This window comes from Lissotriton vulgaris, chromosome 6 (assembly GCF_964263255.1).
Source record: "Lissotriton vulgaris chromosome 6, aLisVul1.2, whole genome shotgun sequence".
NCBI lineage: Eukaryota > Metazoa > Chordata > Amphibia > Caudata > Salamandridae > Lissotriton > Lissotriton vulgaris.
This window is the reverse complement of record NC_141694.1, coordinates 1633185602-1633257690: the sequence shown is the minus strand read 5'-3', so window position 1 is coordinate 1633257690 and position 72089 is coordinate 1633185602.

Genomic DNA, 72089 nt, shown 5'->3' with positions numbered 1-72089 from the left:
CCTGGCTCCGACCTCTTCATTTGTGAATATTCTGGCTCAAAATGATTGAAGTTTCTGTGACTGGCCAGAATCCTGGCCCTAATGAAATGACAGGGTTTCCAGCTTGACTTTGGAGTTAAGTGAAATGGAATGGTGAGAACAGCTCTTTCTCTAGCCGAGCACTCATCGCAAGGTGTACATCCCGTTGACTCCTAATGTGTCAGATCATCTGTCTCTTTGTAGATATTTTTGAAAACACTATGGGGCTCTGAGGGCTAGAGGGGGCATCTATGTGTTGGACTCTAGGTTGTAATGTGTAAGGATAATTCTGATTGAACGTGCTAAAAAAACATGTAATTGGAAGGGGGGGGGGGGGGTTACAACAAAATACCAGTTACTTAAAGTGGTAGGTCCCCATGTGGTCAGGCTGTACCGTGGACTTTGATTTGTGGGCTGGGAGAAACCTGAAGATTGAGCATTTTGCATGATATGGGGCATCATGGTTAGCTATAAGACGTCATGAAGTGACTGGAAGGTTTGGACTAGAATCAGGTACCCACTGCATGCAACCTAAGTGCCCAATAATGTGTGGAGGGTTTACTAAACTCGGGTCACGCTGAGACGCTGAGACGCCGACACTTACCTATTCAACGCCGCAGCTTGCCAGACGGCCTCGGTTCACGCCGCCACCGCCAAGAGTCACTCTGCCAGCAGTTTGGTCGCGCCGCCGCTCCGGGACTACGAATCCCGGCAGCCTACGCGGCGGCGCGCGTTTCTGACAACGCGAGGGCGCCAGGGAGCCGCCATAAAGCACTCCAGGACCGGCGGAGCTGGGGGTCACGCTGAGACGCTGAGACGCCGACACTTACCTATTCAACGCCGCAGCTTGCCAGACGGCCTCGGTTCACGCCGCCACCGCCAAGAGTCACTCTGCCAGCAGTTTGGTCGCGCCGCCGCTCCGGGACTACGAATCCCGGCAGCCTACGCGGCGGCGCGCGTTTCTGACAACGCGAGGGCGCCAGGGAGCCGCCATAAAGCACTCCAGGACCAGCTCCGCGGGACGCGAGCGGGACGCCGGGCGAAGCCCGGGCCAAGGGCGGGCCCGTTTTAGCCCGTTCTAGACTGTGAGAGACTGGACTGGGCAATCCCTCTTACTTCCATCTTCGAATACGGACAGTGACAAGGTAAAACACCTCCACATCTATAGTGTAATTGGACCAATTTTGCCACTTCCTGCAAGGGCTCTGTTGCCAACAATTGTGTTTGACCACTATGTCTAAACAAAAAACCCCTGTTACCCCGGCGAACACTATGCACAACTACCTGGTCCAGGTAGTAACAAAAATTAACAACAACCGTAGGTCCTCCCTAGGTATGGGGGATTCACCACCTTGTGCACAAATTAACCAATCAGTAGTTTCCCAGTCTGTAACTGATGAGCTCATTGATACCGACTTTTGTGAAGTCCCAATTGAACAACTAGCAACTAATGTTTCCATGTCCTCTACGGACCAACAACTTGATCTCCTTACAGATTTAATTAATTTAGAAGACCAAGACAAATCTGTTATAATAGAGGAGGCAGTTGTCGAGAGCAATACCCCCCCAACTCCGGTCCCGGCCCCAAGAGCAAAAAAAGGGATCACCAAGGCGCCCCCTAGAAGAGGCGGCCTACGCTCTTGTAAAAATAAACCTGTAACCCCACTTAGACGGGCCAAGAGAAAGAAAGAGGACGGGATAAGGGAGGGGGAGGACGAAAATGAAGATGGGGAGGATGCTCTCTTAGTGAGGCTCATGGGTTCACTAGAATCTAAACTGTTAAGTCTAATGAAACCTCTTATATCAAAGGTCGACCAATTAGCCACCAAGGTTAACAAGCTTGAGGCCCTGCTGAAGAAAACTAATGAGGGGGTAGGGGAAATACCAAATCTTGTTGCACGTAAAGTTGAGCAAATGGTGACTGCGGGAAAATCACTCGGGGTGAATACAAATACTGATACACATGCGAGTCCAGATCAAGCCCAACAAGTCAACCTTAGGAGTGATAATACCTCTGACTTGGCTCTAGCTGATGCAGCACAGTTAGTGGGTAGTACCATTCCGGAGATTCTAAACCCAGAAACTGCTCCAGTTGAACTAATTGTCGAAGCCTCGCCCCTTATCTTGGTATTAGCAAACACACCTATGTTGAAAACTGGTCAGATCGAGTCTCCTGATTCCTTAAGAAACAAAGCCCTTCAGTGGCTTAGTAGCAACATGCACATATCTCCCTGGGGCAAGGAAAAACTTTCAGACGATCTGCTTACCGCAAGAAGGGTTAGGTGGATAGGTACCAAGGTAAAGAAATTCCAAGGGGATTGTGTGGTATTGAACTTCAAGGGCCCTGAGGTCCTGCCTGATGTCCTACGGAACATTCTTCCCCCACAACGAAGGACAGCTGAAATAGTTCCATTGACACTGGATTTCTTCTATAGTAGAAGAGGTCTAGTTGCCAAGCCGAGCATACTAAGAACAAAATGGACAGTAGTGGGTAATAGAAGGGCAAGAACAAATCCAGTATGTGAGTGGGGGCTAAATCTGGATAATCAATACTCTGTGCTAACGGACCTAAATGAGTGTGATTGACTCGCATGTGCCTCTCCATTCACACTGAATATGCAGCCAGGTAAAGAAAATGTCAAAATCTCCATGAAAGTCGATTCCTTGCCAGTCCCTGTTGTACCTTGTTCTTTCTCTGTGGCAAAGCAAATTAGAGGTCAGGAGGAGCAGGAAAGTGAAATGGAGGAAGCTGAGCCGTCACCGAGATTGAATAAAGAAGCAACAATAGGAGTGGTCCCTGTAGGAGCATTACATATCCCTGATACTGCCCAAATACATTCCCAACAGGCTAAACCGCAATTGCTAATTATGTCATGGAACATAGCTGGAATCATTAATAAGTTAAATATCCCAGATTGGGTTGACTTTATTAACCAGTACGACATCATCATGTTCCAAGAAACATGGTCGCTTACACCAATTTTTAGGCAAGGGTACCTGAATTTTTTTGTTCCTGCATTAAGCAACCGTGTAGGACGTCCCTCAGGGGGACTGCTAATATGGGTACGCCAATCTTTGAATTGTGTGGTCAAGCAGAGGTCTATACCTTCTAGTGATATTCTGGCACTAGACCTTACTTGGCAAGATGGCCATCAGCTAGCTCTGTTTAACTTATATTCAAGGGGAGTTGCCAGGGGTAAACCATCAGGGACTCTATCATGCCTTGAGAATTGTATTGATCAGCTACCTGACCCCTCCTATGTAATAATAGGTGGGGATTTTAATACCACCTTCGAACCTTTGGGGGAGGAGGATAAAGTTCTGGCTGAGGATGAGGATACCAAGTGGGGAATTCCCCAGTTGGATATCCCCATTATCAGGAAATGGAGTACGGTAGCAATACAATTGAAAAGTTTTTGTCTTTCAAGGGGACTTAGAGCAGCTAATGGTAGGACTGTGTCAGACTCCTTGGGGAAAAATACTTTTGACAATGGTAGATCGTCCAGCAGGATAGATTATATACTCCTGGATGTAAGGCTTTGGGAAAAATTGGTAGATATGGAAGTGAAGGCGAAGATCGAAAGTGATCATAATCCATTGTGCCTGACACTACAAACCTACCATAATAATGCTGAGGATCCTAGAGAGGACCACATGGTCACACAGGACTTAGTAAGCTCAAATAATTCCCGATATCTGAAGTGGAGTATGCTCCTAGAAGATCTCACTAAATTAGAGACCCTAAAAGAAGTAGTGGCTAACGAAGTTGCCAAGATTAAGTCTAATTTAGGACAGACTGATTTTGTTGACTATATGATGGCTGCCCATAAGATCCTTTTTACTAAAATTCAAAGTTTCTTTCGTAAAAAAACCTCCACAAACAAATCAAAGAATATACAAGAATCAGGAGGGTGGTTCGACAAGAGCTGCAGGGCAGCACAAGACAATCTCAGTAAGGAGCTAAGATTAGGGAGGCCAGAAGCAGTAAGGCTGGCGAGGAACCATTATAGACAGGTCCAAAAATTAGCTAAGAAGCGTTGGGATGAGGAGTGTTGGCAAGAATTAAAGGAGGTATGCGCCTCCAAAGACTCAAAACGTTTCTGGGCCACAGTAAAATGGGCAAAGGGTGGCATAGCACCCCAGCCTGCCAATAATGTCGCAAAGGACAGTTGGATAGAATATTTTCAACCACAGTATGCTCGTAATCCTAGATTTGACAATGTTTGCCTTCCTCCACAAGTTTATTATAAAATTCCATTATTTGTTGAGAGGGATGTGAGTGTTGTACTGGATTGTGTTGCAGGGGGGAAAGCCCCAGGCATGGATGGAATTCCGGCTGATATCTTTTTATCTGACCGGAAGTCCTGGTGCACCTATTTCACAATGTTGGCCAATGCAGTGGCTATGGGTGGGGAAGTGCCTGCCTCTTGGAAGGGGGCCGAAATAATCCCAATATATAAAAAAGGTGACCGATCCCTGGCTAAAAACTACAGACCCATTAGTCTGATTGATACAGCCCAAAAGCTAATGGGCCGACTAGTGCAAAATAAACTGCAGCAATGGATCGACGAAAACAACATCTTGTCTTCTTATCAAGCTGGGTTTAGGCCCCTAACTAGTAGCGTCGACCAAGTTCTCCACTTTTTAACAATTTATTGGAGAAATGTCACCTTGAAGAAGGGGACATTATATGCAGTTTTTGTAGATTTAAAAGCCGCGTTTGACCTGGTCCCCAGGGAAAAATTGTGGCAGACCCTAGCGGAGGCAGGCATATCACAGGAATTGCTCACTCTTCTTGTCCGCCTTCACGAAAACAATTTCGCCAAGATACGATGGGGCAAACAGGGTGATGTAACCGATTCTTTCCCGGTTGAACGTGGGGTGAGGCAAGGGTGTGTCCTAGCACCTACTCTCTTCTCTATTTATATAAATGGCATCGTCAAACATCTAGAGAAGATTCCTAGTGACGCCCCTGTAATAGCTGGTTCTCATGCACCAGTTCTCATGTTTGCGGATGATACACTATTACTTTCCCGCACCCCTAGTGGGCTACAAAAAATAGTGGATGCCTTTGGGGTGTACTGTGATGATAGGGGCCTTGAACTAAACACCACTAAAACTAAATTTATGTGCCTCAACCAACAGTCCTCTTTCAAGGGTGTAATAAAATATAAAGGAACACCTCTAGAAAGAGTAGACTCTTTTTCATACTTAGGTATCACTCTGCAAGAAAATATGAGCTGGAAGCATCACATATCCATAACCCTATTAAAATTTAGGCAGTTAGCGGGTGCCATCTCACTAAAACACCGAACCTCACTAACTAAGCCTGTGAATTGTGTCATGGAAATTTATTCTATGAAAGTCCTGGGGGCTTGCCTATACGGCTCTGAACTATGGGGCTTCTCAAACTTGAGCGAACTTGACTGTGCTGAAAATAGGTTTCTAAGAGGGGTTGTAATGGTCCCCCAAAGTACCCCAAAAACCCCGTTAAAACTGGACCTGGGTAGGAAATCAATTGTGGATATAGCGAGGCTTCGGCCCCTCCTATATTGGAGGCGAATTATGGTGACCCCAGAGCTAGGCCATTATGCAGCAGCTCTGAGGGATGTAATCAAATTCGATCGCTTCCACACCATCCCATGGCTAAGGGAGTTGCGGGGTTTGTTAATGCAATTGAAACTGGACCACTTATGGGACAACAATGACTTATCTTGCTTTCCTTCAAAGGAAAAGCTTAAAGATCTTTATTGGGAAATGATATATGTTGCAATGTTTAGGGACAATGTAAGTGCTAATTTAACATCTCGCTTTTTAAATTTAAAAATGTACCCCTCATATGAATCTTTTTGGGACCTTATTGAAAAACCTCACGACAGAAAACTGTATTTTCAATTCCGCATTGGCACACTACCTTTAAATGCGTTTAAGAAGCGTTGGTCCCAAAATTGGGTTGAACATTGTCACCATTGCAAAGAGGAAATTGAGCACATCTCCCATTTTTTGTTCTGTTGCCCACTGTATTCGTCCCCTAGACGTAAATGGCTAAAGCCAGTTTGCCTAAAGTTGGGAACCCGTAGCCAATCAGAAGCCCTTAGGATACTTGAAACAGACTGTACAACAATATATGTGGTTGGTGTAGCAAAATATTTGTCGTGGTCGTGGCTAATCCGTACCCGATCACTAATGGCTACTGTATTATAATTGAAATTATGTATATCCTCAAAATTGTACTTGCGACAGAGATCATGGTTCTCATTTTTAAATCCTTGGAATGTACTTTTTTAAGTGTAATAATGTATTCTAAATGTATGAATTTTTATTATGTATTATCCGACATTTAACTGTTTAATGTATTTTTAGAAGTCTTTTTTAATAGTAGTATTTATTGTATAGGGCTAGGTGAATGCTTTTATGACAAATGTCGAATAAAGCTTATAAATTGAATAAACTCGGGTAATGGATAACAATGATAGAGGTTTCAAGGGGGCAGCGGTTAAAGGATACGTTTGTGAGAAGGCAGGGTTATGTTTCGCAACAGTGCAGTAGCATATTGAGAGACACCTGAGGGACTCCTGTGGAGGTAAGGCAGATGACAAGTATGCTAGATATTTGGTCTGGCCTGGAGGTTACTAGTGGGATTGGTGCTCACAAGATACACATGTTAAGCTGGAAAGTGAAAGGCATGATTAGTCCCTAGACTCTCTTCAATTTATAATGGCTTAATACTCACCATAATTGCATGACTCAGTCTTGTTGTGCTTGGAAATGGAGGCTCAGAATATTATTTAAGGGTGTAACCTTTATACAAATTAATATTGGGTTTGACAAGCACATCTCAATAGTTGAAGAGACTCTACTACTTCTGCTTCAAGAACTGTATTGTAAATAGGGCTCCCATTTTTATGTTTGTACTGATTTTTACAGATAAATACAGACAGAACACTATGTGTATCCTGTCTGTATTTGCTTTAAAAAGCGGAAAAATACAGAAAATTGAGTTTCTTTTGAGTGGCTCTCCATGCTGTCATGGATGATTTCCAGGCCGACACAGATTGACAGCGTAAGAAGTTAAAATACAGATTGAGATTTCCTTAAATAACTGCATATCTCAACATGTGTTTGTCTTACAATGCTAATATTTCCACGTGGGTGTATTGTTTTGTTATAGTAATCTGCTTAATGTGCCAAAACCAGACAGGCATCAAAGTATGAGCGTACACTTATTGGTGAAATAAATGTGAAAATAAGCAAATTACGTCTTATTTATTTACAGAACACAAAATAAATATGTATAAAAACCAACACGCTGGCGAAATAACTAAACATGGATAAATACAGAGACACATATTAAGAAAGAAATATCACAAAACCAGAATCCCTAATTGTAAATAATGAACCTGTGTATTGGCACATAAGGAGTGTGGGGCATCTGAGGGAATGTTCATTTACCCTCTACATTTGGTTCATGACATGAAGTTCTAGATTATTGAGGAGTTTATCATATTCTGTGATCAGATGGGTTGTAAGGTCAGATGTGTGGGAAAATATGTCTAGGCCAGGGAATATCGGGAGGGCAGGCGCCAGGACAGAATGCTGGCATGTATACTTGGGTGCTCATCAAATCAAGCTTGGCACGGAGGGCAGTGAAGTGTGAATGATTTATGCCAGTGAAGCAATACTAAGGACATATGCCTATTACTGCAAAACTTTAGACTCCATTAAAGCTGATGACTCTACTGCGGTCTCAGACCAGTATCTCCATAAGGTATTATGGAACAACACATTCGGTTGTAACGCATGCATTTACCACGCATGTCTTACCTCACAAATGCCTTTACCACGTATATCCTTTACCACACATGCTTTTACAACGTATTTTGTTGTAAAGCATGTATGGTAAAGGTCTATGAGTGTTAAAAGTTTTTCCTAACCGCTGCCCTAAGTCCTTAAGCCGGTTCCCTAAACCCTATTTCTAGACCCCAGTGCGACTCCTGTCCTGTTAAAATTACCCGACCCTTCCCTAAGCCCTAAATCTAAATTCCCAGCGCAATACACTCCGTTAAAAAATTCCTGACCCTTCCCTAAACCCTAAATCTAGACCCCCAGCGTGACCTCCTCCCTGTTAAAAAATTCCTGACCCTTTCCTAAACCCTAAATATAGAACCCTGTGCGACCCCATCCTAGCCTCCAGCTCTTTTAAAAAATACCCGGGCCCGCCCTGAACCCCAAATCTGTCCCCTGGCCCCCAGATCCTTTAAAATAAAAGCAACAATCCCCCTTACCTTTTCCAGACGAAGTACTACACACACAACGTCAAGAGGAAGCGGAAGCATCTCGTCCCTCCTCTAACGAGGCCGATAGCCTTTGCCACACAGGCGCCGTTACCAGCATATGCCCTCACCACGTACGTTGTTAAAAAAATGCACGGTGAAGGCTATGCGTGGTAACAGTGTATGCGTGGCAATGCCTCCGTGGTAAAAGCCCTTCGTGGAAACAGCCAAGTTGTAATGGCTGCTTCCCCTCAATAATATATCTGTGACATGAATAGATGATGCCAATAGACTGCAACTGCTAGAAGTGAGATAATGACCCCATTAAGAACATGCCAGGAGGGAAGTTCCACAGGTTGGATGATCTATCAGCCAAATTCTATATTGTTCTATACTATACTATACAATACTATACTAGGCACTTCTAAATCGCATGGCTACCCAGCGGGCCTCCCAGTGCTAATTGTCATATCCGTTGCATAATCCCCCCTTGATAAGAGGTGTATAAGGTAGATCTTCAGTTGTTTCCTAAAACAGAGTTCCTACTTGCTCTTTCTGAATAATAATGGCAGTGTGCTCCAGAGCTTGGACTCCTTGCTTTCTTGACCATAGGAACTATAAAAAGCCTGTGGTCAGCGGATCATAAAGGTCTTCTAGGGTGGTAAGAGGTTAAAGGATGCAATAGCAGTTGTAGCCCCTTGTTGTGCATTTCCCGATGGGCTATACAGGGGTATTTCAATTATATTCTTTTGGAAACCGGCAGCTAGTGAAGGGACGCCAAAATGAAGTGATACTTTGGGATTTTTATCAGTATGCGTGCTGTGGCATTCTGGACCACTTGGAGTCTTTTATCCACAGAAAGAGGACTGCCTAAATTGAGTGAGTTCTCGTAGTCCAAGAGGGAACGCACATGTCCCTGAACTACTGTTCTGCCAGTGGTGCAAGGTGGCCAACTCAGAAGGTTCCTAAGAGTCCAGAGCAAGCCAAAGCAGCTGTTGGCTAATTTCCTCTCTTGAACCTCCGTAGGCCAATCCAAAAGCCAAGACTTTTTATCTCTCATTTTCGGTGGGGGTGGGGGGAGAGGTCCTCTTAGGATTCTATACAGAGTATAGTGAAATGAATGCACCTCCTTTAATGGATATATTGAAGAAACCGCTGGATACCAGCACCCTGGTCTTAACAATAAGGGAAGCAGTAACCATGCCTCTACTGAAGTCAAAGAAGAATGGATGTTAGTGTGACAACAATTAACCTCTATCACTAATAAATCTTTAGTAATAAACTTTTAGCATGTCTCTCAACAGGGGAACAGCCTTTACGACGCAGCTGTTACACCGCGTGCCGTTACAACGCGTTTTTTTCAACGAAAGTCGTTACCACGACTTGCGCTGGAGGGCGCTGCAGGACAAGGAATTTTTTAATTTACTTTCCAACACCTTCCCTACTGTACGTAGGCTGGTGTTGGAATAGTAAATTAAAAAATTCCTAAGTCCGCACCCCCTCCAACACAAGTCGTTGTAACGACTTGCGTTGAAAAAAACGCGTTGTAAAGGCACGCGGTGTAAAAGCACGTGTCGTAAAGCCGTACAACCCTCACAACAAGCAGGCAAAAGCAGCTAGTGGTGTGGTTGGTCCTTCAAGATCAGCCAAGAATTATATTGGAATGGGCCATATCCTACAGTCTGCACATGCTCTATGCCTTTTGCAGCATTTGCATCCAGAACTTTGGGTGGACGAAATCTTTCTGGATGCCCAAAAGGCCTTTTGCTCCTTGGAGTAACTTTTCCTTAAAGGGTTAACCAATATAGAGAAAAAATGCAGCCCTCTTTACCAGGTACTGCATCCCAACTACCACCAACAATAGGTGTTGTATAGTATTGCTTTGTTTGATGCCATCTGATTAGCTTTTGAGATGTATTGTGAAATCATGCATTGGATATCCCCTTTAAAGGAAGGCAGAGATAAACTTCAGTCAGTTGTTAGACGTTTATTAACATAACCAGTGGTGAGCTTGAGGTACAAGGCAGGATTTCTTAACAAATTGTTATCACATATGGAACTAGTCATGGTTACTCTCTCTGTCCACTACTATTTTGCAATCGCTTGAGAAACTAGCCTGTGAATTGAGTAGATTTATTTTGCATAGAAGCTTTACATTAACTAATATCAGACTGCTCTAGTCAATCTATGCAGAGAGGGTCAATTATTTAGTCAAAGCTTGGCCCTTTATTTATTGAAATTACTAATTCTGGCCTAATTGCATTAAGTTGGCAAAGTCAGAGAATCGTCTAACTTACTCCCCTAAGTCATTAGACACTTATTTCCCACTATGTTTGTTCATTGACTCAATCTAATACTTGGCCACAAACATATATAGCAGCGCTTGAATAGACACCAGAGAGAATTGTGGACCTTCCATTGACAAGATAAGTGCTCAGGTGGACCACTAAATTTGTTTTTTCCTGTTAATAGCAGGTAGATTGCAGTGATTCAAACTAGAGTAATGCCTACATTCCTTTTTCCTCAATATTTTAATACCGCTTACTATAACTTTTTTCAAGATGTTTAGAACAACTTTGAAAATATTGACATGGGAGGTACTCTGCCTAGGGTCATTTGGGACATAGGAGTACGTCCCCGCGGGAAAGCCGGGTTGAAAGTAGCCAATTTAGAGCTCTAATAACAAGTTGCATAAGCAGATCCTAATTTACTGGTTGTACCGACACTGACACACCATAATTTGCTGTCAAGAGAGACTTGGTTCAGGAGGACACACCACAAACAATTGTAGCAAAAAATGGCCAGAACTCCAAGTTCATACTGTGCATAGAATCTATTTAGCCCGGCGCATCCCAGGAAAATTAGATGAGATTACTAATACTTAACTGCCAGCATTAAAACTGATGACTAACCTGGCCATACCACTTAGTCTTGAACCAGTAGTAAAGTCTATAATACTGGAACTAGGGCTATGTCATCTCTGAGACCTATTTAGAGATAAAGTAAAAAAATAAAAGATTCCCTTTTATGTTATTCACTACTACTAAGATTAAGACTATACTTTGTCTACAATGTATCAAAGGAAATTATTACATTTACCAATATAGCAACACGTAAACAGACATTATATTCTTATAATTTTATTATTTTGCATCCATATCAAAATTTAAATCAATAATGTACCTTTTAAAAACACATTTGGTAACATTTCCTTGTACATATTCATTTTTAAAACAATCACAAGTATTTAGAGAGTGGTATTTGTATTCTAATGATTCTTTCAACAATTATTGACCTTGTCCAAATGAATCTCATAAACTTCTCAATACATTTCACAATATTAAAAACATTTAATTCTTTATTAAAACCGGATTACTGTGTCCTTTTGTCGACGCGTTTCGGTGTATCTTGTAGTTTGTAAACACTTTCTTTGGGAATCACAACATAAAATCAAATATTTTTCTTTATACCAGACCAATCAATCTAAAAATAAATAATACATACAATTGGATGCATAAAATACTGCTCACAGCTAAATTTTCTTTGGTTCAGTGCATACTATAAATTATAATTATGTAGCACAAGGCTACAACAAACATATTGCTAGAATCCTTATTTTATTAAACAAATGGAATTATTAGTTGAGTTATTTGCTTATCCACTATGTTCTATTATAATGAGGTGGGCTTTAACTAGAATTATAGCCCCGATCTTACTCATCGTTTACCCTTATCAGGGAATCAATATGAAATACACGATGAAACAGTGCATCTTTTATATATATATATCGATCTCTCTGTGTGCCTCCCTCAAAGCAGAGAATCTCGAAGAATTTTCATCTGTTGATAATACAATTAGGAGTACTTTACTAAAGTGTCCAATGCATAAGATATTAGTTACAGTCATTGATTATTAATCCAAACTTACGTAGACTTCAAATCTTTGTTTCCTTATGCTTTTAATGAGATAATGGTGGGTATGTCCTCCCTTCACCCTATTTAATAGAATAATGTATTAATTTAAGAGGGAATTAATATACCTCTATTTTTACCTTTTTAAGTTTATCCAATTAATTCACCTACCCTTTGTTAAGGTTGAATCCTTTTTATTTGGACCAAAACGTGTATACATTCACTGCCTTTTTATAATTGGGAGCCTCCTCGGTATCCCATATCGGAAGTACAGCCGCCTTTTTTCAATTGAGTCAATTGTACAGTCCTAAATTTAAGGTTAGACAACAACCAAAAAGGTATTTTTAGTTTATGACAAATTTTTCTTTTCCACCTTAATGTTCCCTAACTTACACTGTCCATATATCTGATAGTCATGCTCCTTGTCGAGTCACACTCTATATTTATGTTAATGAATTGCAATACGCCTACTGCTAGATGCCACTTTAGAGTTTGCATTCTGAGGCTTTACTTCTCATAACAATCCCGCAACTCGTTTTATAACGGGCTATTATGACAAAAGTCCTTTCAAACTATGTATTTCCATCCTTAAAATGAAACAATTGTTAAAGCTCATATCACGTATATGTGGCACAGCTAGCTCTTAAACAGACAAGTTCTGAATTGAACAGATCGTCTATTATACTTAGCGTATGCCTTAACGCACTCGAGAGTGCATAATGATCTATTCTTAGAATGTCCCTTGTTGATTTAGGAGCATATGTATGAAAATTCCCGTTTGCGATTCTCAAATAGCGATTTTTTGAGAATCGCTATTTGAGAATTGTAAAAAGGGATGTATTTAAAAAATCGCAATTTTTTTAGCGATTTCTTAGTTTTCCTTAATTGCGATTAGCAAATTGCAAAATCGCAATTAAGGAATACTTTCCCATTCATTTCAATGGGCCAGGAGGCCCATAGGAATGAAAATGAAGTCATTCTCAATTTGCTATTCGCAATTTGAGAATCGCAAATTGAGAATAATTTCAAGGGTGCAAGGGTGTCATAAGGAAACCCTGATGCACCCCTGAAATGAACATGTATGCGCCATATGGCACCTTCACGAATGCCAAAAAGTGCATCTGTGAAAGAAATCGCAAATTACCACCAACTTGAAGTTGGTGGTAATTTGCGATTTCTTAAGGAGAAATCACAAAAATTGAATGCTTGTTGCATAGCATGTAAGGAATCGCAATTTGCGATTTCTTAAATGCTTACGCAAAATTAATGAATCGCAAATTATGCGATTCCTTAATTTTGCAATGTGAATTCCCTACTACATACCGCTTTCCGAATTTTTAGTTCCACACGCTGCTTTTTTGCGAAAAGCAGCGTTTGCGACTAATAAATCAGTTGATACATCTGCCCCTTAATCAGCCAACGCTCAATAATGACTGTTTTTTTAAAAAAAAGAAGAAGCCACGTTACAACATTTTATTGCAGTTCATACTTATCCAATCTCCTCACTTTTAGTCAACAAACAGCGGTAGATAATTAAATTGCGGTTTATATCCAACGTGCCCCTTTTTATTCTTTTACCGGTACACATAAGACAATCACTATGCATCATGACCATGACGGAAAGTTTAGTTTGCGGTTTACATTTAAAAGGGCAACTGCTTTCTTGTCAACAAGCCGCGGCAGAAAGCAAGCTTGCGGTTTGTATTTAAAGATTAAATAGCTTTCTACTCTATTGTGGTTTATCCGTCCCCCCAGTTACACTCTTCTATCCCTCAGTGTTACACGTTGTATTCTTACTACATATCGCTCGTAGTCCCAACCGCTCATCAGTTATTAAAGAGCTGTGCTGTCTCCTTACCTGATTTGACGCACAGCATCTCTGTTATTGGGGTTCTTTTTTGCAGGTAGAACACGGTACCCCAATATAGTCGCACCTAAATACTCTGCTGATACGTCATCGCGAACGATGACAATTATGCGGCCATTTTAGTAGTTTTTGTAGTTATTGCGGATTTACATTGAGGGCCATTTTAATAAACTTTATTGAGCCTGCAATCACACAAAATAACACTATTCTATATTGCTATTTCTTGTACCTTAAATAATTATATGCTACCGACATCCGGGCTGGTTTTACTTCTACGTCTCAGAATGGATTCCGTGCTAAACATAGCAACGAATCGGCCTTATTGGCCGTTACGGAACAGCTAAGGGAGACACAGGATATGGGCAACACCGCGGCCGTGGTTTTGCTGGATTTGAGTGCGGCGTTTGACACGGTCTCTCATGGGATCCTTCTTAGGAGACTGTGGGAGATCGGTGTCGGGGACAGAGCCTTGGATTGGTTCGTGTCATTTCTATCCGACTGCTCCTTCCAGGTTCATGCCCGCCGTACTCATCCAGCAGTTTTCCCTTAGGCTGCGGTGTCCCCCAGGGCTCCGCTCTCAGCCCCACGTTGTTTAACATATACGTCCGCCCCTTGGCGGTACTGGCCAGGGAACATAACATCAAATTAATTTCCTACGCGGACGATACGCAATTAATTTTTACTTTTTCTAATGACACCGTGGGTGACCGAGCCAAATTCCAGGAAGACATACTGGCCATCTCTAGTTGGCTTACAGAGAATCGCCTCCAGTTGAACTCATCTAAAACAGAGGTTCTCCTTATTGGAAGTGACACTCAGAAGGGGGATGAGCAGTGGTGGCCCCCTACATTGGGCCCGCCTCCTATTCCTAAGAAAGAAGTGAAAAATCTAGGTGTTATTGTAGATGATTCATTTACTCTTGAATCCCATGCCAAAAGAGTGGCTGGCACTTGTTATGGCCGCCTCCGATCCCTTAAACCCATCCTAGGGTTTTTTGAATCTCCCATGCGTCAGACAATTGTCCAGGCTATGGTTTTGTCCCACCTGAACTATTGCAATGTTCTCATGCTTGGTTTTAATTTGACAGTCACCAACAGGCTGCAAAGGGCTCAGAATGCCGCTGCTCGCACTCTGTTCGGATTGCCAAAACGTTGCCATACTTCCCAAGTTCTACGCAGGCTGCATTGGCTTCCCGTCAAACAACGCATACACTTCAAAACCCTCTGCTTAATTCATAAAATACTTTATCGCCTTGGCCTCCACATTTTACAGGGCCTATGTTCATTCTACATTCCAGCGCGGGCTCTCCGCTCTGCAGACCTCTCTCTGGCATGTAATATCAAGATTCGGAGGTGTAGAGCAGGTGGCCGGTCCTTCAGGTATCTCGCCCCAAAACTTTGGAATTCTATTCCCCTAAACATGCGTACTATCTCCAACCATCTTCTCTTCCGAAAACACATCAAAACCTGGTTGTTTTCTTCTGTTTAGGATTTCCTGGTGATCTGGCACCTACACTTCCATTTGGCCGTATTATAATTAGGTATGTCCGCAAGCGCTGGGACGCCCTGTTGCTGGGGTAGCCATGCGCGATATAAATAAACATAACATAACATAACATAAAATAACGAGGTACCGCCTCATGGTGTTGTCAAAATTTGTACATGATTATTGTTTTTGATTCTCATGTCATATTTATATCTGGAGTGCCGCCCTAGTCAAGCAGGACCGACCACTTTCTTGGTACAGTTAAGTACATGTCATATTTATATCTAGAATGCCGCTCTAGTCAACAGGACCGACCACTTTATTGGTACAGTTAAATACAATATAACCAACTTAAGTGTAACCACGGGTCTAATGCTTATAATTATCACTTGGTGTTCACACTATGTGTATAAGAGCCTGCACTCAATGTACATCCATATTATATATACCTCATCTCGAATATATTCCTCACATTATAAACCCTTTCTTAGTACTGTATAGCCTGGTTAAGGAAAAAACATTATTGTTATGTTTAGGCAGGATCTATACACATGTATGTTATCCATCTCTTATTTACCTAATGTATTTGGTAGAGAGATAAAAGAGTGGACGTAAACCTCTCTCTATGGTTATCCTCGGTGCAAGTTCTAATATCTTCATTGGTTCTTTATTCTAATCATCTAATGAGTCTTTCCCATTCCTCTATTGTTTAAGCCCTGATAGTTTGTCTTAAATTTGGACATAAATAACTGTTCTCTTTGTTTCCTTCTCTTATCAGTGTCTCCACCTCGTGCCAACACTTTCATTTTTTCCAAAAATGAACCACTTGAGATCTTCCTCCTTGTGGTTCTTCTCAATCCAATGGTCTACCAGTGGGGCATTTTATTTTTATTTTTCAGCGCTGATCTATGTTCAGTTAAACGCAGTCACATTTCCCGACTCGTTTCCCCTATGTATCCCTTCTGACAGGGGCAAACAATTAAGTACACCATGTTTTTCGTTCTACAGTTGACCATTTCGTTCATCCAGTGCAGCAGGGTGTTCTTGTGACACCCCTGCACCCTTGAAAATATTCCTAAATTGTGATTAGCAAATTGCTCCTGGCCCATAGAAATGAATGGGAAATTTGCGATTAGCAATTTGCTAATCGCAATTTAGGAATTTTTAGGAATCGCTAAAAAGAAGCGATTTCCTACATACATACCATTTTGCGATTTCTAAATAGCGATTCCTTAAAAATCGCTATTTAGAAATCGCAAATGGTCATGACGATACATATGGCCCTAAATCACTAAAGCATGGTGTGGTAGCTCACTGGCATTTACAGACAGCTCATTTGCCATTGAAATGGGCACTAAATGTGCACAGATGTGCAGCTTTATTGATAAAACTGTGCAGGGCACGGGCACAAATGACACTTAATGGACAGTGTTTCAGAGCATATTAATAATGTGAGCATTGCAAGGTAAAGTGTCTTGATTTGTTGTGATTGTACTCAAATCTTTGTTTCCATCACACTTCAGAATTACAAATGAACGCGATTCATTTGTGCTCTCCATGTAAACATATAAACAGTAATTTTTTTACAGAAATAGCTGTTTGACCTCTGTCTTTGAACTCACAGCAAATGTTATAAGATACAAACAAAGTTTAAATGCATCTTTATTGCTCATTCCCGCTCTGAACTCTAGCTTGGTTAATTTGGGAGTGCTACACCACTAACACACCCCTACGCCCAGCGCCTATAATTTTACCACTGTAGAGATACAGACACTTTGTGCAAATCAGTCTTGACCCTTTTCCTTATGGGAGCAGTCACCCCATGACTGTCAGGAGAGGATGGGAACACAAACAACTTCAGACCCAATTCAGCCTTAAGCTTCATCAGTGAGTTATAACTTGGATCCTTTAGAACACAAGCAGGGGACCCACATCTGGACATGCCCTTGGCCACCTAGTGTGTTACATCAAACACACAATAGGCAATGGGAGAAATGCTGCTGACCTTCCTCTTGTCACCCTCTTGCTCACAAACGACAGGAACTCCCCGCATGCAGGTGCAGTGAGTGACTGCACCAGCCTGCAGGGAGATGTCTGTGCGGGGTCCCTGTAACCCATTTTCCCGATTCCAAGCGGCATCATATGGGGTGCACTGACTGAGGGCCTCTTAGAAGCTACTTCGCCATTTTGACCATTTGAGTAATACAGCACAGGTGCAATGGCAAAAGATTCTCTCATTTGCATTGGGCCATGTCCCTTTGCAAATGGCGGTACACCCTCTCATGACTGTGCTGGTGCAGAATTAGTGTATGTATAATCTATTATACAGACAGGGTCGAGTAAGCATCTGCTGCTGATTCTGTAAAACCAAAGTGTCTTGGGGGTGCAAACAACTGGCGGACATGTTCCTTGTGCCTCCACAGACATGGTATAATAGAGCCCTTGGTAGCCTAACATAATGCCCATTGTTTATCATTGGGAAGTACAAAGTCACATCTGATTGGATACAAGGAGAACACTCTGTATTCATATTTTCAAAGACAAAATTCAAAGCACATTTAACTGCTGCATTTGTAGCATAGTGTTAGTTCTATTTGAGATGTCCACATGAGTGCTTTTTCCATACCTTCTTTCCATCAGAAATTCCGGAGTTGTTTTCTCTTTCTCTTTGAGGTTGAGTTCAGTAAACATGAAGTCGTCTCACCAAAGTCACATGAGAGATCTGCCAACAGCCACTTAGTACATTGGGGCATACAATACAACATTTGGGGGCAGATGTATCAAGGTAATTTTTAGTCGCATACGCTGCGATTCACAAAAAAGCAGCGTTTGCGAAAAAAATTCGCTATTTGGAATGTATGAAGCAAAATGCTTAGCAAAACAATTTTGCGTAAGCATTTAAGGAATCGCAAATTGCGATTCCTTAAATGCTATGCATCAAGCATTTCAATTTAGCGATTTGCCTTTAAGAGATCGCATATTACCACCAACTTGTAGTTGGTGTTAATTTACGAATTCTTTTACAAATGCACTTTTTTGGCATTTGTAAAGGTGCCATGTGGCACTCATTCATGCCCTTAGGGCATGTATGTACACCATATGCGCACACATGTACATTTCAAGGGTGCAGCAGGGTGTCCTTAAGACACCCTTGAAATTATTCTCAATTTGCGATTAGCAAATTGTGAATCACAAATTGAGAATAACTTAGATGTGATCATTAATGGGGGTATGGGAGTGGCTGGCAGGATGAGTGGACAGGCAAGTGGAGATTAGATGTTGTTGGATTGTAGGGCTATGGTTTCGAAGAAGGAGGTTGTGATCTATGAAGTGATGAGTGGGCAATCTGCAGAAATACAATAATAGAGAGTAAGCAGACATGTTTGCAGATTAGAGCAGGCAACCCTCAGAGACAGTAAGTCATTCGATAGAAAATGAGAAAAAAGTTGGTAGTTTAAAGGTCGAGGTCAATTTTTCATGGATAGCTTTAGGAATATAGGGGAGGGCTTTTTGAGGACGCAATTTGAGGACGTAAACCCGTAGAAAGAAAATATACTGTTTGCATGTGAGATAGCAACACACTTTCTTTTAGATACTGATGTATGGGAAATAAAGTGCAATAAGATGGCAGAAGAAGAGCTGTAGTTTGCCCAGCAGGCTCCGTACTACCGGTAGCTCCAGGATTTTACCCAACCGCACGGATGAGAATCCCGAGTGTAGAGATGAAAAGGCGTCTACTGGATCCACAACTTGTACGAGACCCATATGCCATCTCCACCTACGTAGTGTTCATAACTAACCGTTAATGCATAGTCAAATGTTGCTCAAATATTTGTCAGAAAATATTCTGACCCTGTTTCGTATCCGTATAGGGAACCCTCGGTTAACTGATCACATCATATTCACTGTCTCTGCATAGTTTGTCTGGGATCAGTACCTTTCATCACCCTCTCTTTTGTGGTACTCAGTACATGTGCAACCTTCACACAGACACAACGTGCACTTAATTTATTCATTCATTCATTCATTCATGTAGTCCTACTTGAACTTTTCCTGGCCAGTCAAAGGATTACCTCCTTTCCACAGTGCCACTGTGGTAAGTACTACCCAGGTGAACCATTATTATCTACTGTTTGGGTAAGTACCTTCAGCCTTGCATTGAAGTAGGGTCTTTGTGCAACAAATACATCCTGTGTTATCAAGAGACTGGGACCTCTCAAGATAATCCTGGGAGTGACCCAAGGCAGCACTCTATGAGTATGGACTACAAGTAAGTAAACAGACAAATGATGTATTGACACAGAGTAAAGGCAGACATGTCTTTGGATCCAATGCACTGATCACAGATATACTAAACAATTATCATATTTTAACACATAAACCAAAACTTCAGGCGAGTTACGTGTTTAGTATGAAACCTATCTTTCCCTTATTATTTTACAATTTATCATGAGTTGCAAACACATTTGTGGAATAGAGGCAGTGCTTGAAGTTTTGCCAAACTTCTAGATGAATTAACAATGTAATCTTATAGAAAAATGTGTTGTGCTCAGTGAATTAGAATCCATTGTGGCTGCACACGTGCTTCACAAAGAAAATTGTGATTTTTAAATATTTTTTGCTCAGGATTAAATTCAAGATGCATCTATGTGCTTTTCAGGCTGTGTACTATTCGTGATTTACATTTATGTTACTTATTGCACTTTTCTACTGGTGCCACCGTGAGGGAACACCGCAGCGTGAACATGAAAGTTAAATGAATGGGGTACTAGTGGGAGCTAGTTAATGCCACACCTCTAAGCTGTTGCCTGAAACAACCTTCCACATGTGTTTAGCCCAATCATACTACTCAGGAAACGGTCCTTTGAGACAACCATTCCTTGTGAGCCTGGGCAATAAATATCTTTATAGTCCAGGTTTCTGGATGGCTCTGGAAATGATAGAGCCCACCATCTTCCCGGTCTCCATCGACAAACGGAGCACTAAAACAATCAAGGATCTTTGGTCTCTGTTGCTCCAAGTGTCTGCTAAACCACTGGTATACTTTGATCAATCTTTACTTTGACCACTATTACTGCTACATCGCTACTTCGTCCTGGCCGTACCTGCGACTGACCTTACTTCCACTTGGCTAATTAACTGTCCAAGAGACTCTTAGAGATAACAGTGGCCTAAAATGCACCCTACAAATCTTTTCTCAATTCAGTTTAATTGTCTAGGTCTAACTCTAGCCAATTTGGGTTCAAGAGCCATGATGTTGTAAAGATTAATTTAAATGAAGATCAGCCTAGGTAATGGTAGTCAAAGACACGGTGGTTGAAGCAACAAAAAAAAAAACACGCAAAAAACAAGAAATTCAGGCACTTGGCGGGCCTAACTGAGGCAAGCTACCTTATGTTTATGAACTTTATTTATCTCTGGGTGAAAAAGAGCTCACAATTTCAATAACACTGGGAGGCCTGGAAGAAATAGTCACTCAGACCAGCTCCCATGGTATAAGGGTCATTGAGCACATCACCATGGGCTATATTTTCATTGCTCCTAAATTTTCAAACTCAGAGAGGAATATTCAAGGGTGATCCCTAGACATCCTTGCCACACTTCTCTTTACCACAGTGACTGACATTGGATGGTTCCACCGAAGCACCCCACACATGGTTCAACCCAGGACCTCCCGCCCTTGTGGAATGTGTGGCTGGGCATGATTAAGCCTCTGGCCGTGTTTCATAGTGTATATTATGATAAAGGCACATGTTCTGATAACAATGATCACTTCCAGAGAGCACACTGAGACATTCTTTCAAAAATTGTTCTCTGGAGCAGAATGCTGACAGGGCTAGTTCTGAGCACGCAAATAGCCCCTGCGTCCACTGCTTGGGAAGCGCACACAATGCCAAGCGTGTCTATGTCACAGAAGTATTTGCTTTACCTCAATAAAGCACAAAAAACCTACTAATACCTCTGATTGCATTAGGAATCTTAAAAGAATCACACTGCGACGTGTCTGACCTGAAAAATGCCTGTACTTCTCTCTTTGTACATGTATGATAATTTGTTTCTTTTTTTCGGTGATTTATAAAGGGATACTAACCAACCTGTGGTAGCCTCAAATGTGTTTACATACATTTTTATATGAAATAATGCGCAGTCCTTGTAAGACAATATTTTTTTTAATTTGTTTGCAGTATTATATAGCGTGAACTTGACCCAAGGGCATTAGAGCGCTTTACAGGAGAACCAGAGGTTTTACATGAGATCAAAATGATACACCTGTTTTTTAGCCATGGGGATGTTATGTGTTTATTTGCAACATGTTTGCATTTGCAATGTTGCGTCTCTGCCTAGAGACAGCCAGCCACTCACGCTGCCGAGATGCGTTGGAATCTGCTTCTCTAAGTTTATTCTAGTTTTACCTTACAAAAACATTGCCACCTGTTGGTGCCCCACGCAGATTCCACCATCCTTGTGAACACCTCGGGTGTGGTAAGAAGCAGTACTGATAGGGTGACCAACTGGCATGGGTGCAAATTCAGGACGGTGAGTGTACAAATTCAGGACAGAGGGTCAAAATTCAGGACAGAAATTCAGGACAGGGGGTCAAAATTCAGGACAAAACTTCGGGACAAAAGGTAAGTTTTACAGGTACGTCAGAGGAGGTCACGCTATAGTATAAAAACAAGTAAATAGACAACCACTTAAGTACATGTCAAAAGAAGTTTATATTAGGTTGAGACAATTGTGCACTTCACGGTTTTTAGGTTTCGCCTGGCGTCCGCTGCGCAGCAGCGTTCGCGCAGGCAAAATCTTTTGAGAAGCAGTATGTGGCTTTGCCCCGCCTCTCTCTTCCATTGGCTAGCTCCATAAATGGAGGCTAGCCATTGGAAGAGAGATATGTCCGTCATTGTCTGAAGTGATTTGTGGGCGTTCCGTACATTTTTTCCCCTTTTAGAACGTCGTTGCGGCGGTGGGCGGTGGCTTATTTATTTATTTTTTTATGTTTGTTTTGGTCATTTCTCCGAAGATGGCGGCCGGGAAGCCGCTTACTTGAGAAGCTCCGCAGTGCCGTCTTGAACCAGCGTGTGCCAGTTCCCGCCCCCTCCCGCTGTCCGTGTGCCCGTTCCCGCCCCCCTCCCGCTGTTCGTGTGCCCGTTCGCGTGTGCCATTTCCCACCCCCTCCCGCTGTCCGTGTGCCCATTCCCACCCCCCTCCAGCTGTTCGTGTGCCCGTTCCCACCCCCCCTTCCGTTGCATTTGCACCTGGGTTTAGTTCTTGTGACGTAAGTGTGTTTCTGAATTCGGGGGCTGCTTGTTCTATAGTCTGGGTGCTTTTCAGTGAATGTAGCGCCACCAACTATGTGAAGTTTGCGGCTGTGGGTGGTGATGCGAGTGTCTCCCGCACATCCTGCCTCTGCGTCGCGATGGAGAGGTAAGCCCCACCCTCGGGTGCCGAGCTGGGTCCGTGGCAGACCCTCAAGTCTGCCAGTTTGGGAAGTAGAGGACCGCAGCTGAAGTAGTCTACGTCTTGAAATATCACACGAGTGTCTGTTTTTTTATGGAAAAAAATATTAGTACAGACGGTTCTGGGTTGTGACGTGGCTCCTGGCTGCACCTTCAACAAGTGTAACTTTCCCGCAGTTTCTGTCTGTAAGCCGCCCGAACCACTCTCTCCCACCATGGCTGCAGGGCTGTGGGGGCTGGACCCGCCCAGGCCCACTAAGGACTGCTGCAGGGGGACCGGCCGGCAGCGCCAGGCTAATCCCTCACCCGTGGCCGCGCCAAGCTAATCCCTCACTCATGGCCGTGCCAGGCCAGTCCCTCACTAGTGCCGCAGCAGGCTAGACCCTCACCCGGTGCCGCTTGCAGGCCAGTCCCTCACCCGGGGCTGCTTGCAGGACAGTCCCTCACCCGGGGCCGCTTGCAGGCCAGTCCCTCACCCGGGGCCGCTTGCAGGCCAGTCCCTCACCCGGGGCCGCTTGCAGGCCAGTCCCTCACTCGGGCCGCTTGCAGGCCAAACCCTCACTCGTGGCCACGCCTGGCCAGCCCCTCACTCGTGGCCGTGCCTGGCCAGTCCCTCACTCGTGGCTGCGCCTTGCCAGTCCCTCACTCGTGGGTGCGCCTGGCCAGTCCCTCACTCATGGCCGCTGCAGGTCAGTCCCTCACTTGTGGCCGCATCAGACCAGTTCCTAACTCGTGGCCCCGCCTGGAGGCTAGGGGGGGTCAGATGAAAAGAATTGAAGGGGGGAGAACAGTGAAGTTCACACCTGGAGCAGCAAGAGAGACGAGGAAAGGGGAGAAAAAAGAGGTATGAAAGTCGCATTTAATCCATTGTGGCAGCAGTTCACTCGGATCTGGAGACTCGGTGGCTCTACCGCATCCATGTTAGTAAAATTTCTGTTACTATGTTCTTATAGCATTATAATGATTTTGGTCCATATCGCCTGCCCGGTGGTGCAGGGGACGCCATCATTCTTGCACAAGCACATGCTCTCGTGAAACACCTGGGGAGTGTGCCCGTGCCTGTCTGAACATGACATGATGTAAGCACGGACCACGCAGGGGTAGCAGCCTCTGGCCGGTTTGGTCATCGAGCACGGTGCCACCACGTGTTTGCTTTACACAATGCCGAAGGGTGGACAGAAGGGTGGCTGGAGACCACCCTGCAGAGCGGGAAGCAGCTCTGCAGCCCACTTCCACTACTGGTGTGAAAACACCCCAGGGCGTGGGCGGCGAGCTCACAAGTGTGGGGGCGGACGTGGCCCCACCTGTCTCACTGCCAGCCTAGCACCCAGCATCCTACAGCCACAGGTTCGGGTGACTGGGCAGTGCACCCGTCCGGACGCAGGGGGATGGTGGAGAAGAAGGGCTGGCCAGGACATCAGTCCCGAGTGAAAGAGTGTGTGGGGGGGGGTCATTATACTGGGGAATGATATCCTTACTCGAGACTAATGGATGTTCACGGTGACGTATTCTTCCATCATCCATGGCCGGGCTGCTAGGTGAAAGTGGCAAAGACGTCTTTGCAATTGTGCGCACGCGTGTGGTTGTGTGCCTAAGTTTGGATACGTGCATGTGTGCATTGTGTGTTTGTGTAATCTGTGGGAGTGCGGTTAGGTGTGTTTAGATATGGTTGTGTTTTCGTGCTGTTGCCTTTGGTGTAGTTTTGCACCTACCTGCGGCTGTGCAGGCGTTTCTACTTGCGTGTGCCTTGGTGTGATTGCATGTACGTGTGTCTGACAGCATGTTTGTGTCTCTGCGCTTGCCCTGTGATGATGTCACTGTTTCTGAACCCTGAATGGGGAGCTCCCCGTCTGCCTGCCATTGCCTAGACGTTTTTTTGTCTGTGAAATTTGGAGGGGGGGGGGGTCATATTCATTGGAAGACTCGCTCCCCTGTCATTTCCATGGCCTCTGGGCTGGGGCGCTCACCTAGCCTTTGATCTGCGGCGCAGCCGCCCAAAGACTCCCAAACCCTTCTCTCAGATGTAATCGGAGCTCTGTGTGTTGTGTGTGTGGGGGGCTCTGTGTGTGTGTGGGGGGGGCTCTGTGTGGGGCTCTGTGTGTATGTGGGGGGGGCTCTGTGTGTGTGTGTAGGGCTGTGTGTGGGGCTGTGTGTTGTGTGTGTGGCTGTGTGTGTGTGTGGCTGTGTGTGTGTGGCTGTATGTGTATGGGGCTGTGTGTGTGTGTGGGGCTGAGTGTGTGTGGGGCTGTGTGTGTGTGGCTGTGTGTGTGGGGCTGTGTGTGTGGGGGGGGCTGTGTGTGTGTGGGGTGGGCTCTGTGTGTGTGTGTGGCTCTGTGTGTGTGCGTGTGGCTGTGTGTGTGTGTGGGTGCAAATGCAATAGGTCTCGCATTTGCGATAGATTAAGCTATTGACATTGTAAATGACAATGCCATTTATTTATCTGTTTTCAAAACCAACACATAAATAAACAATTTGTCATTTACAATGCCAATAGCTCTAACTTTGGCAAAGGCGAAACCGTTGCATTGTAAATGCTTGTTCAGAATGCCCGCAGGTTGCTACCTTAGACGAATCAAAACTCGCATCTCACTCCAGCAGGTATTAGTCACCAGACAATGGTGAACCACACCTGAATACAAGTGGGGCCGCTTTTATTGTTGATTGAAAACTACTGGATGTACAAGGACTTTGCAATGCCAGCCCCAAGTCATAAAACTCTGCCCCCCCCTTTCCAACCTCCCAGGAAAACACCTGATGCCCAGTCTGGCAGTCCGGTCTCCAATGGTGTCCCTCATCTTCACATAGACCGTCTCTCATGTGTATTTAGTTTCTTTTATAGTGCTACTCATCCCAAGTATATAGGGCAATGTTTCGGAGTGTGTTACATCACACACACATCCTATAGAGACAATGACTCATATAAACGTGAAAGTCAATGTACAGGAAATGTTACTTAAGATAATGGGTGCTTTTATCTATCATTCAGTCTTCCACCATTCATTCTGTCCTTCCATCTGTGTGCCCATCTATATCCAAACATATTCAACCATTTGCAAACCTATCCACCATGTATCCTTCCACCCTTCATTTCACTCATCCATCCCTCCATCCACCCTTTCACTCATCCATTCATTATTCATCCATCCACTCGTCCACCCATCCATCTATTCACTGATCCATCCAGCCATTTACCCTATCACCCATCCAGCCATCCTTTCACTTACTCATCCAACCACCCAGTCACTTATCCTTTCACCCATTCACCCTTTCAGTCATTCATCCTCCCTTTCTCTCTCACCATTCCCCCATCAGTCCTTACATCCACCCTTTTACTCATCCATCCATTCACCGTTTCACTTATCAAATCATCAATGCATCCATCCTTTCACTCATCGATCCACCAATTTACTTGCCCATCATCTACCCTTTCACTCATCGATCAACCCTTTTACCTATCCATATACCTCTTCACCCATACATCCATCTATTTACCTTTTCTCTCATCATCCTTCCACTCACTCATTCATCTTTCATTATCTATCCATTCACCATTTCATTCATCCATTCATCCTTTCACTAATCCATCCTGCCATTCACACATTCCTTCACTTATTTGCTCACCCACCTTTTCACATTATGAGCTGAGCCTTTGTCTGCAGAGTTGCAGATAGGAGAGGCCCATCAAGAACTTCACCTCACTGTAGTTCCTAAAGCAAGGGGTGGGGAAGGGTTCACTATGCCCCTGCACATAGGCAATCTGAAAACTTAGAAGTCATGCATGATGCACAGTGCCAGGACGTGAGGTGATGGTGACATGGTGTTGTTTCCAGGGCCTTAAGCGGGGTGAAAAAAACTGGGAGGTCTCTTCAAAGGGGGTCGTTGAACTAATTAAGGGTGTGGCTTAAAACACCTAGGCTAAAAATATGTACTTAGCATAGTGTTCCGCCCGACTGGTATTATGTTGTTTCTGCAATTGCGTCCATGTTTATATTACAGCAAGTATCATTACACCAACAAGAAGCCAGGACTATTGGCTTTGTCAATGGTTGTTAGTTGCTTAAAATAAAAAAGCAGCAACCATGGCTTTGTTGAATATAATATTGAAAATGTGTCAGTTCTAAAATGATGACAGTGAAAGAACTATAAACCATTCTTTTTAACTTGTTTCACAGGCTTCTTTCTATAAACTGTTTTCTCACGTTGCAGCATGGGCGTTTTACCTTTCATCCATCTAACAGAATCTCCTGCTGTACACCGAACAAGAGTGATAACTAGCTGACCATTTAGATATGCTGTCATCAGTTAAACAGACTCGGACCAAAATCCTTAATAATTTGATCCAATCATTTAATCATTGAATTCTTTCTTTTGTTTTCGATTAGCTTCAATAATATTTAGTACAAAAGAAGGACAACACTTAACAAATTATACAACTTCCTTCGCAAATTACAAAAATTCAAATTACCAAATTCACATTAGCCGCAATAATACAATACAAAGTTCACACAGAGAGACAACTTGTTAAATTATAAACATCCAGACTTAAACATATATGTACACATTCATATTGCTACCAGTCAACAACAGTACATCGCACAGGAAACCCTATAGAGCAAACTCAGGGTACCATTCAACAGGGATATTTTAGTTTTAGCAATAGAATATCATCAGATTTAGAATACATTTCGTCAATTGCTACTTAGTTTAAAAACGTAATCCCCCATTGGTCAAATTAGTGCCAACGTGTTATAAAGCCCTTCTGAATCGAAGGGCTTCTCTTCAGGGCTGTGATTGGGCTCTGTGATTGTATTCGGATGGCTCATCAACTTTGTTGGGGGCCCAATTTTTGACGTGATTGCTTATTCCTTAGTTTGATGAAAGCATGTAGGTGTTGCGAAAGTTGCTGTTTGGTAGCCAAATTCGCCCAATGTGCAACCTGCCTTAGAGAGGTGGAAATAATTCAAACCTCCACGTTGAAAGTTCTTCAAGTGCAAGGAGCTCACATACAAAAAAAAGATAGTCGAAGAAGTGTAGGGGGGTCTCAAAGACAAATTACACTTGGGACGTTAAGTTCAAGAGTTCCTCCAGCACTGTAGGGACGTTCCAAATCTATTAGCAAGGTTAAACGCCAGTAATTTTGTTCCTGATACACTGCGGCAGGAAGAGGCCACCAAAAGCTTTTACAGGCCGAGATTGCCCCATTGTCATTCTGTATGTGACAATCAGCAACATACAGAATGACAATGGGCGGGTGGAGCTGCTCTTGTGCTCCAGGAGGAGTGTGAGGCGCCCCAGCAGGGAGCAAAGGCCTCTCACAGGGGAACAGCAATACTCCCTGCACCTTCTAAAATTACGGACAAAAGGCGTCCGTAAAAGGGATCCACACGGAAAACGGACGTGAGGTCCAATTTACGGACGGTCCGTGAAATTTACGGATGGTTGGTCACCCTAAGTACTGATGGCATGCAGCCACGGCACAATGCTTCTGAGGATCATATATCTCTGGGATATTGTGCACCGTTCTTTACACATCCAAGTTGGACTTTTGTGAGTTAACCTGAGGACATGGGGACCTCTAGTACGAATAGTACAGATCCACTACACCTGATTCTGGGTCAGGGTTTCGTAAGTAGCAGAGCAGCTACCTCGCTGCGATCTATTGAAAGTCATCCTCTGAGCCAAGCTTTTGTCTCTTTCCGTGCGTGGGCGCCCGCGGAAGCCTCCCTCCACCACACCCAGGGGTGGGGTCCCTCTGCCGCCTGGCCGGCGGGAGGGATGCGGAGGGGGTAACGCGGGCCTGCGGGAGGCTGCCTCCACCACGTGCCCTCCGGCACGGGGGCCTCCCCCTCCCGTCCCTGCCCCACCGGGGTGCGGGGATGGAAAAAAAAAAAAAAAAAAAAAAAAAGAAACAACCGTGGTTATTGCAGGGAGATCCCATTCTGTAGGGCGGGGGACTTTAGTTGGAAAGTTCCCTTTCTCGCTTAATTTGGTATAGGGTAATTAAGCATTTTCCAGATGATGAACTATTGATATGTTTAAATACTTATGTAGCACCCAGGTATGTGGGTTTACATGTTTGAATTTATAAATGCATTGTTATGGAATGTGATGTTATTTTATGCTTCTGGAATTTATATAGCGCACATGCTACCATAAATGTGGTCGCGAAGTTCTGTCAGGTGTCCAAGTGGCTTTTATAAGGCAAACCAAGCTCTGAAGTAACAGAGCTCTGTATATAGTAAGGAGGGGGCTTCAAGACTGTGTGGATGTATGACGTTACCACGCATACTATTACCACGCATACCAATACAACGCGGTATTTACAACGCATACCGTTACAACGCATAGCGCTTTGAGGTGCTGGATAGTGGTAAGTATAATTTTATATTCCAACTCCAGTCCCCGTGGATACTAGGGAAGGTGTTGGATATAAAATTAAACTTATTCCCTATCCTAGAGCGCCCCCCAGCGCAATGCGTTGTAATGGTATGCGTGGTAATGCCTGCGTTGTAAGTGTAGTGCGTGGTAAAAAATGCGTGGTAAACGTTGTATACCAGACTGTGTACATCGTTGTGAGGGGAGAGGTGGGTGTTCTCTTCCTGTGGAGGAAGAGTGGGGGAGTTTCTTCAACATTCGGCTAATAATAATAATAATAATAATAATTCTGGAGCTTATATAGCACAAACAGCTACCTCAAAACAGAGGTGTCCCGGCTAAGAGGGTAGTAGGAGTCAGTGGGTTCCTAAGCGATGATTTGGAGCACTACGAGCCGTTCTGATGATAGCATCCGTAAGCACCAACTGAAGTTGCAACACGAGTACATTATATGATACAGTGCATAGGAGTGATACCTCTGTGCCGCAATTCACTGTTTGAAGGATCTGGACAAGGTATGCTGCTCACAATTGACCTCTTTGGTCCAGAGGGACATCTGCGTCTCAAGTTTCAATACTGTAATTTTGATGCGAAAATAGTTTTTTGATTGAGAAGCACTGATGTTTTGTTGAGTTCACAAGAAAAATGAAATAAGATGTATAGGACATTTCTGTTCTGTCAGTAATGTATACTTCATATAGAAACCCTAGAATTGTGAGAAAGCACCCATGTATTATGTAACAAATAACACACTTTAAATATTCTTTTCAATAATGGTTTACATATTTTTTTTTTACCTGAGTTCTTAGGTCTCACCTTGGACGGCACATGTGCTATCTCTTGCTAAACCTTTTGTTAGGTTCCAGTGGGCTTAGACCCCGCCCTAGCTTGCTATTGGTTGGCTTCATTGTAACTCTCATTTACTTGCTCCTTTTTTAGGTCTCGTAGCGATAGACAGCGCGTAAGCGCTGTCTCGCCAGAGATCTTTTGTTACTGACTCTGCTTCCCAGGAGACAGCACCTGGCCGCGCGCATCTCGCAAAAGGCGATCGGCGCAGGCCACGCGAGCGCGCTCGCCGTGGCTGTCTCCTGGGAAGCATACATACACAGGCACACCTCCCCCTGCACGCATGCGCACTCAGCACCACACACATACACAAGCGCACATACACGCACGGGGAGATGTCCCCCCACCCCTCCGCCGTCACACATACAGGCATCCCCCCTTCCCCTGAGGGGGTCACATAGCTCCCCCCAGCTCCCACAGTGCCCCGCGCGCTGCCGCAGCTCACCCCGGCTGTCTCCCATCCCGGGGGGGGGCGGGGTCACTCGCTGGTGCCGGGTGCCCCCCTCCCCGGTATGAGCCGCTCCTTGCGGGCTGCCGCCGAGTCCTCCGCACTCCTTTCCAGCTACTATCTCCCAGGGCTCCGTCAGCCGGGGCCCGCAGCCGCCCCCGTGATCCCAGCCTGCACCGCGCGCGGCCGGAGGGAGGACCTCCAGTGATCCCATCGACCAGCGCGCAACGGGGACTCCTTCTATCACTTCCTGCTTTCCTCTATCATTAGCATAGATAGCAGCCGGCATGAACATAGAAAACGGAGCGGGGCTCTGCGTGGCCTGCGGAGGCAGCCGCCATCTTTGAAAAGGCTGGTTAGAATAATTCTGAACGGGAGCACGTGATACAGGGGGTCCTAGGGCGTTCTCTCGAGGGCCTACAAGTGCGTTCAATACTGTGTTCATAGTGGCCAAGGTTTCAGAATGCTATGCGTTACATTTTCATAATTTCAGTGTAATTATGAGTGACATTTCAACGATTATAACTATGAGTACCACTTTCTCCGGAGTAAAATCAAGCAAAACATAAACCTCAGAAATTACACCCATTTGAGCAAGGAACAACTCTAAGAAGATCTCAACACTGCTGCAAAATACCTGAAATGGAAGGGAACTAACTGGAGACAGACTGCCTGACTGCAGTTCTCAGCAGAGGCCAGGCTGAACATAGCTGCCAAATTGTCAGTTTGCTTATGCATAGCTGCCAAGTTTTTGGTTTGTGTATGTATGTGTGACATTCCCATATTTGCATTGTGTTTATGTGTGACATTTCAATACCTAACGTGTGACACTTGGAGTGACACTTTTTTGTGAGCTGTGTGAATAATAACAGCTGTGAGCCCGTGCCTGAGGTGCATCATCAGAGCTTTGTGAATAATAACTGCGTCAGCCCCGTGGTGAGGTGCATAATACCTGCGTCTGCCCGTGGTGAGGTGCATCATTACAGCTGCGTGAATAATAACAGCTGTGAGCCCGTGCATGAGGTGCATCATCAGAGCTTTGTGAATAATAACTGCGTCAGCCCCGTGCGTGAGGTGCATCATTAGAGCTGCGTGAATAATAACAGCTGTGAGCAACAGCACTCTTGCACACACTCAAACTGCTCACCAATTCAAAGTATGCTAAAAAAGTGATGCAACGCATTGTCATACACAATGCCAATAACTCAAACTTTAATGCTGCGAGACCTATTGCATTGCAAATGCTTGTCATTAGTTTCCATAGACTTTCCTTCTTCCTCTTGTGTTCGTTCCTCCCAGGAGCATGGACACATTACTGTGTCCTTCCACTGCTCACTTTTTCAGGTGCTACTTTTTTCTTTTTGTTTATGCACTCTACAAGACTGTGTGTGTTTTCCAGCTGTCTTCATTGTGTAATTCCGCTCTCCTGCCCACCCACCACTGTTCATGTATTGTCCCAATATCCGTCTGTCTGCTTCCCTCAGCCCCTCTCACCCACCCTACATTGGGTGTGTGCTTTCCCCAGACCATCCCGCCCACCTTCTGGTGTCCGAATGCCTCTCCATTTGCTTCCAAGAATCTCTTGCCCACCCCTCATTGTTCATTTGCTTCCCCAGCCTCTCTTTCCCACTCTTGCTTGTCCTTGTGCTTCCCCAACCCCTCTGGCCTACTGTCCATTGTCTTTGTGCTTGCTCCCTGGCCCTCCGAACCACGGGGCATATTATCAAGGGGGTTTATCTCCGCTTTTTTGGCTTTAAAAGCCAAGAAAGCGGAGATAAAATTATCTCCCTATTACCTAGCTGTCGCTAACACCAGTTAGCAACAGCTAGTAGGAGATAGCGACCATCTTGGGCCCCACTTTGCATGTCAGTGATATTTATCACTAATGACATGCAAAGTGGGCGTACCAAGATGTTAGCGACTGGAAACAGTCGCTAACATCGCTATCTCCTATTACCAACATTTGGAGATATTTGCGCTAAGCGCGAATATCTCCAAAAGCTAACAGCTGCCCTGAGCAGTTCTTAGCCATGTTATCCAATGGGAGGTGGATAACATGGCTAAGAGCATTAGCTCGGTAATGCATAAATATCGCTGACTTTTCAGCGATATTCATGCATTGCGGCCGATTTTTATCGCATTTGCGATAATCCTTGGTAATACCAAGGTTTATCTGCGATAAAAATCGCCGCAGCTCAGCGGTAAATTTTTGTCTCTAACCAAGCAATAGCGATAATTATCGCTATTGCTTGGTAATATGCCCCCACAACCTTTGTCTGTGTGGTCGTCCCAGCCCTTTGAGTCGTTGTCTGTGTGCTGCACCTTCTCCCCCACTAGTGTTGTTCTCTACCGCCCTCCTTCCATGTTGCCTCATCCCCCAAACCTATAAACATTTTATTTCCTCCAACAAATGAGGAAGTAAGTTGGGGGATGAGGCAGCACAACCTACCCCTACCCCCCGACCCCCACCCCATTTGTTTTTACCAATAGATGTAGATGGGAGTGGTGTTTACTAGTGAGGAATATGGCTTCCTTTCTTCTATCCCACTTTTCTGTCTCCTTATGGCGATGATAGTAGTGACTTACTTTGGATCCCTAGGGAGCAGTGAGAAAAAAAAGCTCCAAAACCATCCCTCGTGATGACGATGAATATGCTGCCACTGCTCATGTAACTGATGAAGAGTAACCAGTGTAGATGAAAAGTGAAAACAGTGGAGGAGACCGGAAAGAGTAATTGGTGAAGAGAAATTAGTAAACCATGGAATATACAGATGGTGTAAACTATGGATATTTACTTAAAGATGGTTACTGCAAGATGGTTTTACACCAGGAAACGTTCATGTGTACAGAGTACAACTTTTGTTTCTGCAACGTTGCCTTTACATTGGACTTCAATAAATGGATTTTACAGTTCATTATCCAAAGCTTCATCCAAGCAAGATTTGTATAATTAATAGAGTATACGATAACTTTGCTAGAATGAATGCTGAGATCAATAGGTTCAAGTTCAATTATTTTCAACAAATTCAAATTTACTGATTGTTCAGCAATATGTATAGGTGAAGTACCTGGCCAAGACAGCAGTTGAATAACCATGCATTTTATAAGAGTTGTCAGCAGCGTTCAACACCATCAACGGTGACTCAGAGATGGACATCCTCTCACCAAGAATAGGCAAAGTTCAAAACTGGATCAAATTCTTCATATTCACAAGAACATAATTTGTCACTGGAAACTCTTCAGATGCTCTCCTCATCCAGTACAGTAAGGCACTTGTCCTTAACCTGTGGTCTGGGGACCCCTGGGGGGTTGCAAAACCTGCTTAGGGGGCCCGCAACTGGTTAAAAAATAAAATAATATTAACAGATTAATAAAGTCTTTTTAAGTAAAGAACCAAATTGTGAAATTGAACATTAGAAAGTGGTCTGTAAAAGTATTGGAATTTGAAATTGGAGGCTAAAAATTAAGCTCGTATCCTCAGATTGATTCTTGGGAGCGCATCAAACCGAATATAGTATTAATGATGAGTAGCTTCAGTTGAATTTAGACACGCTTCAACCTTACAATCTTTTGGATGTATTTGTAAAGTAAATTAAATATTCCATAATTTGTGCATTTGGTTGATGAATGATTATTCAGTTTTTTGTGTATTGTCTTGTGGTTCATTTTATCAAAAATGCTCAAGCTGGGATTTCGGCTTCCAGTAATGACGCAGTGGGGGGCCCCAGTTTCCAATAATGATTTAGTATGGATCTTCAGGTTCCAGTAATGATTAAGTGGGTGTCCACAGAATTCAAAAGGTTAAGAATCAATGCAGTAGGGTATATCACATAGCTCAAACATATTGCAGCACCTTTTCAATCCCTACATAGAGCCTCTGAGCATGATGGTCCATGTTAAGAAGTTATCCATATATCAATACGCTGATGACGCGCAGCTATACAGCACGGCTGTGCGTTCCCGTCTCTAAGGTAATTACCATCCAGACTAGCGCGACTTTTCAGAAACACTCGCTCTGTGAGTACGTGCGGATTTAACCTATTATGCTAAATACCACTTCCCTTCTCCTTACAGTTTAAACTACATACCGAGGATCTAATTACCTGTGCCCATCGGCTGTGTGTTGACCTACACGCCAAGTTAGTCCCTTCTGACCTATCACCCCCGGCTATTTTTTAATATAACAAGTCTCAGGGCCCTGATGGCACCTTTCAATTGTTTTTCAGTACTCTGTGGAGCTCGAGGGAGCCCCCTTCTCACAGACGGAACATTTGATGACCGTTTGACGACGTAGGTAACCACCCACGTCCACTCCCTGTATATTATCACCTATCTCACCTCGTAGATACTGAACTCTGTATTCAAATTATTTTGTAGGCTCTCCTTTTTCTTCCTGATGAAGACCCCATCATGAGGCCGTGAATTGCCCTTTAGCGTAACCAGGGGTCGAAACGTAGAACTACGCCTCCACTCTACACACCATAGGAGCTAAATAAGCGATGGATTCTTGCTATCTATGTGTGATGTGACTTTGGGAACCTTCGCTCATTAACTTGTTTGTAGAGGTTTTTCAATCGTCAATTTGGATGTAACCATTTTGTCACCACACCTTTACCCTGTCCCTTTCACTCACTCACTTACCTCCCCCCCTTTTTCACTGAGAGCACCTTCTTTGAAAACCGAATGTAATGATATTATAATTACATGTATATACTACAATATGTCTACTCTCAACTTTGGCTGCAATTGGATCGCACTCTGACCTTGCATGATTAAAATGCCAAAATGTATGAAATGAATAAGTTGTTCCATTATTCCGACCCATTCTCAAATTTAATGGTGAGTGTGTGTTTATTTGGAATTATTTGATACTGTTTTAACTCAGACCAATCCTTATTTGTACTGACCCACGGACCCAGGTCCTGAGTTTTTAGGGCCTCCCCCTTTAATACTCATACTCTCAGAGCAAGGAGTCCCTTGCGAGGGTTTTCTTTTATACACAAATCAATCTAGATTAATTACGAATTGTGTATAGATAGGTTGATATCAACATGGAACTTGTGACCCTATCCTATACTGAGGATTACATAAAGAATCTTGTCGGGGTTGATACTGGGACTGTTTTCTTAACCACAACCAATGCTAGTGTAGATCACTCTCTTAATGAAAAAATTAACAAACTTGAAAGATTAGAAAAGAAGTTGGTACGAACCAAATTGCATGGCCACTTACTAACTGGCTACCTCAGAGCAAACATCATTCCCATTGGACTACAAGTCCGCAACGAACCTGCCATCTTCGTTGATAACCCCAAATTTAAAGAAGGGTTCAGCTTCGTGGCCAACAACTGCTCCCGGCACTGGATGGTGCTGGGAGTAGAGACCGCCAGAGACCAGGTAGAGCAGCTAACCAAGGAAATTGACGAACTCAAGGCTGAGATAGCCAACCATTCAGCCTTTGCTGAGGCCAAGGACACTTTGGAAAGACTTAAGAAGAATTTAAAAGATTTTGACGTTGAAACCCAAAACAAAAAGCTGGAGAAATTGGCAAAGGATAGTCAATATTACGACCAAAAAAAGACTTATCCTTACTTACAACCGGAGTACTACAGACAAGACAATCAAGGCCGGTTCTCTAACCGAGGCAGAGGAGGATACAGAGGCACCAGAAGATATACGAATTTCTCTGATTCGTCCTACAGTGGCGATAGCGACAACGACCATACAACATCCAGAGCAAACTACCAACAACAAGACCAATGGTACCAGCCACCCGAACAACAACCGCCTTTTTTAGGAGAAGGCCAATGGAGACCACCGAGAGGACGTGGCCGCGGAGGATCATGGAACAACCGCTCGAACAGAGGAAACAACCAACAGAATTGGGACAATGGAAGACAGCGGGACAGCACCCCCAAACAAGTACGTTTCCAACCAGAAGATCACGGGGAGAGGAGCACCCGGAGGAAGACCTACAGATGGTAAATAACATCTCAGTTAGGACCAATCCGATCATTAATTTATCCAAATACACACTTACCAAGAATGAAAGCAGCATTCTCTGCAAAGGTCTATCCTATGTACCAACGTCATACCCCAACAAATTCAACATACAGACCGAGTTGACAAGATTTTTTAGGAAACTGAGGCTGAAATATTTCTTCAGGAACAAACCCACTCCAGCAATGACGGCCTTCACAAACCTGAGACCTCCTTCCACCTTTATGCCCATGGCATCCTCGGTGGCCCATGAAATCCTCACATATGAAAGTACAGTCATGAGAGACGTCCTTCGAACCATTGACAACAAACATTATGTGAGACACAACATCACGAGAGAGGAGAGACATGCACTGGAATCACTTAAGAACAACAAGGCGGTGGTTATTAAGCCAGCCGACAAAGGCGGATCAATAGTGGTACTAGATGTGGAAGACTACAAAGCAGAAATTCACTCTCAACTATCTGATGGTGTCAGCTACAGACCCCTAAGGCGAGATCCAACCAGAGAAATACGCACGGACATTACAGCTATAACGACCAAGGCATTAGAGATGGGTTTTCTCTCTAAAAAAGAATCTGATTATCTTAATGTGGGACAACCCAGAATACCAACTATATATGTCTTACCCAAAGTTCACAAGGACCCAGTTAAACCACCGGGAAGACCTATCATTTCCGGGTGCGGCTCCATACTGGAACCACTCTGCAAATATATTGATGTCTTCCTTAAACCACTAGCAGAGGCCACTCCCACATATCTGAGAGACACCACACAAGTCATCACCTTCATTGATAACAAGCCATTCAACAAAGACGAACAGATCCTGGTAACAATGGACATTGTCTCCCTATATACCAGCATCCCTCAGAGACCAGCACTTGATTGTATGAGGAGAGTACTTGACGGCCGGGATCAACCCACCTCAGTACCAACAGAATTTCTAGTGGCACTCTTAGAAATCGCAATGACCAGAAACTTCTTCATTTTCCAAAGTAACTTTTTTGAACAAAGCAAAGGAGTAGCGATGGGCGCTGCCTTTGCCCCAGACTTAGCCATTCTCTACATGTCTGAAATGGAACAGGATAGCATCCTCTCACACAACAACCCATACAGAGCGATGATTACATCGTGGCATCGATACATCGACGATGTCCTCATGATATGGACTGGTCAAGAGGAATCCCTCAAGGCATTCCTGGTCTGGCTAAACAACCAGTCACATGACATTAAATTTACCATGCATTTTAATAAAGACTCGATCGATTTCCTGGACTTAAGCATTAAGGAGAGGGATGGTTACCTCTATACCACTTTGTACCGCAAGCCATCTGAAAGAAATTCCCTATTACGGTATACGAGTCACCATACCAGAGGACTCAGGGACAATCTGCCCTTTGGCCAATTTCTCCGCCTACGTAGAAATTGTTCTCTCAAAGATGACTTTTTTAGGGAATCTGACGACCTTATCAGTCGACTAATAGATCGAGGCTACCCCCAACGCCTTGTCAAGAGATCAAGAAAGAGAGCTTGGTTCCAGGACAGAGCAACACTACTGGAACCCAGGACCAGAGCTACAGCACAGGACCGAATGATATGTGTGACGACGTTCTGCACTGAAAGCAACGCTATTCGAAAAATTGTCAATCAGCACTGGGGATTGGTAGGAGAAATCTTGAAAGCTCCTCATCCCCCTATGCATGCCTTCAAAAGATCTAGGAATGTCAGAGACTTTGTGGTGCGCTCCTTGCTAGAAACCCCACCAGCACCCACGATTCAAAGTCTATGGAATCTACCTGAATTAGTGGGCCACTTCAAGTGCACCAAATGCAAAGCCTGCCCGATGTGTTTGGAGACTAAGCAAATACAGTACAACGAACTCACAATAGAGCTCAAGTCCCTGACCAACTGCAACTCAAGTGGGGTGATTTATGCCATTCGGTGTCCATGTGACCTCATGTATATTGGACAGACACAGCAAAAAATCAAAAGTCGCATATTTCAACACTGTAGTCGCATTCGCTGTACTACCCAAGGGGCCCCTTTGGTAGATCATTTCACCGAAAAAAACCATTCACCAGAATCCATCCGTTGGATGGTAATTGAAAAAATTTCCCTGGGCCCACGGGGGGGAAATTTGAATACAATTCTTGATATAAGGGAATGCAAATGGATGCAAAAGTTCCAGACAATAAGCAAGGGTTTGAATGAACTTGAAGCTAGCTTCTCGCAGATGGCGGGACTGAATCCTGAATAGACTATGGGACATTTAAAACTCACTTGCTACATCCTGTATTCTCTGTGTTGGTACAATGTAATGTGTTCACGTAATTGTCAGGTATAATTATTCTTTATACAACAATGTTTGGACTTTTTCTTGACCATCACGTTAATTGAACATTCCCCTAGCACTTTTGCGCTGTTGGTTCTGTCTGGTCCTTTACATGTTAAAAACTGTATATAGTTGTATGATATTTGATCCATGACAGAATATACACTGTTATTAGAATACATACATCAGTCTGTCACAACTGTGCACTCATTCGAAAACATCCTCTTTAATGAACTCTCCCAGTTCATTTTAATACTTCGCCAGGAGTTGAGACAACTCATACGAGACGCTCCCTTGAACGTGCAAGAATAGCCTCGTTTCTAATTGGACCCGCGAGTCGGGCCCCTTTTTCCATTAGTCACTGGCATTGAGCGCCTGCACCGCGAGCACACTCGGATGCAGGACGCCGACGGAGATACAGCACGGCTGTGCGTTCCCGTCTCTAAGGTAATTACCATCCAGACTAGCGCGACTTTTCAGAAACACTCGCTCTGTGAGTACGTGCGGATTTAACCTATTATGCTAAATACCACTTCCCTTCTCCTTACAGTTTAAACTACATACCGAGGATCTAATTACCTGTGCCCATCGGCTGTGTGTTGACCTACACGCCAAGTTAGTCCCTTCTGACCTATCACCCCCGGCTATTTTTTAATATAACAAGTCTCAGGGCCCTGATGGCACCTTTCAATTGTTGTTCAGTACTCTGTGGAGCTCGAGGGAGCCCCCTTCTCACAGACGGAACATTTGATGACCGTTTGACGACGTAGGTAACCACCCACGTCCACTCCCTGTATATTATCACCTATCTCACCTCGTAGATACTGAACTCTGTATTCAAATTATTTTGTAGGCTCTCCTTTTTCTTCCTGATGAAGACCCCATCATGAGGCCGTGAATTGCCCTTTAGCGTAACCAGGGGTCGAAACGTAGAACTACGCCTCCACTCTACACACCATAGGAGTTAAATAAGCGATGGATTCTTGCTATCTATGTGTGATGTGACTTTGGGAACCTTCGCTCATTAACTTGTTTGTAGAGGTTTTTCAATCGTCAATTTGGATGTAACCATTTTGTCACCACACCTTTACCCTGTCCCTTTCACTCACTCACTTACCTCCCCCCCTTTTTCACTGAGAGCACCTTCTTTGAAAACCGAATGTAATGATATTATAATTACATGTATATACTACAATATGTCTACTCTCAACTTTGGCTGCAATTGGATCGCACTCTGACCTTGCATGATTAAAATGCCAAAATGTATGAAATGAATAAGTTGTTCCATTATTCCGACCCATTCTCAAATTTAATGGTGAGTGTGTGTTTATTTGGAATTATTTGATACTGTTTTAACTCAGACCAATCCTTATTTGTACTGACCCACGGACCCAGGTCCTGAGTTTTTAGGGCCTCCCCCTTTAATACTCATGCTATACTTCCAACAGCACACCTCTCAATATGTTTCTCAAAAGACTAATAACATGAATTTCAGCCTTTCCCTAAAAGTGAACCTGAACAAATCCACGTTCCTATTACTCTATTCTAACAAACTCCCAAACCAGTTCAAATATTGCTGGGCTCCATCCTTCCATTAGGTATTACCGCCTCCCTAGTACCATCTGCTAAGCTAAACCCCTTTGTTGCGTTATTGTCTCCCTTATCAACTTGAATGGCCACATCAGCAACTAAAAGAATCAATGCCATACCACCTGCATCTCCTAAGAATAATTCAACCTCTGTACCCCCAGCAGACATCATGTCAGCTATTCAACTACTTGTTCTCAATGAGGCAATGCTCTCTTAGCTTGTCTACCGAAACCTCTACTGCACTTCACAATAAACACAATGAAAAACACAATAAAATCAGAATATATATCCATAATCCTTACACAATCACACTGGCTTCTCTAGAAGCTTGCATCAACTTCAAAATCTCTTGCAATACTCGCAAGTTCATCCATGTCGGCCTTATCTCATAGACAAACTTCATGAGAAAGGTGGTCAAAGAACAACAACAGGAAAATTCAACCTTCCGGAAATACGTAAAACAAAGAAAAGCAAAAAGACTAACAAAGCCTTCTCATGACTGGCCACTTAGATTTGAAATCCATATAGGAACCCATCAGACTGAGTCTGAACCATCTGTTCTTCAGGAGAAACCTCAGAATTAATTTATTCAAAAATACTTTAGAGCTTAACCACTTCTTTGCTCATCAAATTGACTGAGCCTCCCTGAGGCAAATTGACTGAGCCTTCTGTGGGGGGGGGGGGGCTAGTGTTGCAAGCAGGATGCGAGCCATGAGGGCAACAGCATTCCTAACTCGGCATTTTTACTCCTGTGACGCCGTGAGGGGAACGGCATTTTCCACCGCCGCCACGCCGTGAGGGCAACGGCTAAACCACACTTCCCCGCAGCCTTGGGGGCGGCGCAGATCACCCACGTCACCAACACGCCCGGAGGCGCTTAAAGAAGGCGGAGCGCCTAGAGCTCCTGGGGACTAGTGCTGCAAGCAGGATGCGAGCCGTGAGGGCAATGGCATTCCTAACTCAGCATTTTTTTACTCCTGTGACGCCGTGAGGGGAACGGCATTTTCCACCGCCGCCACGCCGTGAGGGCAACGGCTAAACTACACTTCCCGGCAGCCTTGTTGGCGGCGCACATCACCCACACCACCAACACGCCCGGAGGCGCTTAAAGACGCCGGAACGCGGGAGAAGCCCGGGACAAGGGCGGGACAGTCTGTGGCAGTCCGGGGCAGGACGAGGCTGGGCTGGGCCACAAACTCTGGCCGTCGCAGCAAGGGCCACCTATCTCCATCCTGTGAGACATTTAAACCTATTTAAGTAATAAGGACTCTGAGATGTTATATTCGTGTTATTATTATTTCATTGCATTATTCATGATAGCTTTCGGATTTTAACATAAGTATTGTGGGCTTTGCCGGCGGTTCTAACAATGTCTAAACAGAAAATAGTGAAAAACCCCTCAGTGCCTGCCACACTGGATAACTATTTAGTCAAAGTAGTTAAGAAAATTAACAATGACCGGCGATTATCACTGGGCCGTGGTAGTCCCCCCCACTCTGTCTACTTCTTTAGGTATATCTGCATTAGATGATAGTTGTGAAGCTGAAAATGTGGATATTATAAATAATGAGGTACCACTGCTAGCTGCATCCAACCAGGGTGTGCTGGATGACTCCTCTGGCACACCAGCACATGCTTCCCCGGCCCGTAGAGGAGTCAGAGCTTGTAGGAAAGTACCAATTAGACGTGGGGGAAATCGGAATAAAAAAAGGGTAGGAACCCCCCAAAAGTATAGTAGGCGATGAGGATGCCATGGAAAAGGAAGGTACAGCTAAACTGAATACTGAGCAATTAGACCTTCTGGTTAGCCTTATTGGTGCCAAGTTAGAAAGCATTATTAAACCCTTAGTGGCTAAATTAGATCTGATTTCAGCAGAAGTAACCAGATTAGGAGGCCTTTTGGATACTCACATCGCCCTGGTTGGAAAACCTAAGATCATCGAGAAGGGCACTAGAGTGAGTAAAGATGTAAAAATCCCATTTAAGGGGAGGCACAGTGTTAATGAGACAGTCCTACTAGATAGCCCACCAAGAATTTGTCAGGAAAACAAGGCCATAACAGTAGCTGAGAGCAAAGAAGGGTTGACAGAAGTGAAGAGAAGGCGTTTTATTAACCTTACCCCTGATTGTACCCCCTATGTGGTCGTCTTAACTAATGTTCTGCCTATTGAAACATGCACGACCCAGTCCCAGCAAGAAACACATGACTCTTCAAAAAATAAAACAGTCTCATGGTTGCATAGGCAATGTGGGTTTCCAGTTGCCTATTCCGACCAAATATTAACAACTAGAAGGGTCAACTGGATTGGCAACTCTACAAAGAATAGCAGGGGTGACTGTGTTATTATTAACTTTAAACACCCCCAACACGCCGCTACTGTTTTGTTAAGAGCAGCATCCTTACCGTTTGCTTATAACAGTGTTTGTGCCCGTCCACTTGGTTATTTTTTATAGCCACCTTATTAAAGCCCTCCCTAATGATAGTAACAGTACCAGGCAATTCTCACTTATTTACCCGCCCGGTTTGGATATCCCATTGCGAAATCGATTCCATGCCCTAAATAGCTTGGGCACTAATGACTGACTCCTCCAGGTTCTTGAGCCCCCCCCTGTGTGAGTTCTCAGATACCTTGGTAACCGAAACAAGTGAAAACCCTATGGTCCATGATCCGATCCGGGTGGACAACTTAGATCTGATCAACGACCTTGGAGCTTTATCAAGTGGAAATCAAAGGGAGGAAGACGGTAGTAATGTAATTACGATACCGGATAGCATTGGAACAATGGGTAAAGGGATAACAATTGCTAGCTGGAATATTGCAGGGTTGAAATCAAAGGGGAATGTTCTAGGCTGGTTGGTCCTTATTAATACCCATGATATTCTATGCTTCCAAGAAACGTGGTGCAGGGAAGATGTTAATTTTGAGGGGTTTGTTTCTTATAACCTGCCGGCGCAGGGCACTGGACCAGGGAGTGCTAAAGGTGGTCTATTGATACTAGTATCTATTTATCGCCCGATTGTAGTTAAAAGGTACATAATCGTGGGACCACATGTGCAGATCCTTTGGTTATTTGAGGACCTAGGACGTAATATTCTATTGGTAAATTACTACAATAACATTTTTGATAGCTCAAGGGTAACAGTAGTACATGATCTGGCAAGTGCCATTGAAAATCTAATTTTAGAAGTAAATGTTTCTTTTGATTTCATATGGGTTGGTAAGTAAGTAAGTAAGTAAGTAAGCTTTATTTCAATATAGAAACATATCATAGAAGCAACATGACAGCATAAAAACAATAGTCGAAACAAAGCAGTTTACAATTCATATTACCGTTAAAACATTCATATTTACACGAGAGAAACGTAAAATTTATACAAATGAAAAGGGACACTCTACTGTATCATCAGTTGTTTAGCAGATCTTATGCGCCAGGCCCAGCCTAGGAATTTAGCCAAACAAATAGCAAAAAAGGGTCTTGTGTCTGAGAGCAGAATTCTTAAAGCTTCCAGATGCGAGCGAGTTCCCAGGCTCCTGCAAAGAGGCTTCAACCACCTCCGTCTAGGGGCCATATAAACTTGACACTCAAATAGAAAGTGTGCAACAGATTCAATTTTTAGCTCGCAGAATGGGCAATGCGGTACAGTTTGCAATGGTGGTTTCCAGGTGGAGGTAAACTGACATAAAGGTAAGACCCCAACCCTGAATTTGAAATATAATGCCCTGTCATGTGAACTGTGAATCAAATCCAAGTATTGTTCTCTGGAGGGGATATCTTTAACCATTAAGAAATTGGCAACAGATTTTGGGTGATTTGATTTACCAATTCTCTCATTATCCACCCAAGACCAGTAAGCCTTCTTCAGTTCTTGTTTGGGAGGTGCTGTTTTATTTTCCCACGCAGCTTCTAGACCGAGTTTGTACAATGCCCTCCTAACCTCTCTGAGCCAGGCGATCTTATGCCAGCCAGGTAAGGACAGTACATCTTTTAGGGCGTCTGCATAACTGTGTAGCTCGGGGACGTTCCAGATTCTAGACCATAGAAGTAAGGGGCGTAATTTTGCTTGTTCGCAGATTGGGCGAGTACCTGCGTCAAGCAAGATGGGGATTGTGGGGGTGCTCTGGGGTAGCCTCATCAGATCTTTATGAAATTTATTTTCTAGGTGGGCCAAAGTATCCACTCTCTGGGTACCCCAAAGTTCTGCACCATACAGTGCTGCACTCACAACCCTACCCCTGTAAATATCAAGAAGTGCCCCAATAGGTTTTATGGAGGAAGCACGCTGCTCTTTTAGTAGAGCACCAACACTCCTCTTATGGGTTAGAAACACTTTTTGGTGATGGGCCTTCCAGCTCATACTATCACAAAGACGTATGCCTAGATAGTCAAATTCTCTGACCCGTTCTAATGCAACAGAGTCTAGAGTGGGGGGTTTAACAGATTTCTTAGGGGGGTTGAGGACAAGAAATTTGGTCTTGCCGATGTTTATGGCCAGTCCCTTGGTGTCACAGAAGGCCTTAAAGCTGGAAAGTAGTGACTGTATGCCTGCGGGTGATTTCGAAATCAGGAGGGTGTCATCCGCAAACAGAAGCGTCGGGATTTTCCTTCCGGCCAGGGATGGTGCATCTGCAGGATGTTGGAGAAGGTGCTCCACCACTCCATTGACGTAAAGCGAAAACAGAGTGGGGGCAAGCACACACCCCTGGCGGACACCTCTGTCTACTGGGATACACGGGGTTTTTTCGCCCTGGGCACCCCATCTGATTTGGGCAAAGTTGTTTTCATGAAATTTTATCAGCAAGGCCAACAGGCAGGGAGGTAGACCTAACTCGTCGAGGACCTTCCACAATAACGCTCTTGGAACCAGGTCAAAGGCTGTTTTTAAGTCTATGAAGACTAAATATAAGCTGCCCCCTCCTAGCACCACTACCTTCCAATAGAGCATTAAAAGGCGGAATGTCTGCTCGACGGTGCCTGTCCCTGATCTAAAACCCGCTTGGAAATCAGACAATATCTGATTTTCTTCCACCCACTCCAGAATCCTGCCCAATACCACTTTCCCCGCTACCTTTTGCGTTGAATCCAGCAAACTAATGGGGCGGTAATTGGCTGGGTCCTCCCTGCTACCTTTCTTGAAAATGGGGACTACTTCAGCCCCCCTCCAAGAGTCAGGGAAAGACCCCCCCAACACAACCTCATTAAGAAGAGCAGCAATTAATCTGCTCCAGAATGGGGGATTATTTTTTATCAGGTCGCCCGGGATCCCATCAGGGCCTGCCGCTTTGTTAGAAACGATGCACCTGATTGCCTTCTCTACTTCCAAGGTGGTGAATGGGACTTCATTTAGTGGGAGATCTGTGGAGCTGAGCATTGGGAGCGGGTCTGGTTTCGAAGGCCCTGTATGAGCCGAATACAATTTCGAAAAGTGGGCAAACCAGGCAACACCAGGGATATTACAGGTCAGTTGTTGATCAATGGGCTTGTCTCTTGATCTTAGCAAGTCCCAGAACCCCTTAGCATCTTTCCTTGTGCTCGCCTCCGTTAGATCGCACCAAAAATTGAAATCATATGTCCGCTTAGCCTCAGTCACAGTTTTCCTATAAAGTTGCCTTGCAGACCTGATGGTAACTTGGTCTTTTCCTTTTACTGCAGCAACAAGATTACCCTTAGCAAGTTGACATTTGGCTGTGAACCACTTTTCACTTGTTCTCAGGGTCCCCTTTGAAGCAGTTCTGGAGCTGGGTTTGGGAATGATGAACAGCCCACTTAGTGCCGTTACAGTCTCCGTGAATAACGATAAAAACATCTTACTATCGCTATTAGTGATGTCAAGCCTAGGTTCAGCCTTTAATAAGATGGTTTCAGCATGTGACATCCTAGCCTCATCCGCTGAGACTCTTGCCCATTTAAGACGTCTGCCACAGTTTGAGGGAAGATTCTCATGTGAAGCTTTCCATACCCGGTTGGTAGGTTCTTGAGACCCAGATTGCCAGGGGGCAGAGATGGTTAAAACGAGAGGGTTGTGGTCACTGTCACAGGTCTCTATAACCTCCATGTCTTGGTGATATGGCCAGAGGTTATAGTTGAGCATAACAAAGTCAATTCTGGATGAGTGGCCCGTCCTATTGTATGTATGGGCACCCATAAGATCTGATTTGGAACGCCCATTCGTTGCTCTCAAGTTATACTCCATGCAAAGAGCATTTATGTCGATCGCCTTTTGTGTCCATTTAGGGATCGGTTCAAGATTCAAAATAGGGATGCCCCTCCTGTTGTCCTCCTCATAGGTATCCAGAATGTCATCTTTGGCTAAAGGCTCAAAACAGCAGTTAAAATCGCCTGCCAGCAGGACAAGAGAGTTGGCGTCACAGGCAGAAAGGTTGTTACTTAAGCCTAAAGAGTTTATAGATCCTCCGTTCCTATTGCCCCTTAAGTAAAGGTTAAATAGTTCTAGTTTCCTTCCTCCTTTATAATGCAGTGTTAGCCATTGTAGGTCAGGTGTTTCGGTGGTCCTTTGTGAAACACTGAGGTCTAGTGCAATGTTAATCCAGATAAGGAGACCGCCGGATGGACGACCTTTAGAACCTTGGTGACATACAGCCGGTACATAGAAGGTCGAAAACCCCACTCTGTGTCTAGGTTCCTGGCACCATGTTTCCTGTAGCAAACAAATGTCATAGGGTGCCAGGAAAGTAATCCATTCCGGGTTGTCAAAGTTACGTGCAAGGCCAGCCACATTCCAGCATAAGACCCTCAATGAGGGATCACCTGGAGAGGCAGTACTAACAGGCAGGTCGATCTCCATGGAATTAGGTTGTACAGGAAGAGGGGAGATCGAACAAGGGCTATCTGGCCTCGTTTCCACTCTTTTGTGATCTAAATGAGCCAAAATAAATGTTTCTTTTGATTTCATATGGGTTGGTGATTTTAATACTCCATTATGTGAATTCTCAACACAAAAAGTCTGTGGGTTCACAAATAACGCTGGATTTGACGACCTGCATTTTGGACATAACAGCTATGGTGAGGCACTACACTCATTTATGGGCTGCTATGATCTGGAAATTCTGGGTTTTGCTAAAGATAAAAATGGTGAAACTATTTCTACCTTTAAGAATCGGCACACTAGTTCGGTCATTGACCATGTGATCATCTCTTCTAACATTATTTCTAGTTGTGCTGTTCCTAGGATTGAAGAAACTTCTATAAGTGACCACCATTGTATCATCCTGGAAACAATTTTTTGTGGTGGAAGTTCTGTTAGAATGGGTACCACAGTTACTAATGTGGAACCACACAGACCAAATGGAGTAAGACTAAGATGGGCAGGGGACAAAGCCAATGAATTAATCGGTACTATTGTCAGGGACTGTTTGGTAGATATTACCTTTATCCTTGATAATAGTACCGACCATAAGCAGGTTTTATTTTCTTTTAACAATATTAATAAATCTATTGATGCCAGGTTCACTAGGCCCAAAAGTGTTCAGAGTAGATACGGCCCAGGTTGGTTCGACCATACGTGCACTAGTCTATTAACTGAATTAAAACATGCACTTGCCAAAAGGGCGAGGGACACTAATTACATAAGAAATTTAAGAACAGAATATAAGCATGCCCTGAAACGGAGGAGGTGTGAGTTACAGCAGTTGGCCTGGGATTCTCTTAATCAAGCTGCCGAAATATCTACCAGTACTCTGTTTTGGGCTACTGTTAACTCTCCATTTTTGAAGGGAGAAAATATACCAGAGTTAACCTCGAATGTCCCGAGCGATGGCTGGGTTGCCCATTTTTCAAATATTTTTAATTCAAATAGCTGTGTAGATTCCAACCTTAGAAGGTGGGCTGTTCTACCTTTGGACATCACGGTTAGGGAGGTTGAACTTGCCATACATGCTAGCAAGGGGGGGGGGGAGCCCAGGGCCCCAATGGGGTGCCTGTTGATGTTTATAAAGCAGCCCCTGAGATGTGGAGCCCTCTCTTGGCCATTGTTTTTAACGCCGCAGTATGTACCGAGGTGCCCACAACAAGGGGGAATCTATTATTATTCCAATACATAAAAAGGGCAGCAGATCTGATGTGAAAAATTACCGCCCCCATCTCCCTTCTTGACTCCTCAGTTAAGATCATGAGTAGAGTCATGCTGGCTAGGCTAGAGGAATGGGTCGAGTAAGAGGGTTTTCTTTTCTTGCCGACAGCCAGTATGGATTTAGAAAGGGCCGGGGAACACTCAATCAGTGTATTAACCTTGATTTACTGATCGGGAAATATACTGAAGCAAAACAAGGATCACTGTACCTCTGTTTTGCAGACCTAAGTAGTGCTCTTGACATGGTTGACCATTCTATTTTATGGCCAACCCTATTACAGCTAGGAGCACCAGGGTATGTAACACTTTCAACGCAACTTTTACGTCGTAATGCTGTTACAACGCAGCTATTACAACGCAGGATCCATTACATCGGATGCCATTACAACGCATGGCATTACATAGCAGATGGTATTACAACGCATACCATTACATCGTAAGTATTGGTAAGTATATAATTTTTTTTAATTTTATTTAATATTATATAATTGATTTAATTATTATTAATTATAAATAAAAATATTTATTTATGTTTTTAAATATTATACATTAAATATATTAATTTAAGTAATTTTGGGGTACATGGGTGTTTATAAGTTTTAGGGAAGGGTTTGCGTTTTGGGGTACAGGGGTGTTTTTAGGTTTTTGGGCAGGGTTTGTGTTTTGGGGTACAGGGGTGTTTTTAGGTTTTAGGGCAGGGTTTGGGTTTTGGGGTACAGGGGTGTTTTTAGGTTTTAGGGCAGGGTTTGGGTTTTGGGGTACAGGGGTGTTTTTAGGTTTTAGGGTAGGGTTTGGGTTTTGGGGTACAGGGGTGTTTTTAGGTTTTAGGGCAGGGTTTGGGTTTTGGGGTACAGGGGTGTTTTTAGGTTTTAGGGTAGGGTTTGGGTTTTGGGGTACAGGGGTGTTTTTAGGTTTTAGGGCAGGGTTTGGGTTTTGGGGTACAGGGGTGTTTTTAGGTTTTAGGGCAGGGTTTGGGTTTTGGGGTACAGGGGTGTTTTTAGGTTTTAGGGCAGGGTTTCGGTTTTGGGGTACAGGGGTGTTTTTAGGTTTTAGGGTAGGGTTTGGGTTTTGGGGTACAGGGGTGTTTTTAGGTTTTAGGGTAGGGTTTGGGTTTTGGGGTACAGGGGTGTTTTTAGGTTTTAGGGTAGGGTTTGGGTTTTGGGGTACAGGGGTGTTTTTAGGTTTTAGGGTAGGGTTTGGGTTTTGGGGTACAGGGGTGTTTTTAGGTTTTAGGGCAGGGTTTGGGTTTTGGGGTACAGGGGTGTTTTTAGGTTTTAGGGCAGGGTTTGGGTTTTGGGGTACAGGGGTGTTTTTAGGTTTTAGGGCAGGGTTTGGGTTTTGGGGTACAGGGGTGTTTTTAGGTTTTAGGGTAGGGTTTGGGTTTTGGGATAATTAAATTATATTTACCATTTTTAAATTAATTAAAATATATTTAATAAATTAAATTAATTTTATTACATTAATTACATTTTTAAATTAAATTAATTAAATTAAATAAATTATTTCAATTAATTTAATTTATTTTCAATTATAAAAATATGTACATTAAATTAATTTCATTATTTTAATTAAATTAAATTATTTCCTTTTTTTAATTAAAATTACATTTATTAAAAAGATATTATTTTATTAAATTAAATTAATGGCTATTTCAAAATGTATTTTAATTAAATTAATTAAATAAAATTAATTAAATTAACTTAATAACATTTTTTAAAAAAAGGATTACTTACCTATACTTACGATGTAATGGTATGCGTTGTAATAGCATCTGCTATGTAATGCCATGCGTTGTAATGGCATCCGATGTAATGGATCCTGCGTTGTAAAAATTCCGTTGTAACGGAATGCGTTGTAAAAATCCGCGTTGTACTGACACCAATCCAGCACCAGAGGGTATCATCTTTTTCCTTGCGAGGTTGTATGGGAAATTACAAACATCTGTGTGTTACGGCGTTAAAGGTGAATGCACCCCAAAATTTAGTGTCAAAAGAGGGATTAGACAGGGCTGTGTACTGGCCCCCCTACTTTTTATATTATTTATTAACGGAATCGATGCAATTTAAAAAAATGTTAAAGCGGATGCCCCCCAGATCAAAGGTGTACCCGTTCGGGTGTTGCTATACGCCGGCGACGCTGTTTTGCTCTCTAGAACCCCTTTGGGATTACAGCATCTGCTTGATAGATTTTCTGTCTTTATTAAAGACAGAAAACTGATCATTAATAAGGGGAAAATGCACACTATGACATGTGGGGCTAAAAGCAAAATTTTAAATCCCTTTTTTATTGATCAAGAAAAGGTGCAACAAGTAGATACATTTTGTTACCTTGGTATAACCTTTTTCCAAAGATAGAAAATGGTCCAATGAATTTAGCAATATTCGTATTAAAATGGCTAAAAGTGCCCATGGTGTCCTTAGATTTGCTGCAAAGGTGGGGTACCGACGTACCAGGGATATGCTTAAGATTTACCAACCAAGATGTGTTGCAATCGCACTCTATGGGGAAGGTGTGTGGGGTCACAGAAGTGACCATCATTTGCAGCAGGAGGAAAACTCTTTCTTAAAAAAGCTCCCGTCTTTACCAACCTCCGCTACTACTGAGTTAATCCATCGGGAACTGGATTTCAATTTTCTAATTGATCTGTTATCCCTGAGGCCACTTATGATTTGACGGTCAATTTGGCTTCAGGAAGAAAAATCTTTTAACAGATCAATCATTGAGGATTGTATCTCGCTGGATAAACATCTACATATACCCTGGTTAAAATATGTTGTTGTTTGTTTTTTGGAGATATTTAATCTAAATGTTTTGATTGATTCCAGTGCAGCATCCCAGAACCCAAAATAGAGCTGAAAATCAAATTCTTGGCTTTTACTGCATGGAAGCGAGCCTTTGCCTACGGATCTTTATCCACTGTTTTGTTTTACAATAGTTACATCACCGTTGGAGGTTTCCCCAATTATTTGGCATGGGTGACAAGGCCATCCCACAAGTTTGTGCTGACCAGACTGAGGTTTGGAGTAGCACATCACTCAGTGGCTCTGCCGAACCTTAAGAGACACCCACTAGGGCCATGTATGTGTGATGGCGTATCTAAACAGAGCACCTTGCACTTTTTAGTGTTTTGTAAACTGTATATGAATTTCCGTACTGCCTATCTGAAACTTATGTTTGTTAAACATGGCGTACGTACAGTTAACCAGGCAATGAGTCTAATTTTTAATTTGCAATCTGTCGATATCTGTTTTTATACTGCAACGTTTTTAACTCAGTGTATAAATGTTAGGAAAAGTATGTGTTTTTAAGAACCATGTCTGTAATGTCTTGGTCGTTCTTTGCCCTGAAATCTGCTGTCTTTTTATTCTATGTATGATTCTTTTTTTTGTGCTTATATGTACCGAATAAGGCTTCATGAATTGAATTGACTGAGCCTTCCTGAGGCTTTTTGTGGTTATCTCTTGCTTGTCCTTCCACCTATGCTACTAATATAGCTGTACCACCATTTTTTGTAAAATTATAGCAGATAAGTCTACACTCTATGCCTATCCAAAATATATAAATAAATAAATAGTCTTCCAAAGTAAATGATACACGGAAGTCTAGCAATCCCCAGTCTTGGATTTCTATTCTCACTGAATATGGCAGCACTACAGGTTACTTTGCCATGGCCAGAAAGCCAACGTCCTTAATTTAGGATTTTATTGTTGTCATGGATAAGAACAAAATTGGCGCTGGGAAGGCTACAGTTACACCTTTTGGAAACCCCATTCTCCCCGCCAGGAGCAGGACACGCCCACTCCGAGGCCACGCCTCCTAGGAATCTCAGACTACAAGAATGTGCATGAATAGGAAGCGCAGCGGACGAGCGCAGCGGGCGCGACGATTGCTCGCCGAAGGCGCGCATAAGGCAAGCTCGTCTGCGTTCGTCCGCGCCGAGTCCGGGCCTTGGGCCACCCCCTTGCCCCCCAGCCGTCAGCACATATATGCTATACGCTAGCAACCCTCTACAAGTTAAGGCCTCCTGTTAACTCATTTCAAATTGTTCTGAGATCACAGTGGACCCAGGCATTACCCTTCCCTGGACTGACCCCTTTTTAATCCCCTTTAAATGGACCACACCTAAATTCTCTCCTCCGGCTCCCACCACCAAACTCAGGAGAGCCTGGACGCGCCTTGAGGTTGATAAGTGGTGTACTAAACTGGCTAGCTCACAACCAGAAATCCAGGATGATCCCGCCCTAGCAAACCAGGCATATTCCAACTGGATCTCCCACACTCTTGACTCTACTCTCCCAATGAGCAAGACTGTACTGAAGCGGCCTCAAAAAACCGCCCCTTGGTACACTCAGTCTCTCAGAGAAAAAAAGCGTCTCTGTAGAAGGGCGGAAAGACGCTGGCGCTTAGATAAATCGGCGGATAACAAAACCCGGTACCGTGAAACCATCAACGAGTACAAAACTCAAATAAAAGCAGCTCAGTCGACGTATTTCGCCGAAAAAATCCTGAATGCTAGATCTAAACCCAAAGAGATCTTCAGGATAATTAAAAAGCTAACCAACCCATCCCCTGTGGCGCAGGTCGAGAAATCTGTCACCCAATGTAATGACATTGCAGAATGTTTCCATCAGAAAATAAACAAAATGTATTCAACTTTTTCTCCCCCAAACACCGACCTGTCTACTCAACCTAATAACCTCCCTAGCCTGCCACAATCCCCCACCCCTTACAGCTTAACTCACTTTCCCCCACTAGACCACCTCCCCACTTTAGAATCACTAGCCCTCAGTGTCAAATCAGGTTCTCCGGCCGACCCTGCCCCTCCTGACATCCTAATGGCAGCATCCCATACCATCTTGCCCGTCATCAGAGAGGTATTAAACTCTTCCATCTCCTCTGGCACCGTCCCACCCGTATGGAAGCAGGCCATGGTTAGGTCACTGATCAAGAAACCCAATCTGGACCCGTCTGATCTGGCTAACTACCGCCCTATTTCTCTGCTCCCTTGGCTGAGCAAGGTTTTGGAGAAATATGTGAATCAACAGTTAGTGAACTATCTAGAGGACCACCACATACTGGATCCCACTCAGACGGGTTTCAGACGTAAGCACGGGACAGAGACCGCCCTCCTCATGGTCGTAGAGGAAGCGAGAAAAATCTTGGATCAAGGAGGATCAGTGGCAGTGATCCTCCTTGATCTAAGCGCGGCCTTCGACACAGTGTGTCATGACACCCTACTAAGCCGCTTGTCCTGTGTGGGGATTAAGGATAAAGCTTGGGCATGGTTTGAATCCTTTCTGGGGAACAGATTTTTCAGGGTTTTTGATGGCGACTCAGTTTCCTCCAGTAGACCTCTAAATTGTGGAGTTCCTCAGGGCTCCTCTCTGAGCCCTGCTCTATTCAATCTATATATGAGACCACTGGCCAGTGTCGTCCGCCCATTTGGAGTTAAAATCATCTCATATGCGGACGGCACGCAGCTGGTGGTCTCACTGGCGCAGGAGGCATCTCGAACTGCGCCAGGCGGGCTCAGAGAATGCCTGGAGGAAGTGAGGAACTGAATGTCGTCATCATCCCTGAAATTGAACGGAGAAAAAACTGAGCTGATGCTCCTAGGACCTTCAGAGCCGGCACTTCCCCCTTCCCTATGGCCCCCATGCCTAGGACCGCCTCCAACCCCAAAAAGCACCATCAAAAGTCTTGGGGTATGGCTGGACAGCTCACTATCCTTCAATGTCCAAGCCACAAAACTGTCAGCCACATGTTTTGGCATTCTGAGAGTGCTAAATAGAATCTTCCCCCTCCTCCCCCTGGAAGCCAAACAGGCTGCCATTCAAGGGCTCATTCACTCCCGTCTTGATCATAACAACTCACTTTATCTGGGTGCACCAGAATACACCCTTCGGAGGCTGCAAACTGTACAGAATAGCGCAGCGCGCCTTCTACTTAAAATCCCGCACAGACACTCAGTGAGGACCGGACTGACTAGCCTCCATTGGTTACCTGTCCGGCAGAGGGTTCTGTTCAAGGCGCTATGTATAGCCCATCAAGCCTTCTGGGACATGGGACCTATCATTACCCGTGATCTGATCACCCATTACATTCCAAATCGTAGTCTTCGTTCCAGCCAGACTCTCTTAGCAGTAGTCCCAAGAATAAAAAGATCTAGAACCGGCGGAAGGACGTTCATGTACAACGCAGCTAAGGCCTGGAATGCTCTACCACTTCATCTCAGAGCCACCCAGAACCTTACTATGTTTCGCAAGCAACTGAAGACCCACCTTTTCACATCCGCCTGCTAAACCGTTGTCTTTTTTCCCCTTCCCTGCTCTCTGTAGGTCACGATTATCCTAGCGCTTGGACGCCTTCGGGCAACAACTGCTCTCTATAAATCCCCAAGTTTACAAGTTTACAAGTTTTACCCATCAAGGCCATAAGGCTTAAAATAGTTAAACTGATCGCTAATATTGAATTTACAAAATGTGCTTTATGTGTATTACTTGGCCAAATGTATCTCCACTCAAATGCAATTATTGATTTTGGTGTGTTGATGAACACCATGTTTCATACTTAATAAAATCAATACAAATATTATGTATTTTAATCTTCATACTTGGCAATAAAGCTACCCACCATTTAAAGTAAAACACACATTATAGTACTGGGAAGCAAAGGAGTTAGATGTGTCAAGATTAGGGCATGCACTGCACTTTATATCTTGCAGAATAGATGTGAGCTCCAGTACCATTGTACAACCACAGCCTATACTGAAAACTAAGAAGTAAAAATGATGAGCATTAACAAACATGTTAAAGGGGAAGGGGATTTTGTCAGGATGTCGCTGTTGCTTTCAAGCGTTTGTGTTACGCCAGAGCTTCTTCTGACTTAGTGGTCACAGCAGGTCAATCTGCTGTTTGCACCAACTTACTCTGGTTCCTGGTGGGGTAAGTGATATAATCTTTTTTCATTTTTTTATACAACTCAACCTTCCATCCTCTTGTTTGTTCTTTTTTTGTTCTGCCTTCCACCTGTGCTTTACATCACTTCACTTCCTGAGCTCCTTACTCTTAACTGTCTTTCTCTGTCTTCCTCATGATGGTTGTCCCTGTGGAGGAGTTTGGGAATATGGCAATAGGGAAACGTGAAAGAAACTCTGCATTCCCTTGTTCACTTCCTTTCCTATGATTGACTAGGAAACTATATGGCTGTAGGGAAATACACCATTGCAATATTCATTAGTTAGCATCTATGATTTGAGTCCACTAAGCTAATGGAGCATGGTCAGTGAATGGGTTAAAATGTCTACCTTCCAGTTATTAGTTAAGTATTTCAATGGGCTGTTTTATGTCAAGGCAATCTTTTTCAATACATGCTTTTCTCTGGTCCCCTGGAAGTAGTTTACGACAAATGAATATAATCTGTCTCTCCTCCTGGTTTTCCTCCAGTTGGGACTACACTGCACAAATCCCTACATTAGAGGCAGTAGTTTGTAAAATGATGGGATGGTCAAAGTTTGGGGACTGTAGAACTGATTTACAAGAGATGATGGATTTTAAAGTTTCAAACACTGTTCACTAGGGGGTCTTATTTCTTTGTTATGAGCAGACTTCTTTAAATATTCTATTAAACGAAAAGCACTAAATGAATAATTGGGTATAAACTGCCTATAGTCTCTGAGTAAACTTTAATAGGCTCTCTAATCTCTTTTGTTACTTGGAAAGGAAACATCCTGAATAGTCTTAACTTTCTCCTCGTGTGATTGTATGGTTCTGTTTCCCAGTAGGTCTCCCTAATATCTAACTTGATCAACTGCAATTTTTGTTTTCTTTGAGCTGCTGTGCAGCTTGGCTTTCTTTAAGACACCCATCACTGACTGTGCATGTGTTCTCCCCATGAGTTACTAAAATAATTATATCATTTAGGTATGATATAGAAAAAAACACATGTAGTCTTAATAGGTGATTCGTGAGTCTCTCGAACGTAGCCGGGGCTCCATATAAACCAAAAAAAACACAGTAAAATGAAATAGACATTTGGGAGAAGAAAAAACTGTTGTTTCCTTGTTATGAGGTTGTATGTTCAATTATTCTAATATACTTTTCTTCCCCAATTTGCCCTTTAAACTCATATAACCTAACAAGCGGAAAGTGGTCAAACTTGGAAATCTCCCTCACCTTCCTAAAGTCAATATAAAATCGGATAGTCCCATCCAGCTTGGGAACCAACACAATTGGAGAATACCAATTACAGGTTGATGGTTCAATTACTCCCATTTCCAAGTTATTATTTACTTGTTTCTGTATGACTCTCCTGCTGGCCTCTGGGAAAGGGTAATATTTCTGCTTCACTAATTTTCCAGGCTCAGTGTAAACGTAATGACAAATGAGAGTCGTTCTGCCTGTTAAATTTTGAAAAGTTAGTGAGAGTAGGTTTAGAACATCTGTCAATTCCTGTTTTTTCTTATTCTAGAAACTGTGTTACCATTTGTCTGGGTGTTATGGTTCGAGCTATCTCCTTCATTATTTGAATTGCCTTAGCTTCTTCACGGGAGAATTAATGAGCAGGCAGGGTTTGGATGGCCCCCGGCTGTCGTTAGCACATGCCCACTATGACGTGTGACAGCTGGGGGCCGTCCTAAGCACCGAAGGGGTTAAGTGGTTTATATGGAAGGTTTGTTCCATTACTTTTCTGACAGTTTAAGTATCTATTAGACCTTGTTTACTCTTTCTACAACTTGATTGGGCCTTGCTAAGACACTAGTAGTTTTTGATCTTATAAAAATATTACAAGTAATACCTGGTCTCCTAATCTTAATTGCATTAGTATAGCACCTTTGTTGTATTTATTCTCCTGCCAGTTCTGTGCTTGAGCCAGATTCTCTCCCACAAGCTGTCATAGTTTTCTAATTTGGGATCAACAGAGATTATCATCACTTGGAGAATCTTCCCAGGACTCCCCTAGTCATTTCCAATAAGTCCCTTTGTTTCCTTCCAAACAAAGGTTTTAAAGGTGAGTAGCCAAGATTTTTGTTTGGACCTGACATCAGATTGCAAAGAATGCCAAGGGTAGTAGCTTATCAAGGTCACTACCCTCGTAACCTAGTGTATTTTTTACTGTAAGTATTATTGTACCATTGTACCCTTTGTATAGCACCTTTGATGCCAAGGGTAGTAACTTATCCAGATCACTACCCTCGTAACCTATCATCTTCCTTAACCCCTTCACTGCGGGGGTAATTCCCCCACTGTGCTTGGGGGGAGGGGGGCGCGCACAACGCCCGCATGCTCATGACGAGCTCAGCTCGTCATGAGGCACGGCGCTCCTGTGCTCATGACGAGCTGAGCTCGTCACAGGTGCACCGGCTCCCGTGGAACGCTCAGCACAGCAGGGGAATTCTCCCCGCACCTGAGTGTTCCACGGCACATGACGAGCTGAGCTCGTCATGAGCACCGGAGCACCGTGCCTCATGACGAGCTTAGCTCGTCATGAGTTTGGAAAAGATTAATGTAAGTATTTTTGTAACATTGTACCCTTAGAATAGCACTTTTGTTTTATTGAGTCTCTTGTTTGTCCTGTGCTTGAGCCAAGTTCTCTCCGATTAGCATGTTGTGGTTTCCCAATTTGGAGTCTTTATTCCTCGTAACCTACCATCTTCCTTAACCCCTTCACTGCGGGGGTAATTCCCCCGCTGTGCTTGGGGGGAGGGGGTGCGCACAACGCCCGCATGCTCATGACGAGCTCAGCTCGTCATGAGGCACGGCGCTCCTGTGCTCATGACGAGCTGAGCTCGTCACAGGTGCACCGGCTCCCGTGGAACGCTCAGCACAGCAGGGGAATTCTCCCCGCACCTGAGCGTTCCACGGCCCGTGACGAGCTGAGCTCGTCATGAGCACCGGAGCACCGTGCCTCATGACGAGCTCAGCTCGTCATGAGTTTGGAAAAGGTTAATGTAAGTATTTTTGTAACATTGTACCCTTAGTATAGCACTTTTCTTTTATTGAGTCTCTTCTTTGTCCCGTGCTTGAGCCAAGTTCTCTCCGATTAGCATGTTGTGGTTTCCCAATTTGGAGTCTTTATTGTGTTCAATACTCCAACAGGATTTATACTCACATAGATAATTTCCCCTGCACTCCTTCATTATTTCCAACAAGTTCCTTGGTTTCCTTCCAAATAAAAGTTTCAAAGGTGAGTAGCCTAGGTTTGTGTTTGGACCTGACATCAGATTGCAAAGAATGCCAAGGGTACTAGCTTATCCAGATCACTACCCTAGTAAACTAGTGTCTTCTTTATTGTAAGTATTATTGTACCATTTTACCCTTTGTATAGCACCTTTGTTGCCAAGGGTAGTAGCTTATCCAGATCATTACCTTCGGAACCTACCATCTTCCTTAATGTAGGTATTTTTGTAACATTGTACCCTTAGTATAGCACCTTTGTTTTATTGAGTCTCTTGTCTGTCTTGTGCTTGAGTCAAGTTCTTTCTGATTAGCATGTTGTGGTTTTCCCAATTTGGTGTCTTAATTGCGTTCCATACACCAATAGGGTTTATACTCACATAGATAATCTTCCCAGCACTCCTTCACTATTTCCAACAAGTTCCTTGGTTTCCTTCCAAATAAAAGTTTGAATGGCAAGAAGCCTATATTTTTGTCTGCACCTAACATCAGATCATAAAGAGTGCAAAGAGTAGTAGCTTATAACAATTATGAACTTCATAATCTAGAATCTTCTTTAATGTAAGTTTTATTGAACCATTGTAATGTTGTACCAGGCCTTCTATCTGGGTAGATAAGCTGAGGTTCTGGAATATTGGATTCCCAATTGTATTATTACTTAGGCCATACATACATATAACCTCTAACAGACATCATCAATGTTGTTTTTGTCCTATCTCTATTCTTATTTGCCAGAGTGCATTTATAATTGAGCCCTTTTCCAAACTTAAGTCAATGATTTCCTTGTTGGAAAAGGGGGCTTCTCTTAACAAACTATTTCCCCTTGATAGAGACTATACCAACACTGCTTGAAAGTTCTCTTTATCAGTACATATGTTCAACGTCTATGGGAGATCTGCTACCACTACAATTTCTTACTGGGTTCTCAACCCCACCCCTTTCCCTGAAGACATTTTCACCAATGGGTACTCCTTCTGGTTTTCTTGAGCACACCTAATGCGGACCATTCTTCCAGGAATTATTTGTTTGGGACACACCAGGCTCTGGTAAATGACTGGTTGTTTACACCCGAGTCTAAGAGGGCCTTCACTTTCTTGCCACTGACTTCCATAGGACAGTAAAAGGGAGTCCCTGAGGCCTGTGCCCAGTTGATGGGCCTTTGAACCCTATTCAATATCCATACGTTCGTCATCTTTCTTCTACAGGCAAAACCCACAGTGTGTCTCTTTCTGCACATAAACTATCATTAAATTATGATGATGTGCTACTTCTGTGTGTGCTGCGTTCTACAGCACACATAAAAGTAACAAATCACCATTAGTGATTGTTTATGTGCAGGAAGGGACACCTGCCTGCACATAACTAATCAATAACGGGGGTTTGCTCTTTCTATGTGTGCTTGAGGTTCCGTGACGATCGTAAGTGGTGTTTTCGACTCGCATGAATATGGTCGAGTCTGGTATCTATGAACCGCAAATGACGAGTTTAGTGGGTGTACGCAGTTTCGCTGTGCTAACCTAAACCGTTCGTCTGTTTCATGGGTTTTTCTATCTGTACCCACGGGTTCCATCTTAGATACGGCATCCATTTTGTTTCTTGCCTTCAAGTAGCCAGCGAACGGACGCTGTCCGCTTCGCGACCCTGGGATTCCCAAGACTCTTGCGGAAGACACGTTTCCTTTGAAAGTGTCTTTATGATGAGGGGGATGATACTGTAAGGCAGCTGGCCCCGCTCAAGGCTCATCTTGCCGTGCCGGTCTATTGTCTCAGCCGTGCATCTCATTAGGCGCGTCCCGTTGATGCCTGCAGCTCGTGTTTCCCGATACCACCCCTTTTACACCCTTTCCGATCTCCCCACTGTTTCTGCCTTCCTTTGCACCTGTCCCTGTTCCTTCTTCGATCTGTTTACTGCCAATTGGAATGTACTAATGGTGGGAAGATAGGTTTTTACAGTTGGGAACCACCAAATGCTTCCGTACTTATGTTCCGGACCTTGAATACATGAAAGTAACTCCTTGTGGTTTATGATGGGAACCAAGTTGTAAATCTTTGTGTATCATGTTAACCTATGAGAGAAATGTGTATAAAAGGAGCGACCCACAGTAGCAATTCGAAGCAGGCTCCGTGAACCTACGTTATGTACTTCTCGTGACTTCTGTGTTCCCTGCAGTAATAAACCTCGAATCTTTGACGCCGAAGGAAGTGTCCCGTGTCTCTGTCATTTGTACGCCGGAACAGGTTACCCACGAAGGTTTCAGGTGTTGTCCCCTGGCACCGCTGGGTCTTAAGAAAACCCAGTCCTTCAGTTGTCGCCCACGTGGGGCTGCATAAGTGGTACCGGTCCAAGCCCGACGATCGTGAGGAACTTCGTGTGAAATCTCCGAGGGAAGGTGCACCCCGCTTCATCGATCCTGTTGTCGAAACAAGTGGCCCGACGTCTTTTCCCGCGAAGATTCCCGCCTCCTGACGGCTGCGACGGACTGCTGCCCTGACTGTAGACCTGTTTTGGCGCCTGGCGTAGACCTTGGTACAGCGAGACGATTGACGGGCCTTCCTGGTGACGCCATCGATCTTTGAGTTAAGTATTTGTGGGTCGCTCCCAGAGTCCTTAGTTGTGGGTGCTTAGTTGTTGCATGGTTCCATTGCATTTGTGGTTCTTAGTACTTGGTTCTTTGTTGTAATATTTGATGTCTGCAGTCGCCAAAAACCGAGGGTTTTTTGCTCTTTGCTGGGACTTGGTAAATCCCGTAACCCTTGAAGTTTGTGAAACTCAGCTAGTGTGCAAGATGCCTGGCCGTAGTACTTTGTTCAGTTGTTTTGGTCGTTGTGGTGCGGATTCCCGACTGGAGGACTCGTGTCCGATACCGCCGGTTGGAACTCCAACTTATGACTTATATAGCAAGCATGGGTTAGGTCCGATTACCTTTAATGAATATTGGATTCGCTATACTAGAAAGGACGGTGTCCTTAGTTGGCCACCTCATGGTAGTTTCGAGACCCCGATTTTAGATAACCTCGAGGCTAAATTGTTTAAGAAAAAATCAAGGCCGGCCATGTTTGATGCCTTTCGGTTGTGGCGCAAAGAAGCCAAACAGAAAGAAATCAGACAGACAAAACGCAATCAGAGAGATGGAGTTGCTACCATAGTGAAGAAAGCAGAACAGTTTCAGCGAGATAAGGAGGAAAAGGAAAAGGAAGTTTTCGATAGGCTTCAGCGTATGTCTATAGATAAGTGTTACCCCGCTTTGCCAACGGAGTCGGATAAGAAAGAGGAATTAGTCGAGGACCCTTTATTGTCCTATCTTTTGAAGTCACCACCTCCGTACGCACAGGGTATCACAGCTCCTGTGGTTCCCCCTGTACCTGCTCCTGTGCCTGTTCCTCAACCTGTACCAGTTCTTCCGACTGTTCCTGCTCCTTTGCCTACTTCTGTTCCTACTGCTCCACCGCTCGTACTTCCTCATACTCCTGCTCCCGCTTCTGCTCCTGTTCTACTTACTCCTGCTGTTTCGTCTGTTTCCGACTCTTCTCTTGTTAATTCCCTATGTTATACCTCTCCATCTACCCGACGTCGTCCCCCTCTGTTGCTGCTAACTTTTTCAATTCTCTTGGACCTATTCTTGAGTCCGCTGGTTCGGACGGTCCTCAAAGACGTAGTCAGCTTCCCGGTAATCGGGAACGTGCTGCGCTGTATAATATGGCGATGACTTGGATGAAATACCCTCTTAGAAATCCACCACGTGCGGTGCTTGATACGTTCTGTCAATTCAATATACCGACACAAAGATATGTTTTCGAAGAAATGTGCAAAGTTTTGCGTGATCAAATATCGGCCGATGCATCGGACGATGTATTGACCGCTTTGACTAATCTACAGCTCCAGTTTTCAAGCGGAATGATAGTCGATTCCAATGTTCGACGCGCTGTTGAGCGATTATTATCTTTTCGTCCTTCTATAATGCCTAGAGCATTGTTCGTGGAAGACATTGAGGGACCATTAGACGCGCCTGGTCAGTATCCCATGCGCGAAGTCCCACCAGTATGGATGCCAGGTGATGCTACTCAAGCACCGCCGATCTTGCCGCATTTCCAGAGAGTATGGATTCATCTCCCGTGGAAACGATCAGAAGTTCTGCAGGTGAAGCAATCTTTGCCTGACCCTCGCAAAAATCCTGCAGGGTATTATAAGGAATTATCGCAGCTTGTAGACGCTACGATAATTAATCTTGCCGATATCGATATGCTGTTCGGCAATGTCGTACCACAACCGGTATGGGCAAAGATTCGTCAAGAAAACCATGCGGCAGAATTAGGTGGTGATTGGGCTGCTCTTGTAGCGGCAGACACACGACAAATTGGTGGGGCTAAACCTGAACAGCTCATTACGGATCTCCCTCAGAGAATAATTACCCTGATGAAAACGCTTATGCCAGCTATGAAGGTAAATTGGGACAAGTTGTCCGCTTGCAAACAGAAGAAGGATGAAAGCGTCTCTGATTTCTTTACGAGATTTGAGGAGGCTTTCATTGACCATAGTGGACAAGACATGGGTACTGAAGGAGGTCAGCGATTGTTTGTGGACAAGTTTGTTTCAAATTTACTGCCTGACTTAAGCAACAAATTGCGAAATTCAGAAAGTGCGTGGGCTGTTTCTACTTCTGCTCAAATATTGGCTACGGCCCAATATTATGAGAATAGGGAGAAAGAGGAGAACGATCGTGCTGACAAGAAAACGAAAGAGCTTAAAACTAAAGTGTTGTTGCAACAGGCGTATCCTCCGCGCTCGAATCAGAATGACTCGCAACAGCGGAACAAATCACAAACTCAGTCAAATAGGTCACAATCACGAAATGATTCCTCTTCGCAGAGATCATCGTTAGGGTACAATCAGTGTGCCTATTGCAGGAATGAGGGTCATTTGAAATTCGATTGTCCAGTTCTCAATGAGCGTAATAGTGGTAATTCGTCTAGAGGAGGTCGTGGTGGTTCTCAACAGACATCACGTGGTAGAGGGCGTGGTGCTCACAATGATCGTTCCACTAATACTTCTGATTCTAATAATTGTTTTCATCAGCGTGGGTCGTCGCAAGGGCGATCTGCTCAGTACAATGTGGATGATTATTACGTCGATCAGGATGCTGACGACAGTAATTACTAGGACAGCCATAGACAAGGAGAGGGAGTAGTATCAGTTCCGGTTGATCAGAGAGGGCCTTACGTCGCAGTTGCCACCTCGGGCGTCGTTGAGCCTTTTCTGTTGGACACTGGTGCAGCGAAAAAGTTCCATAATGCATTCGAAACTCCCTGGCGCACCTTTGTCTGGCTTAACAAATGTTTCCGTTGGATTCTCTGGCGCCCCTGTTAGCAATCCGGTTTCGTGCCCCTTGCCTCTTACGATTGGGCCTCGTGAGCTGAAAGCTCCGCTGATTTTGACCACTGGTTGTGGTGAAAATCTCTTGGGTCTGGATTTGCTAAAACGTCTGTATGCGACTTTGTATTGTTCTCCTGCGGGAGTAAAGCTTACTTTGGGTGAGAGAGTTATCTCTCCAATGTACTTATCTCTCGATAAGCTTCCACCGGAATTGAGTTCTCTTCCTGCATCTTTGTGGGCAACAGGTCCCAACAACGTGGGCCTGCTTGACATCTCCCCTTATGTCGTTCATTTGAAATCTTACGTGCGCTTGCCACGTATTCCCCAGTATCGTATCTCCCTTGATGGTGAGCGAGCATTGCTAGCCATTATCTACGATTTGATTGAAAAAGATGTTATCGAGGAGACTCGGGGAAACGTGTGCAATAGCCCTGTACTGCCCATTTTGAAGCGCACGGATCCATCAAAACCACCTGTTTATCGTTTTGTTATCGATTTACGGGAGGTAAATAAAATTGTGATTCCTCAGTTCCCTGTTGTGCCTGACATCACGGCGCTACTGACTCTGATTCCAGCCTCTGCATCGTGGTTCTCTGTGATCGACTTGAAGAATGCTTTCTTCAGTATACCGATTGCTGAGGAAAGTAGAGATCTTTTCGGTTTCTCTCTTGGTGGCCGAAGCTTCCGGTTTAAACGTGCTCCTCAGGGCTACTGTGAGAGTCCATCGATATACAGTCAAGCCTTGAAGGGCCAATTGGATGCGTTTGTGTTGCCGGCTGGTGCGGCTTTGACCTAATATGTTGACGACTTATTGGTGGCCGCAGATACTCAGGACATTTGCAAAATTGCTACGGTATCGTTGTTGCAGCATCTCTGTGACTTACATCACAAGGTGTCACCTTCTAAACTTCAATATTGTTGTCAAGAAGTTACCTATCTCGGTCACTTATTGTCAAAGGAGGGAAGAAGGTTGACCCCAGAGAGAATTGCAGCAATTGCCCGAATGACTGTGCCAACAACTCAGAGAGATGTGCGTGCCTTTTTAGGTATCACGTCATACTGCAGACAGTGGATTCCAAATTTTTCACTGTTAGCGAAACCATTGGTGGCTCTTACGTGCAAGGATGTTCCAACTCCTTTACCATGGACGGAAGAATGTCAGAAAAGTTTTTCTGAACTACGTGACGCGTTGTGTTCGGCTCCTGTATTAGGTACCCCTGACTACAGTAAGCCGTTTACACTATACGTTCACGAGAGAGAAGGTTGTGCGTTGAGTGTTTTGACGCAACCTTTTGGTGGTAAGCAGCGTCCATGTGCATATTTTTCCTCGACCTTGGACCCGGTAGCTAGAGCATTGCCGAGTTGTTTGAGAGCAACTGCGGCAGCTGCAGTGTCCATCCGACAATCAGCAGGGTTGGTCATGGATAATATGCTTACGGTGATGGTTCCGCATGCAGTTGACACTCTCTTAAATCGTACGAAAACTCAGCACCTGACGAGTGCAAGGTTGTCTGGTTATGAGTTGACGCTTTTGGCAAGTCACATTCAGATAAAACGTTGTAATGTCCTGAACCCGGCGACTTTGTTGCCCATTAGCATGGAATCAGATGAAGTAACACCTCATGACTGCTACTTGCGGACTGAGGAGGAAACAAAAGGTTGTGTGGACCTTAAAAACACTCCTTTGGAAGATCCCAATGGGACCTTGTATGTGGATGGTTCATGTTTTAAATTACCGAATGGTGATGTGACGACTGCGTATGCTGTGGTAACTTTGAACACTGTTGTGGAAGCTGCGAGATTGAATCAGAATTCTGCCCAAGCTGCAGAGCTGATCGCTTTGACTAGAGCGTGTGTGTTGTCGAAAGGGAAACGGGTGAATGTGTTTACCGATAGCCAATATGCTTTTGGCGTCGCTCATAGTTTTGGACGATTGTGGAGAGAGAGAGATTTTATGACATCGCATGGTACTAAGATTCAGCATGGACAGCTTGTGAACGATCTTTTATGTGCACTTGCGTTACCTAAGCAGGTGGCGATCGTTAAATGTAGTGCGCATCGTAAGGTGACGGGTGATGTTGGTCGAGGTAATGCGTTTGCGGATGAAACTGCTAAGGAGACTGCCCGGAACCTTAGCACTAGAATGTATGTGACGAGTTCGGTTAGGTGGCCTACAGAGACTAGTATGTGCGAGGATACCATCGAGAGTGTGAAAACGATACAGAACGAGGCCACCGAGACTGAAAAGACGAAGTGGAAAGAGAGTACGGGAAAGCTGGATGCGAATGGGTGTTGGATTGATTTGTCAGAGCATAAGAGATGGATGTTGCCAGACGCGTATGTGCTAGCTGTTGTGACGATGGCACACGGGTTAGCACATATTAGTGCGAAAGGTATCTGCAAGTTGTTGTCCCCTGTATGGAAGAATGATGGTATCACGAAGTGTGCAGAGAGATTGGTGAAGAATTGTATGATATGCATGATGTACAACCCTGGAAAAGGAACCCCTACACCTCCTGGCCATTTTGCTCCCCCTTCATGTCCCTTTGAAGTGATTCAGCTAGACTTCATCCATATGGAGCGATGCAATAACCTTAAATACGTTTTAGTTGTGGTTTGCGCATTCTCCCGATGGATTGAAGCCTACCCTCTCAAAGACAACACTGCTCTGTCCACTGCGAAAATCCTACTGAAGGAATACTTTCCTCGGTATGGAATGCCACGGATTGTATGGTCTGATAACGGAAGTGAGTTTGTGGGGAGTGTGATGAAGAGTGTGTGTAAGGGCCTTGGAATTACTCAGAAGTTCCATAGCGCCAATCATCCTCAGTCAGCAGGTTTGGTTGAAGGGTATAATGGCACCCTTAAACTCAAACTAGCGAAGATTCAGGCTACGACTGGTCTTTCGTGGCCTGACGCTTTGCCTTTAGCTTTGTTGTCAACAAGGGCGACTGTACACTCCAGAGTAGGGCTCAGCCCCTATGAAATAGTGTTCGGCCGTCCTGCGAATGTTTGGGGGGTTCCTAGACCGAGTGTGTTTTCTGATCTTGAGTACCCAATGTTAATTGATTATCTTCATGATCTGACTGCTAAACTGAGGTTAATTCACCAACAGGTCTTTGAAGCACTGCCGACGCAGACGGAGGGTCCAGGCCACCAGCTCCAGCCCGGAGACTGGGTGGTGACGCGGAACTTTGGACGTAAAAGAAACCTTGAGCCCCGCTTTACTGGACCCTACCAAGTCCTCCTTGCCACGAGAACTGCTGTCCGTTTGGAAGGCCGGAAGAACTGGGTGCATGCCACCCACACCAAAAAGGTACCTATACCTTTACCGGCGGACTCGTGGGTGAGGAAGGGCATTGCTTCGTCTGAAACTGAAAAATTGCAGACCTTCGTACCTTTTAGCGACGCCCAACCTGTTGGAGAATCCTCAGTACAGCAGAACGACATTGTTGAACATTTGTCACCCCAAAGCTCAAGACCTGAAAACTTGACTGATCAGCAGAACTCTGTTCCCTCATCGGATCCATTGTTTGACGAACAGACACGTCCTGGAAAGAGCCGATACTTTTTGCGATCTAATACCAAGGACAAATAAAATTTGCTTTTGTTCCTCGACATTTACGTTACCCCATTGCCACAATCAGTCTAAACACTCGTACAACTGTGATTTTGTAAATATTGAGTTTTTCCACATCTGTGTTTTTGCTTCCACAGCTGAGAGACTTTGTATATATTTGTGAATTAAGATACCTTGCATCCGGGTGTACCGTAGGGCCGCGCGTGTACTTCCTTCTGGTTAGTAGGTCTTGACACTAGGTCAAAGGCCGTCGGTTCCTGGGAACTCCTAGGGATTGACTACTGCTACACAGAACGAAGTGCGTCAAGAAACGTTGCGGACGGTCTTAGAGGATGCTGGTCTCTAAGCTGATGGACTTGGAAAAAGCTCAGGCGCAAAGATTCAAACTGCAACAAATTACTCGAACAAAATGCTTCATGATTCAAATGTTCCTACTGTTTCTAACTGTTTCTTCGCTATTGGTGGGTGGGGTGTATTACTTGATATTGACGTTTTTGCCTTCTGCCTCACCTACCCCTTCTCCTGAACCTAAAACTACCTCCACTGTTTCTCCTCATTCCTTCCACATCTTACCTCAACACGAGCAGGCTAGACGTGCGGAATTTAGAAATAATTCCTTCATTCAGCTCCTTCATCAGCATCAGTTAGTGGTTAATACTACTAATTGTTGGGTGTGTGGGTTGATGCCACATACCACGGATAAAGGAATTCCATATCTGGTCCTTCCTTATAGTTCCCAGGGTTCAGCTCGAGCATTCCAAACAATGTTTCGAAGCGCACTAGATTCCTACCCCAATCGAGAGCCACGTCCTTCCCACTTTGGTCCTGGTCCGTACCACAAGCCCCTGGCTATAGCGATCGCTGATTTAGATAGGGATATCTATGAGCCGTCGCTCATCCCAGAGGAGGAGGTGCGAGCCTATAGGGACCTGAGTGAGGCTGAGTATAGTGCGCTCGTGGGTGAAAGACAGCTTAGAAGCTCGTCTCCGATATGGATCGTACCCCACCTTGGTAATTTCTGTCTAAAAGGTCGTGGCCGAAAACCGAGAGCTCATCTTGGAGAGAGTGCTTGCTCCGAGACATATGTCTTGCCGATGCTCTCGTCCCCTGTGTTTCTGACTGCCAAGGGTACGTACTTTGTCTGCCATGATCGTGCGTATACGTGGTTGCCCTCCGACTTTGCGGGCACATGTTATATTGCAAATTTGTTGCCTCCGACGTTTACCGTAGATGCAGATTACCACAAGACTAGAATTGTGAGGGGCGTGATTAGCGAAGAGGACACTGCCGGTCAAGAGGCAGGAGACTTTTTCAAGGGTTTCTTTCCGTTTTGGGGACCTATGGTTAATAGTAGGAACCTGAGACAGTTGACTCGAGTGGTGGAATCGACAGCTAATATCACTGCCAGTGCCCTTGGTAATATCACCGCAGAACTTCAGGCGGATAGGCTCATGACGTTACAAAACCGTATGGTTTTAGACATTGTTCTAGCAGATCGAGGTGGAGTATGTAAGGTGATCCATTCGAGCTGCTGTATTTTCATTCCAGATAACGCTCCGACTGTCTATCAAGCCATCTCAAAGGTGCATAAGATCTCTGAGTCCATACACGTGGACGTAGGGGATTGGACGCTACTTGGGTGGTTTTGGGGCCTAATGTCGACCTGGGGTTGGAAGATTCTGATGATCATCGGGGCTGTTGTAGCGTTTCTGTTCACGTGTTGCCTTTGTGTGCAGTGTGGTCCTGCCTTATGTGGTCTCTGTGCTACGACGTGTATGAGACAGCTGCCTGTTACCAAAGGAGCTCGGATGGATAGAATTATGCTACAGCAACATCTAGATGGTCTGATGAATATCGAATATGATTCTGACTAGTGCTTGCCTACATGAGGGCAAAAGGAGCGTCTGAGGTTCCGTGACGATCGTAAGTGGTGTTTTCGACTCGCACGAATATGGTCGAGTCTGGTATCTATGAACCGCAAATGACGAGTTTAGTGGGTGTACGCAGTTTCGCTGTGCTAACCTAAACCGTTCGTCTGTTTCGTGGGTTTTTCTATCTGTACCCACGGGTTCCATCTTAGATACGGCATCCATTTTGTTTCTTGCCCTCAAGTAGCCAGCGAACGGACGCTGTCCGCTTCGCGACCCTGGGATTCCCAAGACTCTTGCGGAAGACACGTTTCCTTTGAAAGTGTCTTTATGATGAGGGGGATGATACTGTAAGGCAGCTGGCCCCGCTCAAGGCTCATCTTGCCGTGCCGGTCTATTGTCTCAGCCGTGCATCTCATTAGGCGCGTCCCTTTGATGCCTGCAGCTCGTGTTTCCCGATACCACCCCTTTTACACCCTTTCCGATCTCCCCACTGTTTCTGCCTTCCTTTGCACCTGTCCCTGTTCCTTCTTCGATCTGTTTACTGCCAATTGGAATGTACTAATGGTGGGAAGATGGGTTTTTACAGTTGGGAACCACCAAATGCTTCCGTACTTATGTTCCGGACCTTGAATACATGAAAGTAACTCCTTGTGGTTTATGATGGGAACCAAGTTGTAAATCTTTGTGTATCATGTTAACCTATGAGAGAAATGTGTATAAAAGGAGCGACCCACAGTAGCAATTCGAAGCAGGCTCCGTGAACCTACGTTATGTACTTCTCGTGACTTCTGTGTTCCCTGCAGTAATAAACCTCGAATCTTTGACGCCGAAGGAAGTGTCCCGTGTCTCTGTCATTTGTACGCCGGAACAGGTTACCCACGAAGGTTTCAGGTGTTGTCCCCTGGCACCGCTGGGTCTTAAGAAAACCCAGTCCTTCATGCTGCACGTAAACAATCATTCCCTTCAAAGCAGGCACCCTTGCACTGTGGTGCAAGGGTGCCTGCATTGGCGCTAGACAGCCACATTTAGCGCCAGCGCTGGGGAACACACAGGTGTGCGCATCCCGGCGTTTTGCAAATTTCTGAGCGTGGCACTACCAAATTTGGTGCAGCTCCGCACTTTAACATTTTCTCGTAAATATGGCCCTAGGTTTTCTGGACACTGTAGAGGAGCTGCACAACAGTCAGCTTGAATGCAACTGGTAGTGATCATTCCCCATCAAAGATATAGGGTCAATACACACAACATATGTTCCAGCATTGCAAGGATCTCCCTGCATCAGCTTTTCTTGGTATTGAATTCTTTTCTAAAACCATAGTGTTTTTTGTAAAAGATAACTAATACACTGGAAAGCTTGCAGAAGTCTAGCACATGTTTAATGCAAAAATAGCCAGGAAACAGCAAAATATTACAAGTGCGGATTGTTATATCAATGACCCAGCGCCTTGCCCCATGTCATACATTTCAGTGCTACATTTACACATGTTTTCTCAATGCAAGTGAATGGAGGAAAGAACATGTGGTACAATTGAAAATACATATATGCACTAATGAGCAGGTAGTGGGCTACTTACATAAAAAAATGCAAGAAGGCCTTGAAGAAGTTATAGTAAGCTACTGTAAAACAGATACTTCACTCATTTCTGCCCTTCCTGCACAAAAACAAATCTGCTTTAAACACATGCAAGGGTGATTGCATTGGCGCCTGGCTGCCAGAAAGGTGCCAGCGCAGGGGGAAAGGACAACAATGCTCCGTACTGGATAAATGCTGTGTATTCCTGCCCATTCCTTGCAACGCAGGGCAGAGCAGAACAGTGACTTGTTACACTGCTCTGCACCAAAAATGTCATAAATATGGCTCTCTGTAGTGTGACAGGCAAAATCCAATAGCAGGGTCCAGTCCAGGGTCAGTTGCCACTGGTCAGCTGGATACTTCCAGAAAAAAGCATCTTGTAGCTTGTTGTATCCCTGTAGCTTGAATAGTTCAACCGTATGACCCTTGGAGCGGCTGGCGACCTCCTGGTCTGTTTTACGACCCCCCCCCGCTGCTCCCCTCATTGCATTTGTGGCTGCCTGTTTTGCCTTGATTAGCTTATTCTTGGTTCACTTTGCTGCAGTTTTTGCAGCATTTTTCCCACTCATTTCCTTCCCACTTCCCGCTTCCTGTTGGCCATTCCTACCCCCCAGGACTACTTATGGATGTTGCACCACGGCCCAGTGAGCAGCTCGTGACCTGCTGGACTGTGTGCCACTCCCGCACTGCTGCTTCCCTCCTGCATTTGTGCCTGCCTGTTTTGCTTTGTTTGGCTTGTTCTTGGTTCACATCACTGTTGTTTTTTAGGCATTTTTCCTTCCCATTTTCCTCCTGCTTCCTGCTTCCAACCAGCTCTTCCCACCTCCCA